Source organism: Triticum urartu, chromosome 2 (genome assembly GCF_003073215.2).
Source record: "Triticum urartu cultivar G1812 chromosome 2, Tu2.1, whole genome shotgun sequence".
Classification (NCBI taxonomy): Eukaryota; Viridiplantae; Streptophyta; class Magnoliopsida; order Poales; family Poaceae; genus Triticum; species Triticum urartu.
Genome location: NC_053023.1, coordinates 473,407,323 through 473,479,411, shown reverse-complemented (window position 1 = coordinate 473,479,411; position 72,089 = coordinate 473,407,323). Strand labels below are relative to the sequence as shown.

The following is a 72,089-nucleotide window of genomic DNA, read 5'->3' as shown; positions in this document are numbered from 1 at the left end:
ACGGGCTTGGCCTGCAAGAACTTTGTCGAAATCCGTGACCACTACAGGGTCTGGGGCAGCACGAAGAAGGACTCCCTGGTCGAACTCGCCTCGGCCATCATCGACCCCTACTACGAAAAGATGAAGTAGGATGCATAGAGAACAAGCCCCCTATCCTGGCATAGGGCCTGGATGCGGCAACTGGATGAACCTCACCTCAGGTTCGTGACCAAGAGCGTGTACACATGCTACGAGATGCACAGGCAGATCGTTGACATGAGGAAGTGCCTCGTTACCCAAATCGACAAGCCCAGATCGAGCCACAAGCAGAGGAAGCGTCACAAGAAGTAGATGATGATCAGATGATCGTTTATGCTAGTTGATCATGCATGTAATATATAGTTTACTTTATTGGTGTGTGGAAATTTCATGTGTGTAGTAGCCACCTGTGTAATTATGTATGTAATAGTTTACTTTGGTGTGTGCAAATGCCATGGTTGTAGTAGCCACCTATGTAAGTGGATGTTTAATTTAGTTATGCAAGCATGTCCTTATAAGTGTGTGTGTATATATATATATGTTGTTGTTCTATATGAAATCCCATCGCACAACACACACGTCTTATTAGCAGCAACCATCTGTGTTATTATTGGTATTTACACACATTTCTGATTACAGACCTGTTTTCCGCGTATCACACACATCTTGTTCATTTGAACCATTTCTATTCTCATGTCTCAACGCAAACAGTTCATCCGAGTGAACCGCATGCCGTATATCGCACACACCTTTGATCTGGCTGACCATTTCCATTGTGTTGCCTAATCACAAACAATTCATTCGAGTGAACCGTCTGCTGTACATTGCATACACTTTCATCTGGCTGCCCATTTCTTTTGTTCCTCCTCATCGCAAATAGTTAATTGAGATGAACCGTATGCCCTGCATCGCACACGCAACTAAAATCTGAACCGTGTTTGATGCATCCTCCATCGCAAACGTTTTGCATCTTTTTTGACAGTTTTTTTACACCACTGTTTGCGATTATGGCATCGCACACAGTTTCGTCGAAGGGTCTCTGATCGTAGTGTCGCATTAGGAGCATCCTGCAGTAGTGATACTTGAATAAGAATTTTTCAATGAAAGACCTCGGTGAAGCTACTTATATATTGGGCATCAAGATCTATAGGGATAGATCGAGACGCTTAATAGGACATTCACAAAGTATATACCTTGGCAAAATTTTGAAGAAGTTCAAAATAGATCAGTCAAATAAAGGGTTCTTGTCTGTGTTGCAAGGTGTGAAGTTGAGTAAGACTCAAAACCCGATCACGACAGAAGATAGAGAGAGAATGAAAGTCATTCCCTATGCCTCAGCCATAGGTTCTATAAAGTATGCCATGCTATGTACCAGACCTATTGTGTACCTTGCCATGAGTTTGGCAAAAGGGATACAATAGTGATCCAGGAGTAGATCACTAGACAACGGTCAAAATTATCCATTGGTACCTAAAGAGGAATAAGGGCGTGTTCGGTACTCCTTCGTGGCCGCAAAATCCTGAACTCCACCGCCAGCTTCCGAGCGCCAGCTTCTCATGTGAAATTCTGGAGCCAGCGATCTGTTCGCTGCACGAAAACCTGGAGCCAGCATCATGTTCGTTTGGGCTGGCCTCGTTTAGTGTACTAGGCCTAGGGATGGCCCATAGGCCCGGTCAGGTAGTGGATCGGTACGTGAGGAACTCACTTGGCGAGCAAACCGGTATGTTAGGAACTCACTTGGCGGTGGCAGGGGCTGGTAATATCCATCAACTCTAGCTTCTCTTTTTTCTGGGAGCTCGGTTTGTCCAGCTCTGCGAATCCTTGTTTTTTACACTACGCTCAGCACCAGCTTCTCTCGCTAAACTCCAGGAGCTGGAGCGTTCGGTCAAACTCCAGAGTTGGAGCCAAAGGAGCCAGGAGTTGGAGGGCTCCCGGACACGCCCTAAGGAAATGTTTCTCGGTTATGGAGGTGACAAAGAGTTCTTCGTAAAGGGTTATGTCGATGCAAGCTTTGACACTGATCCAGATGACGCTGAGTCTCAATCTGGATACATATTGAAAGTGGGAGCAATTAGCTAGAGTAGCTCCGTGCAGAGCATTGTAGACATAGAAATTTGCAATATACATACGGATCTGAATGTGATAGGCCCATTGACTAAACTTCTCTCACAAGCAAAACATGATCACACGTTAAGTACTCTTTGGATGTTAATCACATAGCAATGTGAACTAGATTATTGACTCTAGTAAACCCTTTGGGTGTTGGTCACATGGCGATGTGAACTATGGGTGTTAATCACATGACGATGTGAACTATTGGTGTTAAATCACACGGTGATGTGAACTAGATTATTGAACCTAGTGCAAGTGGGAGACTGAAGGAAATATGCCCTAGAGGCAATAATAAAGTTGTTATTTTATATTTCCTTATTCATGATAAATTTTTATTGTTCATGCTAGAATTGTATTGATCGGAAACCTAAATACATTTGTGAATACATAGACAAACACGGTGTCCCTAGTGAGCCTATACTTGACTAGCTCGTTGATCAAAGATGGTTAAGGTTTCCTAACCATGGACATGAGTTGTCATTTGATAATCGGATCACATCATTAGGAGAATGATGTGATGGACAATGCACATCTGTTAGCTTAGCATATTGATCGTTCAGTTTTATTGTTATTGCTTTCTTCATGCCAAATACATATTCCTTCGATTATGAGATTATGCAACTCCTGAATACTGGAGGAATGCCTTCTGTGCTATCAAACGTCACAATGTAATTGTGTGATTATAAAGATGCTCTATAGGTATCTCCGAAGGTGTTTGTTGGGTTGGCATAGATCGAGATTAGGATTTGTCACTCCGAGTATCTCGGAGAGGTAACTCTGGGCCCTCTCAGTAATACACATCATAAGAAGCCTTGCAAGCAAAGTGAGTAATGAGTTAGTTATAGGATGATGTATTACGGAACGAGTAAAGAGACTTGCCGGTAACGAGATTGAACTAGGTACGAAGATACTGACGATCGAATCTCGGGCAAGTAACATACCGACGGACAAAGGGAATTGTATATGTTGTCATAACGCTTCAACCGATAAAGATCTTCATAGAATATGTAGGAGCCAATATGAGCATCTAGGTTCCGCTATTGGTTATTGACCTGAGAGGTGTCCCGGTCATGTCTACATAGTTCTTGAACCCGTAGGGTCCGCACGCTTAATGTTCGATGACGACATAGTATTATATGTGTTATGTGATTTGGTGATCGAATGTTGTTCGGAGTCCCGGATGAGATCACAGACATGACGAGGAGTCTCGAAATGTTCTAGAGGTAAAGATTCATATATAGGATGATGGTATTCGTACACCAGAAGTGTTCCGGAGGGTACCGGGTACATATCGGGTCATCGGAAGGGGTTCCGGACACCCCGGGCAAAAGATATGGGCCTTATGGGCCAAGAGGGGAAACGCACCAGCCACAAGGGGCTGGTGCGCCCCCCATATGGTCCAGCCAAGAAGGACAAGGAAAGAGGGAAATGGAAAGGAAAGGAAAAATAGGGAATAGGATTCCCCCTTCCTTCCCTCTCCCCCTCTCTTTCCTTCCCTCTCCAGAAATAAGGAAAGGGGGGTTGGCCGAATTGGGGGAGGTCCCCAAGTAGGATTCCTCCTACTTGGGGCGCCCTAAGGCTGCTCCCCTCTCCCTCCCACCTATATATACATGGGGAGGGGGCTCCTAGAACACACACCAAGAATTGTTTGCTGTGTGCGGCGCCCCCTCCAAAGTTTACGACTCCGGTCATATCTTCGTAGTGCTTAGGCGAAGCCCTGCGTGGATCACTTCACCATCACCGTCACCACGCCGTCATGCTGACAAAACTCATCTTCTTCCTCGACACCTTTGCTGGATCAAGAGGATGGGGGATGTCATTGAGTTGAATGTGTGCAGAACTCGGAGGTATCGTACGTTCGGTGCTTGATCGGTCAGATCTAGAAGAAGTTCGACTACATCAACCGCGTTTTCAAACGCTTCCGCTTTCGGTCTACGAGGGTACGTGGACACACTCTCCCCCTCTCATTGCTATGCATCTCCTAGATAGATCTTACATGAGCATAGGAATTTTTTGAAATTGCATTCTATGTTTCCCAACAGTATGATGATTATTTCATATGCAAGGAGGATGCTTTTGGAAAGGTTGGCTTCTCCTCTTATCAGAAATGCACTACAACTATTTGGGTGCTTGCATCAAAAAATCCAGGTGATCTTGTTGATAAGTATGCACGCATGAGTGAGTCCACATGCTTGCATCAATGTACAAGTTCTACAAGGTTGTGGTAGCAGTGTTTGGCCTCGAGTACCTTAGAGAGCCAAATGATGCGGATACAGCTTGGTTGTTGGTGATCAATGCAGTTAGGGGCTTTCCGGGGATGCTTGGTAGCATAGATTGTATGCATTGGAAGTGGAAGAAATTTCCATATGTTTGGCAGGGCAGTATAAGGGACATGTCAAAGGTTACACTGTCATACTTGAAGTTGTGGCCTTACAAGATCTTCGGATTTGACACTCCTTTTTTGGCATATGGCTGGTTCTCATAATGACACCAACATGCTTCAGCGCTTCCCGATGTTTGTAAGGCTTGCAGAAGGCAACTACCAAGAGGTCAACTTGAGATCAATGGCCACCACTACAACAAGTTATACTATCTAGCTGATGGTATCTACCCTCGGTGAACAACTCTTGTGAAGACAATCTCCAATCTGGTAGGAGAGAAGAGGGCTAGGTTTGCTCAAGCATAAGAGAGTGCTAGGAAGGATGTGCAGCGTGGTTTTAGTGTGCTTCAATCTCGATGGGCCATCACTCGGTTTCTTGCTAGAACTTGGATCACCAGTAGGTTGTGGGAGATGATGACTGCTTGTGTGATCATGCACAACATGATCGTAGAAGATGAGTGTGAGGACGAAATCTTCGACCAAGGGTTTTAATTTCAAGGTGAAAATGTTGTGCCTGAGCATGGTGAAAGTGCAACTAATCCCCGGGTGATTTTGGTAATTCATAACAACATATATGTCATTGAACTAATATCCATTCAAGTTTAATATTTCAGAAAGTTCAATGAATGGCATGGCATGGACTAGAGATGTGGACCCCTCAAAATGCTAAGGACACATATTGGCAAAAGCTCAAGACTCTTCGTTCCTGTTTCAGTGATCCAAGATCACATCAAGTCAGTAGGAAAGCCAATACTATTAAAAGGGGATGAGGTGTTGTTTAATGGTCTACTTGCTCAAAGTGCTTAGTGATATTGATCCAAAAACCCTCAACCACTCTCTCATTCCAAATATGTCAAAATCCCAAACTCCAACTCGGCTCCACCGATTCTTTCTATCCGGCGCCATCGAGTTCATATAACATAGCCACTACCAAAAACCCTAACAGTTCGGTCACACTGATATAGGTCTTGGTCTCACCGAGATGGCCTTGCCAATTCTCTGTTGCCTGTTGCAATTATTTCGGTCTCACCGAAATAGCAATCAGACTCACTGAGTTGGCTTGACATTTTCTCTGTTGACTTATTGCTTCACTTCAGTCTCACCGACTTGATGCAATCGGTGCCACCGAGTTTATGTTTGCCCTAAGCTCTAGCACATCGGTCCCACCGAGTTGTTCCAGTCGGTCCCACCGAGATTTCTAACATTCACATTTTGAAGTAAATTAGTCTCATCGAGTTCTTCTATTCGGTTTGACCGAGTTGGGTCACATGTGTGTAACGGTTGGATTTTGTGTGGAGGCTATATATACCCCTTGATGCGGCTTGAACTACATCGGTATTTCCCCAAAGAGTAAGGGATGATGTTGCACAACTACGGCAGGTATTTCCCTCACTGATGAGACTAAGGTTATCAAACCAGTAGGAGAACCACGCAACACTATGTAAACGGTACCTGCAAACAAAGAACAAATACTTGCAACCCAACGTGTAAGAGGGGTTGTCAATCCCTCCCGGGTAAAAAGATAGATAAATTTGTAATAGATTGGATAAATAGATCTCGCGGAAACGCGAAATAAAATAAATAACAAAATAGTGCAGCAAGGTTTGGGGTTTTTTGGATTGATAGATCTGAAAATAAAAGTGAATAAAATATATCTCAAAGGCAAATATGATAAAGAATAGACCCGGGGTCGTAGATTTCACTAGTGGCTTCTCTCAAGAAAAATAGCATACGACGGGTAAACAAATTACTGTTGGACAATTGATAGAACTTCAAATAATTATGACGATATCTAGGCAATGATCATTATATAGGCATCACGTCCAAGATTAGTAGACCGACTCCTGCCTGCATCTACTACTATTACTCCACACATCGGCCGCTATCCAGCATGCATCTAGTGTATTAAGTTCATGGAGAAATGGAGTAATGCAATAAGAACAATGACATGATGTACACAAGATCTATTCATGTAGGAATAGACCCCATCTTGTTATCCTTAATAGCAACGATACATACGTGCCATGTCCCCTTCTGACACTGGGACTGAGCACCGTAAGATCGAACCCACCACAAAGCACCTCTTCCCATGGCAAGAAAAATCAATCTAGTTGGCCGAACTAAACCAAAGATTCGAAGAAGAAATACAAGGCTATAAGCAATCATGCATATAAGAGATCAAAACTCAAATAACTTTCATGGATAAAATAAATCTGATCATAAACTCAAAGTTCATCAGATCCCAACAAACACACCACAAAAAGAGTTACATCAAATAGATCTCCAAGAGACCATTGTATTAAGAATCACAAGAGAGAGAGGGGGGAGCCTTCTAGCTACTAACTACGGACCCGAAGGTCTACAATGAACTACTCATGCATCATTGGAGAGGCACTAATGAGGATGATGAACCCCTCCGTGATGGTGTCTAGATTGGATCTGTGGTTTCTGGAACTTGCGGCGGTTGGAATTGTGTTTCGTCGACTCCCCTAGGTTTTTTGGATTTTTGGGGTATTTATAGAGCAAAGAGGTAGTGCGGGAGGCCACCGAAGTGGGCCAACCAACCAGGGTGCGCCTAGCCCCCAAGCGCGCCCAGGTGGGTTGTGCCCCCCTCGGGGCACCCCTCTAGCACTTCTTTGGCCCATCTTGTGTCTTCTGGTCCAGAAAAAATCTCCAAAAAGTTTTGCTGTGTTTGGACTCCGTTTGGTATTGATTTTCTACGAAGTAAAAAACCAGCAACTGGCACTGGGCACTATGTCAATAGGTTAGTCCCAAAAATGATATAAAGTTGCTATAAAATGATTGTAAAACATCCAATAATGATAACATAACAGCATGGATCAATCAAAAATTATAGCTACGTTGGAGACGTATCAGCATCCCCAAGCTAAATTCCTGCTCGCCCTTGAGTAGGTAAATGATAAAAACAGAATTTTTGATGTGGAGTGTTGCCTATCATGTTCATCACATATTCTTTTCTTTTGTAGCATGGACATTTGGACTTTTATATGATTCAAAGCAATAGTTTAGTTTTGACATGAAGATTTCAATACTCAAGCATAGCAACAAGCAACCATGTCTTTCAAAATATCAACACTAAAGCAAGTTATCCCTAGCTCATTATGTTCAATCCTTGAGCCATTCATGAAACACACTCACATATTAGCTACACCCAATGCTCAAGTACGATCATAGTGACCCTTAGTTGGTGCTTTATAAGAGATGATGGAGACTCAAACAAAAATAAAATTGCATAAAGTAAATAGAAAGGCCCTTCGCAGAGGGGAGTAGGGATTTCTAGAGGTGCCAGAGCTCAAAGTGGAAAAAGATAGAGATAAAACATTTTGGGTGGCATGCCTTTCCTGTCAATGAAAATGATCGAGTAGTTCCCAATACTTTCCATGATAGATATATCATAGGCGGTTCCCAAATAGAAAATAAAGTTTATTCCTTTTTTCCACCATACTTTCACATTCCACGGCTAACCGAATCCATGGGTACCGTCCATACCAACACTTTCCAAGGAATTTATTATTTGACAACATAAAGTAAATTCATTTTTCATTTCAGGACTAGGCATCCCTAATACCTTTGCCACACTCTCGTGCAATGACAAGTGAATAAACACTCATCTTGATAATAACACATCTAGCATGGAAAAATATCCGCCACCCCCTATCGTCTCATGAGCGGTACGAGCACACAAAAGGAAAATTTATTTTGAAAATTAGAGATGGCACATACAAATTTGCTTAGAACGGCACGAAAATACCGCATATAGGTAGGTATTTTTGGGGAACGCAGTATTTAAAAAAATTCTTACGATCAAGCAAGATCTATCTAGGAGATGCATATCAATGAGAGGGGGAGAGTATGTCTACGTACCCTCGTAGACCGAAAGCAGAAGCGTTATGAAACGCGGTTGATGTAGTCGAACGTCTTTGAAATCCAACTGATCAAGCTGATCTGCACACGTTCAGCTCGGTGACGTCCCATGTACTCTTGATCCAGCTGAGGCCGAGGGAGAGTTTCGTCAGCATGATGGCGTGATGACGGTGATGATGAAGTTACCGACGTAGGGTTTCGCCTAAGCACTACAACGATATGACCGAGGTGGAATTCTGTGGAGGGGGGCACCGCACATGGTTAAACAATCAACTTGGGTGTCTATGGGGTGCCCCTCCCCCATATATAAAGGAGTGGAGGAGGGGAGGGTCGGCCCTCATAGGGCGCGCCCAAGGGGGGAGTCCTACTCCCAGTAGGACTAGGTTTCCCCCTTTCCTAGTAGGAGTAGGAGAAGAAGGAAGAGGGAGAGAGAGGGAAGGAAAGGGGGGCCACCCAATTCGGATTGGGCTTGGGAGGGGGCGCCCTCCACCTGGCCGCCTCATCCTCTCTCCCACTAAGTCCCAATAAGGCCCATTGACTCCCCGGGGGGTTCCGGTAACCCCCCCGGTACTCCGGTAAATGCCCGAACTCATCCGGAACCATTCCGACGTCCAAACATAGCCTTCCAATATATCAATCTTTATGTCTCAACCATTTCGAGACTCCTCGTCATGTCCGTGATCACTTCTGGGACTCCGAACTACCTTTGGTACATCAAACACATAAACTTATAATACTGATCGTCATCGAGCGTTAAGCGTGCGGACCCTACGGGTTCAAGAACTATGTAGACATGACCGAGACTCATCTCTGGTCAATAACCAATAGCGGAACCTGGATGCTCATATTGGGTCCTACATATTCTACGAAGATCTTTATCGGTCAAACCGCATAACAACATACGTTGTTCCCTTTGTCATCGGTATGTTACTTGCCCGAGATTCAATCGTTGGTATCTCAATACCTAGTTCAATCTCGTCATTGACAAGTCTCTTTACTCGTTCTGTAATGCAACATCCCGCAACTAACTTATTAGTCACATTGCTTGCAAGGCTTATAGTGATGTGCATTACCGAGAGGGCCCAAAGATACCTCTCTGATACACGGAGTGACAAATCCTAATCTTGATCTATGCCAACTCAACAAACACCATTGGAGACACCTGTAGAGCATCTTTATAGTCACCCAGTTATGTTGTGATGTTTGATAGCACACTAAGTGTTCCTCCGGCATTCGGGAGTTGCATAATCTCATAGTCATAGGAACATGTATAAGTTATGGAGAAAGCAATAGCAATAAACTAAATGATCATAGTGCTAAGCTAACAGATGGGTCAAGTCAATCACATCATTCTCTAATGATGTGATCCCGTTCATCAAATGATAACTCATGTCTATGATTAGGAAACTTAACCATTTTTTATTAACGAGCTAGTCAAGTAGAGGCATACTAGTGACATCTTTTTGTCTATGTATTCACACATGTACTAAGTTTCCGGTTAATACAATTCTAGCATGAATAATAAACATTTATCATGATATAAGTAAATATAAATAACAACTTTATTATTGCCTCTAGGGCATATTTCCTTCAGGTATAGTGGACTCATATGACAAAACTGGGTTTAGGGATTTTGGATGCACAAGTAGTAATCCCACTTAGTACAAGTGAAGGCTAGCAAAAGATTGAGAAGCATCCAACCAAGAAATGAAAAAAAATCTCATAAGCGAGCATTAAGCATAACTAACACCGAATAATGCACCACAAGTAGGATGTAATTTCATTGCATAATTATTGACTTTCGTGCTTGCATAGGGAATCACAAACCTTAACATCAATATTCTTACTAACCATAATTACTCATCAACATGACTCACATATCACTATCATCATATCGCAAAACTATTGCGAAGAATCAATTTTATTTTGTCCAATGATCTTCATGAAAGTTTTTATTATATCCCTCTTGAATATCTATCACTTTGGGACTAGTTTCATATGTTGCTTTTGATAGCTCAAACAAATATAAGTGAAGAACATGAGCATAAAAAATTTCTTCTCTCAAAATAATTTAAGTGAAGCGTGAGAGAATTTCTTAAAAAATTACTAACTCTCAAATAAATCCAAGTGAAGCATGAGAGCAATTCTTCAAAAATATTAAAGCACGCTGTGCTCAAAAAGATATAAGTGAAGCACTAGAGCAATTCCATAGCTCAAAAAATTTATGTGAAGCTGATACGTCTCCAACTTATCTATAATTTTTTATTGTTTCAAGCTATATTATATCCTGTTTTGGACATTATTGGGCTTTATTATGCACTTTAATATATTTTTGGGACTAACCTATTAACCGGAGGCCCAGTCCGGAATTGTTGTTTTTTGCCTATTTCAGAGTTTCGCAGAAAAAGAATATCAAACGGAGTCCAAACAGAATGAAACCTTCAGGAACGTGATTTTTGGAACGAACGTGATCCAGAGGACTTGGACCCTACGTCAAGACATCAACTAGGAAGGCACGAGGTAGGGGGGCGCGCCTACCCCCCACCCCCCCAGGCGCGCCCTCCACCCTTGTGGGGCCCACGTTGCTCCACCGACGTACTCCTTCCTCCTATATATACCTACGTACCACCAAACTACCAGATACGGAATCAAAACCCTAATTCCACCGCCGTAACTTTCTGTATCCATGAGATCCCATCTTGGGGCCTTTTCCGGAGCTCCGCCGGAGGGGGTATCGATCACGGAGGGCTTCTGCATCAACACCATAGCCTCTCCGATGAAGTGTGAGTAGTTTACTTCAGACCTACGGGTCCATAGTTATTAGCTAGATGGCTTCTTCTCTCTTTTTGGATCTGAATACAAAGTTCTCCCACTCTCTTCTGGAGATCTATTCGATGTAATCTTCTTTTGTAGTGTGTTTGTTGAGATCGATGAATTGTGAGTTTATGATCAAGTTTATCTATGAACAATATTTGAATCTTCTCTGAATTCTTTTATGTATGATTGGTTATCTTTGCAAGTCTCTTCGAATTATCAGTTTGGTTTGGCCTACTAGATTGATCTTTCTTGCAATGGGAGAAGTGCTTAGCTTTGGGTTCAATCTTGCGGTGTCCTTTCCCAGTGACAATAGGGGAAGCAAGGCACATATTGTATTGTTTCCATCGAGGATAACAAGATGGGGTTTATATCATATTGCATGAGTTTATCCCTCTACATCATGTCATCTTGCTTAAAGCGTTACTCTGTTCTCTTGAACTTAATACTCTAGATGCATGCTAGATAGCGGTCGATGTGTGGAGTAATAGTAGTAGATGCAGGCAGGAGTCGGTCTACTTGTCTCGGACGTGATGCCTATATACATGATCATACCTAGATATTCTCATAACTATGCTCAATTCTGTCAATTGCTCAACAGTAATTTGTTCACCCACCGTAATACTTATGCTCTCGAGAGAAGCCTCTAGTGAAACCTATGGCCCCCGGGTCTATTTTCCATCATATTAATCTTCCAATACTTAGTTATTTCCTTTGCCATTTATTTTACTTGCATCTTTATTTCTCTTTATCATAAAAATACCAAAAATATTATCTTATCATATCTATCATATCTCACTCTCGTAGGTGACCGTGAAGGGATTGACAACCCCTTTATCGTGTTGGTTGCGAGGAGTTTATTTGTTTGTGTAGGTGCGAGGGACTCGTGCGTGGCCTCCTACTGGATTGATACCTTGGTTCTCAAAAACTGAGGGAAATACTTACGCTGCTCTGCTGCATCACCCTTTTCTCTTCAAGGGAAAACCAACGCAGTGTTCAAGAGGTAGCAAGAAGGATTTCTGGCTCCGTTGCCGGGGAGTCTACGCAGAAGTCAACATACCAAGTACCCATCACAAACCCTTATCTCCCGCATTACATTATTTTCCATTTGCCTCTCGTTTTCCTCTCCCCCACTTCACCCTTGCCGTTTTATTCGCCCTCTCTCTCTCCATCCTCCTCTCTTTCTCTATTCGCCTCTTTTTGCCCGTTTCTTGTTTGCTTGTGTGTTGGATTGCTTGCTTGTCACGATGGCTCAAGATAATACCAAATTGTGTGACTTTACCAATACGAACAACAATGATTTTATTAGCACTCCGATTGCTCCTCTTGCCGATGCTGAATCTTGTGAAATAAATGCTGCTTTGCTGAATCTTGTCATGAAAGATCCATTTTCTGGACTTCCTAGGGAAGATGCCGCTACCCATCTAAACAACTTTGTTGATTTGTGTGATATGCAAAAGAAGAAAGATGTGGACAATGATATTGTTAAATTGAAGCTATTTCCTTTTTCGCTTAGAGATCGTGCTAAAGCTTGGTTTTCGTCTTTGCCTAAAAATAGTATTGATTCGTGGAATAAGTGCAAAGATGCTTTTATCTCTAAGTATTTTCCTCCCGCTAAGATCATCTCTCTTAGAAATGATATTATGAATTTTCAGCAACTTGATCATGAACATGTTGCACAAGCTTGGGAGAGGATGAAATTAATGATACGTAATTGCCCTACACATGGTTTGAATTTGTGGATGATTATACAAAAAAATTATGTTGGATTGAATTTTGCTTCTAGAAATCTTTTAGATTCGTCCGCGGGAGGCACTTTTATGGAAATCACTTTAGGAGAAGCTACTAAACTCCTAGATAATATTATGGTTAATTATTCACAATGGCACACTGAAAGATCTACTAATAAGAAAGTGCATGCGATAGAAGAAATTAATGTTTTGAGTGGTAAGATGGATGAACTTATGAAATTATTTGCTAATAAAAGTGTTTCTTCTGATCCTAATGATATGCCTTTGTCTACCTTGATTGAGAATAATAATGAATCTTTGGATGTGAATTTTGTTGGTAGGAATAATTTTGGTTACAACATGTATAGAGGAAACTTTAATCGTAGGCCGTATCCTAGTAATTCCTCTAATAATTATGGTAATTCCTACAACAATTCTTATGGAAATTTTAATAAGATACCCTTTGATTTTGAATCTAATATTAAAGAATTTATTACCTCGCAAAAGAATTTCAATGCTTTGATTGAAGAAAAATTGCTTAAGATTGATGAGTTGGCTAGGAACGTTGATAGAATTTCTCTTGATGCTGATTCTTTGAAACTTAGATCTATTCCTCCTAAGCATGATATCAATGAGTCTCTCAAAGCCATGAGAATTTCCATTGATGAGTGCAAAGAAAGAACCGCTAGGATGCGTGCTAAGAAAGATTGCTTTATAAAAGCATGTTCTTCTAGTTTCCATGATAACAAAGATGAAGATCTAAAAGTTATTGATGTGTCCCCTATTAAATCTTTTTTTGTAATACTCCCTATGTTCCTTGATATAAGGTGTATAGATTTTTGAGAAAAAAACCGAAATATAAGGTGCATTGCGTCGCACCATTCGTTTGGATAAGTTTTTTTAGGGATTTGATTACATTTACTTATATTATGCCAGCTCCTCTATTTTATCATGTCAATTAGTCAAGTGTAATCTCGCCCAAAACTTATGAAATTTTCACCATGCGTGCTTTCTTTAATTTCCGTGCCAAAAACTATACACCCTATATTTAGGAATGGAGGGAGTATGAATCTTGATAATTATGGGACTGAATATGATCCACCTTTACCTAGAAGGCGTTCCAAAAATTCGGAGTCTTTAGATCTTGATGCTAAAATTGTTAAAAGTGGGATTGAAGAAGTCAAAACTTTAAATATTAATGAACCCACTATTTTGGATTTCAAGGAATTTAATTATGATAATTGCTCTTTGATAGATTGTATTTCCTTGTTGCAATCCGTGCTAAATTCTCCCCATGCTTATAGTCAAAATAAAGCCTTTACCAAACATATCGTTGATGCTTTGATGCAATCTTATGAAGAAAGATGTGAGTTGGAAGTTTCTATCCCTAGAAAACTTTATGATGAGTGGGAACCTACTATTAAAATTAAGATTAAATATCATGAATGCTATGCTTTGTGTGATTTGGGTGCTAGTGTTTCCACGATTCCAAAGACTTTGTGTGATTTGCTAGGTTTCCGTGATTTTGATGATTGCTCTTTAAACTTGCACCTTGCGGATTCCACTATTAAGAAACCTATGGGAAATATTAATGATGTTCTTATTGTTACAAATAGGAATTATGTGCCCGTGGATTTTATTGTTCTTGACATAGATTGCAATCTTTCATGTCCTATTATTCTTGGTAGACCTTTCCTTAGAACGATTGGTGCAATTATTGATATGAAGGAAGGGAATATTAGATTCCAATTTCTGCTAAGGAAAGGCATGGAACACTTCCCTAGAAAGAAAATTAAATTACCTTATGAATCTATTATGAGAGCCACTTATGGATTGCCTACCAAAGATGGCAATACCTAGATCTATCCTTGCTTTCATGCCTAGCTAGGGGCGTTAAACGATAGCGGTTGTTGGGAGGCAACCCAATTTTATTTTTATTCCTTGCTTTTTGCTCCTGTTTAGTAATAAATAATTTATCTAGCCTCTGTTTTGGTTGTATTTTTTGTGTTTAATTAGTGTTTTTGCCAAGTAGAACCGTTGGGAAGACTTGGGGAAAGTCTTTTTAATCTTGCTGTAAAAAACAGAAACTTTAGCGCTCACGAAGTGCTGCCATTTTTATTTGGAAAGTGCTATTTAGTTAATTATTTTTGAAGTTGATTAATAGATAAATTCCTCACGTCCAGAAATTTATTTTAGAATTTTGGGGGTTCCACATCTTGCGTTAGCTACAGATTACTACAGACTGTTCTGTTTTTGACAGATTCTGTTTTCCATGTGTTGTTTGCTTATTTTGATGAATCTATGGGTAGTAAAATAGTTTATAAACCATAGAGAAGTTGCAATACAGTAGGTTTAACACCAATATAAATAAATAATAAGTTCATTACAGTACCTTGAAGTGGTGTTTTGTTTTCTTTCGCTAACGGAGTTCACGAGATTTTCTACTTTAAGTTTTGTGTTGTGAAGTTTTCAAGTTTTGGGTAAAAGATTTGATGGATTATGGAACAAGGAGTGACAAGAGAATAAGCTTGGGAATGCCCATGGAACCCCAAGATAATCTAAGGACACCTAAAAACCAAAGCTTGAGGATGCCCCGGAAGGCATCCCCTCTTTCGTCTACTTCTATCGATAACTTTACTTGGAGCTATATTTTTATTTACCACATGATATGTGTTTTGCTTGGAGCGTCTTGTATTATTTGAATCTTTATTTGTTAGTTTTCCACAATCATCCTTGATTTACACACCTTTTTAGAGAAACACACATGCTTCGGAAATTGTTAGAATACTCTATGTGCTTCACTTATATCTTTTGAGTTATATAGTTTTTTCTCTAGTGCTTCACTTATATCTTTTAGGGACGGTGGTGGATTTGTTTTATAGAAACTATTGTTCTCTCATGATTCACTTAGATCATTTTGAGAGTCCTACAAAACAGCGTGGTAATTTGCTTTAATTATGTTAGGCATTCAACATTAATAAAAAAAGTTTTCTTATGAGTGTGTTGAATACTATGAGAAGTTTGATACTTGATAATTGTTTTGACATATGGAGATGGTAATATTAGAGTTGTGCTAGTTGAGTAGTTGTGAATTTGAGAAATACTTGTGTTGAAGTTTGTGATTCCCGTAGCATGCACGTATGGTGAACCGTTATGTGATGAAGTCGAAGCATGATTTATTTATTGATTGTCTTCCTTATGAATGGCGGTCGGGGACGAGCGATGGTCTTTTCCTACCAATATATCCCCCTAGGAGCATGCGCGTAATACTTTGTTTCGATAACTAATAAATTTTTGCAATAAGTATGTGAGTTCTTTATGACTAATGTTGAGTCCATGGATTATACGCACTCTCACCCTTCCACCATTGCTAGCCTCTCTAATACCGCGCACCTTTCGCCGGTATCATACACCCACCATATACCTTCCTCAAAACAGCCACCATACCTACCTATCATGGCATTTCCATAGCCATTCCGAGATATATTGTCATGCAAATTTCCACCATTCCGTTTGCTATGACACGCTCCATCATTGTCATATTGCTTTGCATGATCATGTAGTTGACATTGTATTTGTGGCAAAGCCACTGTTCATAATTCTTTCACACATGTCACTCATGCATCATTGCATATCCCGGTACACCGCCAGAGGCATTCACATAGAGTCATATTTTGTTCTAAGTATTGAGTTGTAATTGTTTAGTTGTAAGTAAATAAAAAAGTGTGACGATCATCATTATTAGAGCATTGTCCCAAGTGAGGAAAGGATGATGGAGACTATGATTCCCCCACAAGTCAGGATGAGACTCCGTCCAAAAAAGAGAAAAGGCCCAAATAAAAAATGAGAGAAAAAGAGAGAAGGGACAATGCTACTATCCTTTTACCACACTTGTGCTTCAAAGTAGCACCATGATCTTCATGATAGAGAGTCTCCTATGTTATCACTTTCATATACTAGTGGGGATTTTTCATTATAGAACTTGGCTTGTATATTCCAATGATGGGCTTCCTCAAAATTCCCTAGGTCTTCGTGAGCAAGCAAGTTGGATGCACACCCACTTAGTTTCTTTTGTTGAGCTTTCATATACTTATAGCTCTAGTGAATCTGTTGCATGGCAATCCCTACTCACTCACATTGATATCTATTAATGGGCATCTCCATAGCCCATTGATATGCCTAGTTGATGTGAGACTATCTTCCCCATTTTTTGTCTTCTCCACAACCACCATTCTATTCCACCTATAGTGCTATGTCCATGGCTCACGCTCATGTATTGCGTGAAGATTGAAAAAGTTTGAGAACACCAAAAGTATGAAACAATTGCTTGGCTTGTCATCGGGGTTGTGCATGATTTAAATACTTTGTGTGGTGAAGATGGAGCATAGCCAGACTATATGATTTTGTAGGGATAACTTTCTTTGGCCATGTTATTTTGAAGAGACATAATTGCTTAGTTAGTATGCTTGAAGTATTATTATTTCTATGTCAATATTGAAATTTTGTCTTGAAACTTTCGGATCTGAATATTCATACCACAATTAAGAAGGATTACATTGAAATTATGCCAAGTAGCATTCCACATCAAAAATTCTGTTTTTATCATTTTCCTACTCGAGGACGAGCAGGAATTAAGCTTGGGGATGCTTGATACGTCTCCAATGTATTTATAATTTTTTATTGTTCCATGCTATATTATATCCTGTTTTGGACATTATTGGGCTTTATTATACACTTCTATATTATTTTTGGGACTAACCTATTAACCGAAGGCCCAGCCCAGAATTGTTTTTTTGCCTATTTTGGAGTTTCGCGGAAAAAGAATATCAAACGGAGTCCAAACGGAATGAAACCATCGGGAACGTGATTTTTGGAACGAACGTGATCCAGAGGACTTGGACACTACGTCATGAAATCAACTAGGAAGGCACGAGGTAGGGGGGCGCGCCTACCCCCCAGGCACGCCCTCCACCCACGTGGGGCCCATGTTGCTCCACCGACGTACTCCTTCCTCCTATATATACCTACGTACCCCCAAACTACCAGATACGGAGCCAACCCTAATTCCACCGCCGTAACTTTCTGTATCCATGAGATCCCATCATGGGGCCTTTTCCGGAGCTCCGCCGGAGGGGGTATCGATCATGGAGGGCTTCTACATCAACAGCATAGCCTCTCCGATGAAGTGTGAGTAGTTTACTTCAGACCTACGGGTCCATAGTTATTAGCTAGATGGCTTCTTCTCTCTTTTTGGATCTCAATACAAAGTTCTCCCCCTCTCTTGTGGAGATCTATTCGATGTAATCTTCTTTTGCAGTGTGTTTGTTGAGATCGATGAATTGTGGGTTTATGATCAAGTTTATCTATGAACAATATTTGAATCTTCTCTGAATTCTTTTATGTATGATTGGTTATCTTTGCAAGTCTCTTCGAATTATCAGTTTGGTTTGGCCTACTAGATTGATCTTTCTTGCAATGGGAGAAGTGCTTAGCTTTGGGTTCAATCTTGCGGTGTCCTTTCCCAGTGACAGTAGGGGAAGCAAGGCACATATTATATTGTTGCCATCGAGGATAACAAGATGGGGTTTATATCATATTGCATGAGTTTATCCCTCTACATCATGTCATCTTGCTTAAAGCGTTAATTTGTTCTCTTGAACTTAATACTCTAGATGCATGCTGGATAGCGGTCGATGTGTGGAGTAATAGTAGTAGATGCAGCCAGGAGTCGGTCTACTTGTCTCGGACGTGATGCCTATATACATGATCATACCTAGATATTCTCATAACTATGCTCATTTCTGTCAATTGCTCAACAGTAATTTGTTCACCCACCATAATACGTATGCTCTCGAGAGAAGCCTCTAGTGAAACCTATGGCCCCCGGGTCTATTTTCCATCATATTAATCTTCCAATACTTAGTTATTTCCTTAGCCATTTATTTTACTTGCATCTTTATTTCTCTTTATCATAAAAATACCAAAAATATTATCTTATCATATCTATCAGATCTCACTCTCGTAGGTGACTGAGGGGGTCCTGGATTAGGGGGTCTCCGGACAGACGGACTATCTCCATTGGCCGGACTGATAGACTATGAAGATACAAGATTGAAGACTTCGTCTCGTGTCCGGATGGGACTCTACTTGGCGTGGAAGGCAAGCTAGGCAATACGTATATGGATATCTCCTCCTTTGTAACCGACCTTGTGTAACCCTAACCCTCTCCGGTGTCTATATAAACCGAAGGGTTTTAGTCCGTAGGACAACAATCACAACATACAATCATACCGTAGGCTAGCTTCTAGGGTTTAGCCTCGGACAGATCTTCGTATTCGGCGGCTTTGCACTGCGGGCTAATTCGCTCGGCCATCTGGAGCAGATTGAAAGCTACGCCCCTGGCCATCAGGTCAAATTTGGAAGTTTTTATTACACGTCCAACATCCGTGGGGACTTGATCTTCGACGGATTCAAGCCACAGCTGGGCGCGCTGCACTGTCGCGATGGGTATGACTTAGCTCTGCCATCGGACAGTACCCCAGAGGCCGCGCCCGCATCAGCTCCGACCATTAGCTCGGAGCCAGCTGTGCCAATCGTGGACGGGTGGCTAGACACCGCCTCAGGGGCTGCAGTCTCGACGGTGATCGAGCCAAACACCAGCATAATCCTCTGCGCAGCCCGTGACTCCAAGGTGCCGGACTCTCTTCCGGAAACCGAACCATCCGCGCCCCTGCCAATCGAATCCGATTGGGTGCCGATCATGGAATTCACTGCCATGAATATCTTTTAGCACTCGCCCTTCGGCGACATTCTGAATTCACTAAGGTCTCTCTCTTTGTCAAGAGAGCCCTAGCCGGATTATGGCCAACAGAATTGGGATACGGACGACGAAGAAATTCAACGCCCACCCACCACCCACTTTGTAGCCACTGTCGATGATTTAACCGACATGCTCGACTTTGACTCCGCAGACATCGACGGTATGGATAACGATGCGGGAGGCGAAGATGAACCACCGCCCACAGGGCGCTGGACGTCCACTTCATCATATGACATATACATGGTGGACACACCAAAAGAAGACGACGATGAGGAACGGAAGGACGCACCGAAGGCTTGTTCCCTCGAGAAGCGGTCAAAGCGGCGGCGCAAGCGCCTCCCCAAAACCCGCCTCGCCGGAAATAACGATCACACAGACCCAGCGTTGGAGCAGGGCAAATCACTGCCGGACCATGGCAATACGGAGAATCAAACCGAACAAACCAATTCTATCAAAGATAATAGTCCGGACGACACAACGCCGGACAGGCACCCGGAGCAGCAGAATGCCCGTCAAAGGCTTGTTGGCACCGCGAGGAGCCTAAAAAGCAGAAGCAAAGGCTCAAGGCTGCACAGGACACACTCCAAATCAGATGGAGTAAAATACTCAACACAGCAGCGAAGTACAGCGACAATCGCCCCACCAAGAGCTACCCAAAGCGGAAGTTGCTACCTGAATTCGATGAGGAGGCCTCAAACCCCTCACAACCAAAAATCAAAACAGCCACCTGGCCGGATAGACAACCTCACGGCCAACATAGAGCGGTAAACAATGCCACTCACAAGACAATACGCGATTCACGCGGGGGCTTGCACCAAAAGGACAGCGCAACCAAATCCATCTATGGACTACGCAAGCATGCCCCAGCATACGATATAACATCCGAACAACGCGGTACACCCAGATACAGGGGTGCCGCACACCCCCTATGTTTCACCGATGAGGTGCTGGATCATGAATTTCCAGAGGGATTCAAACCTGTAAACATAGAGGCATACGACGGAACAACAGACCCTGGGGTCTGGATCGAGGACTATATCCTCCACATCCATATGGCTCGAGGAGATGATCTCCACGCCATTAAGTACATACCACTCAAACTCAAAGGGCCAGCCCGTCACTGGCTCAAAGGCCTCCCGGAAAACTCCATTGGAAGCTGGGCAGACCTCGAAGATGCTTTTCGGGCAAACTTCCAAGGGACTTATGTCCGACCTCTGGACGCGGATGATTTGAGTCATATAACTCAACAGCCCGGAGAGTCAGCCCAAAAGCTCTGGAACAAGTTTCTTACTAAAAAGAACCAAATTGTCGACTGTCCGGACGCCAAAGCCTTGGCAGCTTTTAAGCACAGCGTCCGTGACGAATGGCTTGCCCGACACCTCGGCCAAGAAAAGCCGAGAATGATGGCAGCATTAACAAGCCTCATGACCCACTTTTGCGCGGGTGAGGACAGCTGGCTAGCCAGATGCAGCACCAGTGACCCCAGTACATCCGAAGTTAGAGATGGAAACGAGAAATCACGGCGCAATAGCAATAACAAACGCCGGAACAAAGGAGACAGCATGAAGAACACGGCAGTAAACGCCGGATTCAAAAGCTCTTGGCCAGGTCAGAAGCCGCCCTCTAAAGGCGCCAGAGACGAACTGTCCAGCCTGAATAAAATTCTGGACCAAATATGTCAGGTCCATAGCACCCCAGGCAAACCAGCCAATCATACCCACAGAGAATGTTGGGTCTTCAAGCAGTCCGGCAAGCTCAACGCCGTACACAAGGGGGAGGATACACCAAGCGAAGATGAGGACGAGCCTCTCAAGGGAGACGCTGGGGAACAAAAGAAATTTCCACCAGAGGTCAAAATAGTAAACGTGTTGCACGTGATCAATGGAAGAAACAAAATGGCACTCCCAGAAAAATACGCCCGAAGGCCTGTCACCGCGGAGTCCTGCCACTGGTCGTCTCAACCGATCACTTTCGACCATCATGATTACTCAGCAAGTATCCGGCGTGCAGGATGGGCTGCCCTGGTATTAAACCCAGTAATTGACGGATACAGCCTCGCTCGAGTCCTGATGGACGGTGGCAGCAGTCTAAATCTGATATACCAGGATACAATCCGCGAAATGGGGATAAACCCAACAAAAATTCGCCATAGCAATATTACCTTTAAAGGAGTAACACCAGGCCCAGGGGCTCGTTGCATGGGCTCCCTGCTACTAAAAGTTATATTCGGCCTCCCCGATAACTTCCGTAGCGAACATCTAACCTTCCACATCGCTTCGTTCCAAAGTGGCTATCAAGCACTACTCGAACGTGAAGCTTTCGCTCGCTTTAATGCAATACCACACTACGCTTCTCACACTCAAGATGTCCGGTCCACGTGGCATCATTACAGTGAGCGGAAATTTTAATCAATTTCTGCGCGCCGAAGAGCGTGCGGCTGCCTTGACAGCCGCACGCTAAAAACGGCCTCACCAACTAACATATTTAGCAGGTCGTCACGACCTCGGACACGGTTAAACGAGTCCGGTGTAGCTATATGCAATTTATGAAGGAAATATGCCCTAGAGGCAATAATAAAGTTATTATTTATTTCCTTATATCATGATAAATGTTTATTATTCATGCTAGAATTGTATTAACCGGAAACATAATACATGTGTGAATACATAGACAAATAGAGTGTCACTAGTATGCCTCTACTTGACTAGCTCGTTAATCAAAGATGGTTATGTTTCCTAACCATGAACAAGGAGTTGTTATTTGATTAACGAGATCACATCATTAGGTGAATGATCTGATTGACATGACCCATTCCATTAGCTTAGCACCCGATCGTTTAGTATGTTGCTATTGCTTTCTTCATGACTTATACATGTTCCTATGACTATGAGATTATGCAACTCCCGTTTGCCGGAGGAACACTTTGTGTGCTACCAAACGTCACAACGTAAATGGGTGATTATAAAGGTGCTCTACAGGTGTCTCCAAAGGTACATGTTGGGTTGGCGTATTTCGAGATTAGGATTTGTCACTCTGATTGTCGGAGAGGTATCTCTGGGCCCTCTCGGTAATACACATCACATAAGCCTTGCAAGCATTGCAACTAATGAGTTAGTTGCAAGATGATGTATTACGAAACGAGTAAAGAGACTTGCCGGTAACGAGATTGAACTAGGTATTGAGATACCGACGATCGAATCTCGGGCAAGTAACATACCGATGACAAAGGGAACAACGTATGTTGTTATGCGGTCTGACCGATAAAGATCTTCGTAGAATATGTAGGAGCCAATATGAGCATCCAGGTTCCGCTATTGGTTATTGACCGGAGACGTGTCTCGGTCATGTCTACATTGTTCTCGAACCCGTAGGGTCCGCACGCTTAAGGTTTTGATGATAGTTATATTATGAGTTTATGAGTTTTGATGTACCGAAGTTAGTTCGGAGTCCCGTATGTGATCACGGACATGACGAGGAGTCTCGAAATGGTCGAGACATAAAGATTGATATATTGGACGGCTATATTCGGACACCGGAAGTGTTCCGGGTGATTTCGGAGAAAACCGGAGAGCCGGAGGGTTACCGGAACCCCCCCGGGAGAAGTAATGGGCCATATGGGCCTTAGTGGAGAGAGAGAGGGGCTGCCAGAGGTGGGCCGCACGCCTCCTCCCTCCTGGTCCGAATTGGACTAGGAGAGGGGGGCGGCGCCCCCCTTTCCCTCTCCCTCCCCACTTCTTTCCCCCTCCTAGTAGGAGTCCTACTCCTACTACTCCTACTAGGAGGAGGACTCCTCCTGGCGCGCCTATAGGGGCCGGCCGGCCTCCTCCCCTTGCTCCTTTATATACGGGGGCAGGGGGGCACCCCTAGACACACAAGTTGATCTTCGTGATCGTTCCTTAGCCGTGTGCGGTGCCCCCCTCCACCATATTCCACCTCGGTCATATTGTAGCGGTGCTTAGGCGAAGTCCTGCGACGGTAGTACATCAAGATCGTCACCACGCCGTCGTGCTGACGTAACTCTTCCCCGATGCTTTGCTGGATCGGAGCCCGGGGATCGTCATCGAGCTGAACGTGTCCTAGAACTCGGAGGTGCCGTAGTTTCGGTGCTTGATCGGTCGGGCCGTGAAGACGTACGACTACATCAACCAAACGCTTCCGTTGTCGATCTACAAGGGTACGTAGATCACACTCTCCCCTCTCATTGCTATGCATCACCATGATCTTGCGTGTGCGTAGGAAAATTTTGAAATTACTACGTTCCCCAACAGTGGTATCAGAGCCTAGGTTTTATATGTTGATGTTATATGCACGAGTAGAACACAAGTGAGTCGTGGGCGATATAAGTCATACTGCTTACCAGCATGTCATACTTTGGTTTGGCGGTATTATTGGACGAAGCGGCCTGGATCGACATTACGCGTACGCTTACGCGAGACCGGTTCTCCCGACGTGCTTTGCACATAGGTGGCTTGCGGGTGATAGTTTCTCCAACTTTAGTTGAACCGAGTGTGGCTACGCCCGGTCCTTGCGAAGGTTAAAACAGCACCAACTTGACAAACTATCGTTGTGGTTTTGATGCGTAGGTAAGATTGGTTCTTGCTTAAGCCCGTAGCAGCCACGTAAAACTTGCAACAACAAAGTAGAGGACGTCTAACTTGTTTTTGCAGGGCATGTTGTGATGTGATATGGTCAAGACATGATGCTAAATTTTATTGTATGAGATGATCATGTTTTGTAACTGAGTTATCGGCAACTAGCAGGAGCCATATGGTTGTCGCTTTATTGTATGCAATGCAATCGCGCTGTAATGCTTTACTTTATCACTAAGCGGTAGCGATAGTCATGGAAGCATAATATTGGCGAGACGACAACGATGCTACGATGGAGATCAAGGTGTCGCGCCGGTGACGATGGTGATCATGACGGTGCTTCGGAGATGGAGATCACAAGCACAAGATGATGATGGCCATATCATATCACTTATATTGATTGCATGTGATGTTTATCTTTTATGCATCTTATCTTGCTTTGATTGACGGTAGCATTATAAGATGATCCCTCACTAATTATGAAGAAGTGTTCTCCCTAAGTATGCACCGTTGCGAAAGTTCTTCGTGCTGAGACACCACGTGATGATCGGGTGTGATAGGCTCTACGTTCAAATACAACGGGTGCAAAATAGTTGCACACGCGGAATACTCAGGTTATACTTGACGAGCCAAGCATATACAGATATGGCCTCGGAACATGGAGACCGAAAGGTCGAGCGTGAATCATATAGTAGATATGATCAACATAATGATGTTCACCAATGAAACTACTCCATCTCACGTGATGATCGGACATGGTTTAGTTGATTTGGATCACGTAATCACTTAGAGGATTAGAGGGATGTCTATCTAAGTGGGAGTTCTTTAAGTAAATTAATTGAACCTAAATTTATCATGAAACTTAGTACCTGATAGTATCTTGCTTGTTTATGCTTGATTGTAGATAGATGGCTCATGCTGTTGTTCCGTTGAATTTTAATGCGTTCCTTGAGAAAGCAAAGTTGAAAGATGATGGTAGCAATTACACGGACTGGGTCCGTAACTTGAGGATTATCCTCATTGCTGCACAGAAGAATTACGTCCTGGAAGCACCGCTGGGTGCCAGGCCTGCTGCTGGAGCAACACCAGATGTTATGAACGTCTGGCAGAGCAAAGTTGATGACTACTCGATAGTTCAGTGTGCCTTGCTTTACGGCTTAGAATCGGGACTTCAACGACGTTTTGAACGTCATGGAGCATATGAGATGTTCCAGGAGTTGAAGTTAATATTTCAAGCAAATGCCCGGATTGAGAGATATGAAGTCTCCAATAAGTTCTATAGCTGCAAGATGGAGGAGAACAGTTCTGTCAGTGAGCATATACTCAAAATGTCTGGGTATAATAATCACTTGATTCAATTGGGAGTTAATCTTCCAAATGATTGCGTCATTGACAGAATTCTCCAATCACTGCCACCAAGCTACAAGAGCTTCGTGATGAACTATAATATGCAAGGGATGAATAAGACTATTCCCGAGCTCTTCGCAATGCTAAAAGCTACGGAGGTAGAAATCAAGAAGGAGCATCAAGTGTTGATGGTCAACAAGACCACTAGTTTCAAGAAAAAGGGCAAAGGGAAGAAGAAGGGGAACTTCAAAAAGAATGACAAGCAAGTTGCTACTCAAGAGAAGAAACCAAACCTGGACCTAAGCCTGAAACTGAGTGCTTCTACTGCAAGCATACTGGTCACTGGAAGCGGAACTGCCCCAAGTATTTGGCGGATAAGAAGGATGGCAAGGTGAACAAAGGTATATGTGATATACATGTTATTGATGTGTACCTTACTAATGCTCGCAGTAGCACCTGGGTATTTGATACTGGTTCTGTTGCTAATATTTGCAACTCGAAACAGGGACTACAGATTAAGCGAAGATTGGCTAAGGACGAGGTGACGATGCGCGTGGGAAATGGTTCCAAAGTCGATGTGATCGCGAGTAGGCACGCTACCTCTACATCTACCTTCGAGATTAGTTTTAGACCTGAATAATTGTTATTTGGTGCCAGCGTTGAGCATGAACATTATACCTGTCTTGTTTGATGCGAGACGGTTATTCATTTAAATCAGAGAATAATGGTTGTTCTATTTATATGAGTAATATCTTTTATGGTCATGCACCCTTGAAGAGTGGTCTATTTTTGTTGAATCTCGATAGTAGTAATACACATATTCATAATATTGAGGCCAAAAGATGCAGAGTTGATAGTGATAGTGCAACATATTTGTGGCACTGCCGTTTAGGTCATATCGGTGTAAAGCGCATGAAGAAACTCCATACTGATGGACTTTTGGAACCACTTGATTATGAATGACTTGGTACTTGCGAACCGTGCCTCATGGACAAGATGACTAAAACACCGTTCTCCGGTACTATAGAGAGAGCAACAGATTTGTTGGAGATCATACATACAGATGTATGTGGTCCGATGAATGTTGAGGCTCATGGCGGATATCGTTTTTTTCTCACCTTCAAGATGATTTAAGCAGATATGGGTATATCTACTTAATGAAACATAAGTCTGAAACATTTGAAAAGTTCAAAGAATTTCAGAGTGAAGTTGAAAATCATCGTAACAAGAAAATAAAGTTTCTACGATCTGATCGTGGAGGAGAATATTTGAGTTACGAGTTTGGTGTACATTTGAAAATTGTGGAATAGTTTCGCAACTCACGCCACCCGGAACACCACAGCGTAATGGTGTGTCCGAACGTCGTAATCGTACTTTACTAGATATGGTGCGATCTATGATGTCTCTTACTGATTTACCGCTATCGTTTTGGGGATACGCTCTAGAGACGGCCGCATTCACGTTAAATAGGGCACCATCAAAATCCGTTGAGACGACGCCTTATGAACTATGGTTTGGCAAGAAACCAAAGTTGTCGTTTCTGAAAGTTTGGGGCTGCGATGCTTATGTGAAAAAGCTTCAACCTGATAAGCTCGAACCCAAATCGGAGAAATGTGTCTTCATAGGATATCCAAAGGAGACTATTGGATACACCTTCTATCACAGATCCGAAGGCAAGACTTTTGTTGCTAAGTTCGGAAACTTTCTAGAGAAGGAGTTTCTCTCGAAAGAAGTGAGTGGGAGGAAAGTAGAACTTGACGAGGTAACTGTACCTGCTCCCTTATTGGAAAGTAGTGCATCACAGAAAACTGTTTCAGTGACACCTACACCAGTTAGTGAGGAAGCTAATGATGATGATCATGAAACTTCAGAACAAGATACTACTGAACCTCGTAGATCAACCAGAGTGAGATCCGCGCCAGAGTGGTACGGTAATCCTGTTCTGGAAGTCATGCTACTAGATCATGATGAACCTACGAACTATGAAGAAGCAATGGTGAGCCCAGATTCCGCAAAATGGCTTGAAGCCATGAAATCTGAGATGGGATCCATGTATGAGAACAAAGTATGGACTTTGGTTGACTTGCCGATGATCGGTCAGCAATTGAGAATAAATGGATCTTCAAGAAGAAGACTGATGCCGACGGTAATATTACTGTCTACAAAGCTCGACTTGTCGCAAAAGGGTTTCGGCAAGTTCAAGGGTTTGACTACGATGAGACCTTCTCACCCGTAGCGATGCTTAAGTCTGTCCGAATCATGTTAGCAATTGCCGCATTTTATGATTATGAAATTTGGCAGATGGATGTCAAAACTGCATTCCTGAATGGATTTCTGGAAGAAGAGTTGTATATGATGCAACCGGAAGGTTTTGTCGATCCAAAGGGAGCTAACAAAGTGTGCAAGCTCCAGCGATCCATTTATGGACTGGTGCAAGCCTCTCGGAGTTGGAATAAACGCTTTGATAGTGTGATCAAAGCATTTGGTTTTATACAGACTTTTGGAGAAGCCTGTATTTACAAGAAAGTGAGTGGGAGCTCTGTAGCATTTCTGATATTATATGTGGATGACATATTACTAATTGGAAATGATATAGAATTTCTGGATAGCATAAAGGGATACTTGAATAAGAGTTTTTCAATGAAAGACCTCGGTGAAGCTGCTTACATATTAGGCATTAAGATCTATAGAGATAGATCAAGACGCTTAATTGGACTTTCACAAACCACATACCTTGATAAAGTTTTGAAGAAGTTCAAAATGGATCAAGCAAAGAAAGGGTTCTTGCCTGTGTTACAAGGTGTGAAGTTGAGTAAGACTCAATGCCCGACCACTGCAGAAGATAGAGAGAATATGAAAGATGTTCCCTATGCTTCAGCCATAGGCTCTATCATGTATGCAATGCTGTGTACCAGACCTGATGTGTGCCTTGCTATAAGTCTGGCAGGGAGGTACCAAAGTAATCCAGGAGTGGATCATTGGACAGCGGTCAAGAACATCCTGAAATACCTGAAAAGGACTAAGGATATGTTTCTCATATATGGAGGTGACAAAGAGCTCATCGTAAAAGGTTACGTTGATGCAAGCTTTGACATTGATCCGGACGATTCTAAATCGCAAACCGGATACGTGTTAACATTAAACGGTGGAGCTGTCAGTTGGTGCAGTTCTAAACAAAGCGTTGTAGCGGGATCTACATGTGAAGCGGAGTACATAGCTGCTTCGGAAGCAGCAAATGAAGGAGTCTGGATGAAGGAGTTCATATCCGATCTAGGTGTCATACCTAGTGCATCGGGTCCAATGAAAATCTTTTGTGACAATACTGGTGCAATTGCCTTGGCAAAGGAATCCAGATTTCACAAGAGAACCAAGCACATCAAGAGACGCTTCAATTCCATCAGGGATCTAGTCTAGGTGGGAGACATAGAGATTTGCAAGATACATACGGATCTGAATGTTGCAGACCCGTTGACTAAGCCTCTTCCACGAGCAAAACATGATCAGCACCAAGGCTCCATGGGTGTTAGAATCATTACTGTGTAATCTAGATTATTGACTCTAGTGCAAGTGGGAGACTGAAGGAAATATTCCCTAGAGGCAATAATAAAGTTATTATTTATTTCCTTATATCATGATAAATGTTTATTATTCATGCTAGAATTGTATTAACCGGAAACATAATACATGTGTGAATACATAGACAAACAGAGTGTCACTAGTATGCCTCTACTTGACTAGCTCGTTAATCAAAGATGGTTATGTTTCCTAACCATGAACAAGGAGTTGTTATTTGATTAACGAGATCACATCATTAGGTGAATGATCTGATTGACATGACCCATTCTATTAGCTTAGCACCCGATCATTTAGTATGTTGCTATTGCTTTCTTCATGACTTATACATGTTCCTATGACTATGAGATTATGCAACTCCCGTTTGCCGGAGGAACACTTTGTGTGCTACCAAACGTCACAACGTAAATGGGTGATTATAAAGGTGCTCTACAGGTGTCTCCAAAGGTACATGTTGGGTTGGCGTATTTCGAGATTAGGATTTGTCACTCCGATTGTCGGAGAGGTATCTCTGGGCCCTCTCGGTAATACACATCACATAAGCCTTGCAAGCATTGCAACTAATGAGTTAGTTGCGAGATGATGTATTATGAAATGAGTAAAGAAACTTGCCGGTAACGAGATTGAACTAGGTATTGAGATACCGACGATCGAATCTCGGGCAAGTAACATACCGATGACAAAGGGAACAACGTATGTTGTTATGCGGTCTGACCGATAAAGATCTTCGTAGAATATGTAGGAGCCAATATGAGCATCCAGGTTCCGCTATTGGTTATTGACCGGAGACGTGTCTCGGTCATGTCTACATTGTTCTCGAACCCGTAGGGTCCGCACGCTTAAGGTTTTGATGACAGTTATATTATGAGTTTATGAGTTTTGATGTACCGAAGTTAGTTCGGAGTCCCGTATGTGATCACGGACATGACGAGGAGTCTCGAAATGGTCGAGACATAAAGATTGATATATTGGACGGCTATATTCGGACACCGGAAGTGTTCCGGGTGATTTCGGAGAAAACCGGAGAGCCGGAGGGTTACCGGAACCCCCCCGGGAGAAGTAATGGGCCATATGGGCCTTAGTAGAGAGAGAGAGGGGCTGCCAGAGGTGGGCCACGCGCCTCCTCCCCCCTGGTCCGAATTGGACTAGGAGAGGGGGGGCGGCGCCCCCCTTTCCCTCTCCCTCCCCACTTCTTTCCCCCTCCTATTTGGAGTCCTACTCCTACTAGGAGGAGGACTCCTCCTGGCGCGCCTATAGGGGCCGGCCGGCCTCCTTCCCTTGCTCCTTTATATACGGGGGCAGGGGGGCACCCCTAGACACACAAGTTGATCTTCGTGATCGTTCCTTAGCCGTGTGCGGTGCCCCCCTCCACCATATTCCACCTCGGTCATATTGTAGCGGTGCTTAGGCGAAGCCCTGCGACGGTAGTACATCAAGATCGTCACCACGCCGTCGTGCTGACGGAACTCTTCCCCGACGCTTTGCTAGATCGGAGCCCGGGGATCGTCGTCGAGCTAAACGTGTGCTAGAACTCGGAGGTGCCGTAGTTTCGGTGCTTGATCGGTCGGGCCGTGGAGACGTACGACTACATCAACCAAATGCTTCCGTTGTCGATCTACAAGGGTACGTAGATCACACTCTCCCCTCTCGTTGCTATGCATCACCATGATCTTGCGTGTGCGTAGGAAAATTTTGAAATTACTACGTTCCCCAACAATTTATACCGGATCAATGATCACACCCCTATTACAAATACAAGGGGTTCAGCATGCGCAGACAAGTGGCAATTCTTACTCACCTTCAATTATACATGGTTTATTTAAAAACTACTTTTTGCATGACAACTTTTTTAGCTAAGCTCCTCTCTTTTACAGATAATCATCGTGCTACACCCGTCCAGGATACGGCACAATGGAGAGACGGGCGCAGACGTGCAGCAGGGACCCGCTCCAAGGATTCTTTTTAGATTAAGACCCTACGTAAACCTTTTTTTACTGTCTCTTGTTGATACATATCCACCGAATTCTCAGCACAATTGAGAAGGATGCTGATGTCTTGGCATGTGGCCACGTAAAAATAATGCACGTACCTGGACACAAGGGGCTTCTTACAAGCGGCACTATTTCGGCCCGGTTTATACCATAAAGACCGAATACCTTAGGGAGCGTTCGGCGTCGCGAGTTCGGCCTTATATGCATCAGCTCTGAATCATTGTCTTTGGTCAAATGTTGGGTTTGCCCAGCTCCTGTGTTTTGGTGCCTTACGATCCGCTTTACCGGCTAAGGTAGCACCAAGAGAACTACTACGATTGTGCCCTGGTTCATCCGGACGAGCGCCTCAGTAGAGAAAGCCGAAAACTGACTGTCATGATATAGCGTGAGACTGGTCAACCACTCGATGGCCTATCAGAATGCTAGAATTCCTCCGCCTTAACGAAGGGCCGTTTTCCGGCCAGGCATATACGCACCCCGCGATCGGGAGAGTGCGGAGCCACCAGGGGCTATCTAGTAGCCCCACTGTCAAACTCCTATGGTTAAGTGAAAGTGTTAAAGCATTATAGTCCGGTTGCCTCGCTCGCTGCGCTATCACCTCCTTATCAGGACCAAGACGTTGGGTTAAGTGTGAACACGCGTTTTTTGCGAGCACCTCCGCATTATATGCGTGGGGGTTGAAGCCGACGGCTGCAATCTTTCAGGTTATACACATGTATATATAAACGGCCGCACAGGAGGCATCATACTACTTTCAGGCAAAAGTATAAACATAGCCTTATAAAAACTTCATAAAAGCATTATGTTTACAATGAGAATACATATCACTCAAACATAATATTTTTCGAGCAATGGGCCTCTATTAAACGAGCACCCTCGAGAACTTCCTCAAAATAGTGTTCGGCAGCCACACGGCCTATGGCCGAACCCTGCACCGCAACAGTGGTAGCGTCCATCTCCGCCCAGTATGCTTTAACACGGGCAAGGGTCATCCGCGAGCCTTCTACACACGCCGACCTCTTCATCGCATTAATGCACGGCACCGCATCAAGGAACTGTTGCACTAAGCTGAAATAGCTGTTCGGCTTAGGCCCTTCCGGCCATAGCTGATCCACAACAGACCTCATGGCGAGTCCAGACAACCTATTCAGTTCGGCCCATTCGGCTAGCTGGTCAATCAATGAAAGCGGACGCTCTGGAACGTGGAATTGCGTCCAGAACAGCTTGTCCACTTCATGATCTGCCTGACCTTGGAAGTACTTGGCCGCATCGGCAGCGCTCGCCGCCAAATCCATATACGCATCTGCCGAGCTCCACAGCCAATCCAGAGGGGCATACCGTGGATCTCCGAACTTCCTCCGTAACATGAAGGGTTTCCCAGCCGCAATATCCCCGGCTTCCCGCAGCTCCTCCTTCTTCGCTCTCATAGCAGAATGGGTGTCTTTGTCTGCCGCCGCGGCCTTCTCAAGGTCCGTTGCCTTCGCTCGATTTTCTTTCTCAAGGACCCTGCAACGGTCGGCAGTGTCTTTTAACTCTACGACCATCTTGGCCATATTCTCCTGGCTCCCGCAATGTGTGGCCTTCTCGGCTTTCAACTCTTCGGCTGCCTTCAAAGCAGCCGCATTACTAATCCTCGCTTGTTCCTTGGCTCGGGCAAGCTCCGCCCGCAAGGCTTCCACGGTGGCAGCTCCATCTGCAGTCACAACATATTAAAGATACTGGCATTATGCTGCTCTTACTATGTGGCGTTCACCGGATGATAACACTTACCCTGTGCCTCATCAAGCCTCTTGTTAACAAGCTCGATGTCAGCGTCTGCCGCATCCAGTTGCCATTTTAATTGGGCAAACTCATTAGTCCGGCTAGCCACCGGAGCTTCCACCACCTGCACATAGAGGCAGTCTGGTTATTGCCTGGGAGTACAATCCTCTGTCCGCCGCCATTCTCGACGACAACCAGAGTCTCAGGGGCTACTATCTACACAGGGCACACCTAACATGTGCAGTACTATCACATATTATCTCACATACCTCAAAGCCTGTTAGTAGACTCATAAAGGCTTCATGTAATCCGCTTTCAGCGGACGAGATTCTCTCCATCACCGTACCCATCAACATACGGTGCTCTTCTGAGATGGCCGCTCGCCCCACCAACTCCCTCAGAACGTCCGAGCACACACCAGGCGGTGCCGGACTCTTCCGTATGCTCTCTTCGGGAGCCGGACACTTGGGACTTCTGAGGTCTACGGGACTATCTTCTAGCCTCACCGGATCCAGAGAGGCCCTCTGCGACGACACTTCGGGGTCGCCCGCTTCTGGAGCGGAGGAGTCCGGGGGAGGCGTTTCGCTCTCCATCATCTCCGGAAGAAGATCCCCCGAAGACGAACTCATTTGAGAGGGGCTGAGGCCCGAACTGCAAGATATACGCGGTGGTTGTTTTCTCAGAAGAAAAAGATAGCATGCTCTTACTATTAAAATATTTTGGATCACTTACGACTCGTTGGAGGGCTGATCCCCTCGCGAACTTTGTGCGGCAAAAGCACCCCCTGAGGCAGGACCCTCTGTGGGAGACTTCTTCTCCCGTTTGGAGGCTTCGGCTTCCGGATCCTCGGAAGCAGTCCTTTTCCTCCCCCAGTCGTCCTCCTTCGTGGAAACGCTCGTTCCCTCGGTCGGAGCGGGTAGCGATGGGGGCCCGCGTTCGCCCGTGTTATCCCCCTCGGTATCTTCCTTCAAGGGCCCCGGGCAAGGTGCGACCTCGAGCATCTTCTCCAATACCAGATTTTCCAAACCCTCAGGGAGGGGGGCCAAACACCGAATCATCTTCGGCTTTGTTAGCCAGTCCTGGTCAAAAGGCGGACTCTCAAAAATAACCTCGAATAAAGGATAGTGTGTTCGGCTAGAGGATTTCTTACTTGTTCGGCGGCGCGGTTACTGCTCAGTCCCATGTCCTCGGTGATATCCGGACATTCCACTTGAGGTCCGAAGAATGACTTGTACATCTCCTCGTGCGTCAGGCCGAGGAAACCTGGAATGGCACGTGGTCCCTCTGGGTTGAACTCCCACAAGCGCAGGGGCCGGCGTTTGCAAGGCTGGACTTGGCGAACCAGCATAACTTGTATTACCGCAACCAAATTGAAATCTCCCTCGAAGAGATCTTGGATGCGGCTTTGCAGTATAGGCACGTCCTTGGCTGGACCCCAGCTCAGACCCCTGCTAATCCATGACATCAGTTGTGGTGGGGGGGGGCAAGCGGAAAGCGGGGGCAGCCGCCCACTTGGCACTTCTAGGAGCCGTGACATAAAACCACTCCCGTTGCCATAATTCAGGCACCTCTCGAAAGGAACCTCTCGGCCATGGAACTCCTGCCATCTTGCCTATTGATGCACCTCCGCACGCTGCTTGTTGCCCCTCGATCATCTTCGGCTTTACTTCAAAGGTCTTGAGCCACATGCCAAATTGAGGGGTAACGCGGAGGAAGGCCTCACACACGACAATAAATATCGTGATGTGGAGAAAGGAGTCCGGGACTAGATCGTGGAAATCTAACCCGTAATAGAACATCAAGCCCCTGACGAAAGGATCCAAAGTGAGGCCTAGGCCTCGGGGAAAGTGGGAGACGAACACAACGTTCTCGTTGGGTTCGGGAGTAGGGACGACCCGCCCTCGAGCAGGCAGCCGATGCGAAACCTCGGTGGTCCGATATCTGGCCTCCCTCAACTTCTTAATGTCCTCCTCCGTAACAGAGGAGGGCGTCCATCGGCCTTGAAGGCTGGATCCAGACATGGTTGAAGATCCGGAGCACCTGACCTGGGCTTTGGGTGTTAGAACTCGAGGCGGGGGAAGGGTTTGATTGAGCACGGGAGGGAAAAAAGCGAAAACCTTGTCCCCTTATAAAGAGGGTGAATATCAAGCGTCCTCTCTGTAGCCGTTTAGGACTTACCTATAATCTAGGAGTCCTAGACACGGTTGGGTTACCCACGAACCGCATTAATGAGAATCCCGTAATTAGGGGAACACGATCTCCGCTTCGGTAAGACGTGTCAAGAAACCGCCTCGCGTTATGTGCGGAGCTGATTAAGAGAAACGGTTCGAATAATCACCGGGCCATGGCGTAACGTCATGTTGCCAAAACAAGCTAGCGGATTAGATCTGCGAAAACATTATTCTCTCTACGGTGGAATGTGGAACTTATTTTGCAGGGTCGGACACTATCCTCGTATTCAAATTCTTCTGTGATGTATTCGGAGAAGGAACCCGCCCTACAACGCCGAAGACAACTGTGTGCCGGACTCATCGTCATTGAAGCCTGGTTCAGGGGCTACTGAGGGAGTCCTGGATTAGGGGGTCTCCGGACAGTCGGACTATCTCCATTGGCCGGACTGATAGACTATGAAGATACAAGATTGAAGACTTCGTCTTGTGTCCGGATGGGACTCTACTTGGCTTGGAAGGCAAGCTAGGCAATACGTATATGGATATCTCCTCCTTTGTAACCGACCTTGTGTAACCCTAACCCTCTCCGGTGTCTATATAAACCGAAGGGTTTTAGTCCGTAGGACAACAATCACAACATACAATCATACCGTAGGCTAGCTTCTAGGGTTTATCCTCTCTGATCTCGTGGTAGATCTACTCTTGTAACACCCATATCTTCAATATTAATCAAGCAGGACGTAGAGTTTTACCTCCATCAAGAGGGCCCAAACCTGGGTAAAACTTCGTGTCCCTTGCCTCCTGTTACCATCCGGCCTAGACGCACAGTTCGGGACCCCCTACCCGAGATCCGCCGGTTTTGCCACCGACAATGACCGTGAAGGGATTGGCAACCCCTTTATCGCGTTGGTTGCGAGGAGTTTATTTGTTTGTGTAGGTGCGAGGGACTCGTGCGTGGCCTCCTACTAGATTGATACCTTGGTTCTAAAAAAACTGAGGGAAATACTTACGCTGCTCTGATGCATCACCCTTTCCTCTTCAAGGGAAAACCAACGCAGTGCTCAAGAGGTAGAAGAAGCACGTAGAGCAATTCTAACAAATCATAGCATAATTTTGGCTCTCCCAAATAGGTGTGTTCAGCAAGGATAGATGACACAAAAAGCAAAACTCATATAACACGAGACGCTCCAAGCAAAACTCATGATATGTGACGAATAAAAATATAGCTCCAAGTAAAATACCGATGGTCGCTAGAAGAAAGAGGGGATGCCACTCGGGGCATCCCCAAGCTTAGTTGCGTGTTCCTCTTTGGATAATAACTTGGGGTTCCATGGGGAATCCCCAAGCTTAGGCTCTTCTTACTCATTATTCCTTCATCCATCGTGATCTCACCCAAAACTTGAAAACTTCAATCACACAAAACTCAACAAAACCTTCGTGAGATTCGTTAGTGTAACAAAGCAAATTACTACTCTAAGTATTGTTGCAAACCCATTCATATTTTAGTTTTGCATTATATCTACTATATTCCAACTTTACCATGGCTTATACCCTCCAATACAAACCATAGATTCATCAAAATAAGCACACAACGCAAAGAAAACAGAATCTGTCAAAAACAGAATAGTCTGTAGCAATCTGAAAACTTTGAATGCTTATGTAACTCCAAAAATTCTGAAAAGCCGGGGCAACATGGGAAATTTTTATATCAATCTTATGTGCAAAATTCAGGATTTTATCGCGCTTCTGTGAAAAATTAAAATTGTTTTACTAGGCGCAAAAGTTTCTGTTTTTCAACAAGATCAAATCAACTATCACCCAACATGATCTCAAAGGCTTTTCTTGGCACAAACACTAACTAAAACATAAAAAACACAATCATAACGGTAGCATACTTGTGAAAACACTCAAGAACAGAAAGAAAAGTCAAAAATAAATTTTATTCATTGGGTTGCCTCACAACAAGCGCTATCGTTTTATGCCCCTAGCTAGGCATAATACATAGATCTAAGTGCTGTCATCTTTAGTTCCCAACTCCTCAATAAAACACTTAAAATTTTGCCAAGATTTAGCATAAAATTTTTCAATAACAATACTCCTAGGAACAAGTTTGAAAAATTCACTCTTGCAAATAGGGTCTTTTATCACTTTCGATAAAATCGGGGTGGATACTAATCATCTTAAGATCTTCTTTGTTACTATTAGAAGTCCCACCCTTGTTTTTAGTGACTCGAGTAATCTTTCCAAATTTTATGGGAGTTTTCTCAATAGTTTTAGCGAAAGAAAAAGCCGTGCTTAGATTACTAAAAATTCCTTCCAACTTATCCATTCTAGCGGGGCTCTCCTCTATTCTCTCGCTGAATGAGGGCTCTTTTTCTTTTAGTACCTTAAGAATGTCCCCCGCTTTTGACCCAATCCTATTAGCAAGATTGTGCATCCTTTTATCTATTTTTTCAATATTTCTTTAGTGAGCATTTTCTTTTCAATGGCATCTAGCCTTTCCATAACATGCTCGAGAGTTAAAGTTGTTTCATTAATCATAAAAGGTGGTGAACCCACAAGATTTCCCATAGCATTAAAAGCATCTAGAGAAGGACACATCAAGAAATTCCCACCAGTAATCATATCAAGGACGAATCTATGCCAAGTAGTGATGCCCACATAAAACAGCGAAGAAGAACAACGATAGATTGCTTACGAACAGATCTATTATGAGCATTGCAAATCCTATACCAAGCATCATTTAAATTCTCCCCTCCCCTTTGTTTGAATTTAAGAACCTCGTCCTCGGGGTGCACGCAATAGAGGAAGAACTATCCATAATGATAAAAGGTGACAAACAAAATTGCACACAAAAACATATCTGACGAGAAAACGGCGAACGGAAAAGAGGGCGAATAAAATGGTACATTTTTGTGAAGTGGGGGAGATGAAAATGAGAGGCAAATGGCAAATAATGTAAATTGTAAGGAGATGAGATTTTTGATAAGGAACCTGATAGATGTTGATGATGTCTCCCCGGCAACGGCGCCAGAAATTCCTTTTGATGCGGCTTGAACTACGTCGGTATTTCCCCCAAAGAGGAAGGGATGATGCAACACACCTACGGCAGGTATTTCCCTCAGTGATGAGACCAAGGTTATCAAACCAGTAGGAGAACCACACAACACTATGTAAACGGTACCTGCACACAAAGAACAAATACTTGCAACCCGACGTGTAAGATGGGTTGTCAATCCCTCCCAGGTAAAAAGATAAATACATTTGTAGTAGATTGGATAAATAGATCTCGCGGAAACGCGAAATAAAATAAACAACAAAACAGTGCAGCAAGGTATTTTTGGATTTTTTGGATTAATAGATCAGAAAATAAAAGCGAATAAAAATAGATCTCAAAGGCAAATATGATAAAGAATAGACCCGGGGGCTGTAGATTTCACTAGTGGCTTCTCTCGAGAAAAATAGCATACGACGGGTAAACAAATTACTATTGGACAATTGATAGAACTTCAAATAATTATGATGATATCCAGGCAATGATCATTATATAGGCATCACGTCCAAGATTAGTAGACTGACTCCTTCCTGCATCTACTACTATTACTCCACACATCGGCCGCTATCCAACATGCATCTAGTGTATTAAGTTCATGGAGAAATGGAGTAATGCAATAAGAACAATGACATGATGTAGACAAGATCTATTCATATAGGAATAGACCCCATCTTGTTATCCTTAATAGCAACGATACATATGTGTCATGTCCCCTTCTGTCACTGGGATTGAGCACCGTAAGATCGAACCCACCACAAAGCACCTCTTCCCATGGCAAGAAAAATTGATCTAGTTGGCCTAACTAAACCAAAGATTCGAATAAGAAATACGAGGCTATAAGCAATCATGCGTATAAGAGATCAAAACTCAAATAACTTTAAAATAGATCTGATCATAAACTCAAAGTTCATCGGATTCCAACAAACATACCGCAAAAAGAGTTACATCAAATAGATCTCCAAGAGACCATTGTATTAAGAATCACAAGAAAAAGAGAGAGAGGAAGCCATCTAGCTACTAACTACGGACCCGAGGGTCTACAATGAACTACTCACGCATCATTGGAGAGGCACCAATGAGGATGATGAACCCCTCCGTGATGGTGTCTAGATTGGATTTGTGGTTTCTAGAACTTGCGGCGGCTGGAATTGTGTTTCGTCGACTCCCCTAGGGTTTTTGGATTTTCGGGGTATTTATAGAGCAAAGAGGCGGTGCGGGAGGCCACCGAGGTGGGCACAACCAACCAGGGCGCGCCTGGCCCCCAGGCATGCCCAGGTGGGTTGTGCCCCCCTCGGGGCACCCCTCTGGTACCTCTTTGGCCCATCTTGTGTCTTCTAGTTCAGAAAAAATCTCCAAAAAGTTTCGTTGTGTTTGGACTCCGTTTGGTATTGATTTTCTGCGAAGTAAACAAAAGCAAAAAACAACAACTGGCACTGGGCACTATGTCAATAGGTTAGTCCCAAAAATGATATAAAGTTGCTATAGAATGATTTTAAAATATCCAAGAATGATAATATAACATCATGGAACAATAAAAAAATTATAGATACGTTGGAGACGTATCACCCCTCCATCCCCTTCTCCATTTGTGAGAGAGCCATCAGAATGTGCCTACACTTCCACCATTCATTTTCTAAGAGAGAACCACCTACTCATGTGTTGAGATCAAGGCATTCCAATCAAACCATTTGAATCTTGATTTCTAGCCTCCCCGCCCCAAGTTGCTTTCCACTTCAATCCTTCTCCTACCAAAGCCAAATCTGTGAGAGAGTGATTGAGTGTTGAGGAGACTATCTTTTGAAGCACAAGAGCAAGGAGTTCATCATCAACACACCATCTATTACCTTTTGGAGAGTGGTGTCTCCTAGATTGGTTAGGTGCCACTCGGGAGCCTCCAAGATCATGTGGAGTTGAACCAAGGAGTTTGTAAGGGCAAGGAGATCGCCTACTTCATGAAGATCTACCCCGAGTGAGGCTAGTCCTTTGTGGACCCTTCGTGGGTGGAGCCCTTTGTGGACTCACACAGTCGTTACCCTCCGTGGGTTTAAGTCTCCAATCAACGTGGACGTACAATAGCACAAACTATCGGAACCACGCCAAAAATCATTGTGTCTTCTTTGCTTTTGATTTCTCCGATCCCTTCTTTACGTTCATATGCAAAGTTTTTACTTTCCGCTGCACAACTCTTAGACTTGCATGTCTAGGGTGTTGCTTGACTTGGTAGAATTGTTAAAACTTGCCTATAACTAAAATTGGAAAAATGATAAGTTTTTATTTGGTCAAGTATTCTAATCACCCCCCATACTTTTGATCCTACAGTAGGGAATGCCGAACCAATTAAATTCTAGGAAGATACGTGGATCTAGGATAAGCCTCTTTCGATTATGTACCCTAGTTATATAATATTGTTCCTCTTAGGGATGCCACTTTTTTTGTGATAATAGGAGTAGCGAACCCATGGGTAAACTTCGTAGGGCTCTCGTTAGTCCATATGTAGCGGATTGGAATAAAATCTTTCTCTAATAATAAAGCACAGATTGATTTTGTCGGGTTCATCGTCACAATGCGCTTTCTTCTTATGTCATAATACGTTTTTACGATTTGTACAAACAAAATCGTAATATAAACGAGATGGTACTAATTTGGGGATGCCTGTGCTTTATTATTAGGAAAAGATCTGAGGTGAAACTAAAATTTTGTCCATCCACATGATCCGTATCTCGCTAAAGAGCTGCAACTAAATTTCCCGCCTGGGCCATATCGTCTCATTGGGCCTCTACACGCACGACGCTCACGTATTCTACCTCACTCGGGTTTAATAATACCACCTCGATTGGTTGCACGGAATCATATCAATTTATATACGTATGTAAATTGTCTGTAATATCAACAACTAGCATCCCGAGTCAACAAACATAGAACGAGAACGACAAAGGGCGGTGGCTGGTCGTCGGTGGGATGTCTGAGGAGTGGAGGTTGGATAGGTTTAGATGGCGACGGACATGGCCTGAGGCCGGAGGAGGTAGGAGAACAGCAAAGGACGGCCATGGCGCTGGTCGCTGGCGGGATGAAACATAGGAGTGGGGATCGGGGGTAGGTGCAGAGAGGGCCCTGGCGGCGGAGATGGCCGGAGGAGGGAGGTAGGTTAGCAAAGGGCGGCGACGACCATGGCGCTGTTGGTCGCGCCGGCGGGTGGAACCAGAGGCACGGTGCGCGGGGCTCCCGCTCCTCTGTGTGGCGGCGCTGGGGATCGAGAGGACGGGATCGAGGGAGTGGAGACGAGTGGGGATCGGGGGTAAGATAAGTGTCGGCTGGGCCTTAGTGGGCTGATTGGCTCTCTCTTTCCCATTTTCTTCTCTCTTTTGCCATTTACAGAATACAAAAATTAGGAAAAGAGACAATGATGGAGGCGCATGTACAAATACGAAACTTTTCCTGTGGTGTCCATGATTTATACTTAGTCCCACAGAGGAAGTTTCACACAAATTGGGTGAGTTAAATTCAAACCCATTTGCATTTATTTCAAATGGGTTTGAATTAGATCTAGGCTTTAGGAGTGTTTTTGGTGTAGCTTAAGAAAGTGATAAAATATTTTGGACAAAGTTTTGGGGGCAGGAAGTAGAAAAGGCAAGGGATTTCGGAGAAGGCTGGAATGGAAATTGGAAAAGCAATTAAATAAAATACATTATATGGAATGTTCGTAGATTTAATTTGGTGTGAAATATTTAATGGCATGATGAAATGCAAATGCAGGAATAAAATTAAAAAACATTATAATAGTGATTATGGAGAGATCAGAGGAAAAGTTTCACACAGATTGAATAAGTTAAATTCAAACTCATTTGGATTTACTTCAAAAAAATCGTGTGAAATATTTAATGGCATAATGAAATGCAAATGCAAAAAAATATAAACAAACATTGCATAGTGATTCAGGATAGAATGGACTCGGGATGTTACAAGTAAGAGGAGGGACGCCCATGAGATACTATGGTCGTCGTGATCGAACGTGGCCGGACTACGGGGTGATGACGAGAGGAGGTGACCGATGAGGTGTGTTGCTCTGCTCACTGGAGAGCACGCGTGATGGGAAAGAATGGAGCTGTAGTGTGCGGCTCGCTCCCAATCCGGATCTCTGAGTGGAACATGATAGGGATGGGAGTAGAGAGATATGTAGAGGGGAGGGCCCACGAGGGTTATAGAGGCTCAATCTTGAACCTAACTTTGCACACACATCTTTAAAAAAAACTTTGCACATACATGTCAAATGAAAGCCTACATGGCGGACTCAATTTTTGCATGATGATTCCTTTCACATGGGACCTATCCGAACAAGCCAAAGTGTGTAATTGTGCATGGACGAAGAAATAAATCTTTTCACGTGTATGCATATATATGTACATAACCAAACATATATATTCATACATCGTTTATGTATGGCGTAAAGCTTGTAAACTAACGAAGTCACAACTAATGCCCCATTGTTTGATGGATACATTGTCTTTACTGAATATCAGATACACCAAATTTCATTTATGAGCTAAGACATCTACACGGTTGTCATAGCATGCTGAGGTTATGATGATGTTAAGATGAATCAGACATTTCGTTGCACTAAGAAACAATTTTAATAGGCAAACTTGCACACAAAATATGACAACTCTATCATAAATTCTAAATAAGATCAAAAGAAAACTACTATCCAGAAGAAATCAGTTTCTCGCATCTAAATTTGATAATAAAACTTTATTTAATAAATACAATTTAGAATGATAAGTCATAGGAAAATAGTATTGATTTTTCATAAAAAGGTAGTATGTAGCTTAGAAAAATGCACACACATAAAAAAGGGTAGTAGAATTATATACACTTTTTGAGCTAATGTTGGAAATTAGCATAACACTAAACCTGATTATGTAATATTTTCTCTATTTGCATTTATGAACAAAATCATAGATAAGGGTTTGGTAGGGGAAGGAATGGGGAAGGGTGTTTGGTGTTTTGTTTTCTCCCGTTACAAAGCACGGGCCATGTCCTAGTTACACTAACAATTACACATGTCGAGCTAACTATGGACCATGACTTTTTCGAATGGGATCTTCACACTTTTTGTTTTTTTTTCTATGCACTCAAGGTACTCGGCTTTAATGAATACTTTTGGCTTCAAATCTAAAACATTATAGCATCTTAAATTACCATTTAAAGATAAATATTTTCGTTTGGTTCCTGGGAAATGAGACACTTATTTGAGTCGGAGGGAGTACTTATTTAGGACAGTATAACTGAGCCAAATCCCAGCCCTCTCACGTCCTCTTCATATCTGACCGTCCGTTTTAGTGATAGAGGCGTTTCTGGCCATCGGATCTGATGCTTATTACGAGCTCCACCGCACGTGCAAATTCGTGGCCCAACTGTCCTAAAGGGCAGCTGCTCCAGCAGAAAAATCGGACTACTGTGGTTTACTGGGCCTTTTGTGCCGGCCCATTAGGCAAAGACCAAGGGGATCGAACTGAATCGGGCGAAGAGGCGATGGACAGCCGAGGGAATGGCTCGATCCTGCCGCCCCGGCAGATGCGGGGATCGCGCGAGGGAATGGCTCCTCGATCCAGCCGCCGCGAGCGATGCGGGGATCTAGCCGCCGCGGGTAATGCGGGGATTGCTCGATCCAGCTGACACACGCGGACGATTCAGGCCGGCGCTTTGTTTGATCGAAACTGCTCCACCGAGGTTTGAAGGCGCAATCATTCTTCAGTTTCTCTTCACACATTCATGGCTGGTAATGTTCCGTCCTTTCCGCTGCTTCGGGCTAGAGGTGCGTGTATATATGCTGCCTCTCATTAGCAGTCTTCACTCACACCCTTTCCGCTCCGGCAGCAGAACATCCTTCAGCGTGATGCTCGATAGGCTTCCCTGTATTTCTTTTCAGTTAATGTGTGATCTTTCTCCCACCAGGCAATTACCTTGTCCTGATGTCCTGTTATTCTAAAAAAAAATATTACATACAGGTGATGTTCATGCTGGTTGTAGTCGACTGACTTGGTTGGAATTGGTACTGGCATTTTCTTAGTTCGGCTGCTCATAATTACCAATGGCTTGACAGGTAATTACTATCTTTCGTGTCTTACCATCCATATTCTTATGCCACACTTTGCTTAGATTGTATGTTCCTGTGTTATATGGAACAGGTTATTTAGAACAGTATATTAGAATGTTCCAAAAACGTAGCAATGCTGTCGTAGAGGGAGGAAAAGCCAAATATCTTCTGCTTCTTCTATCCATAAACGAGCAAAGCCGAACAATCCTGTGGATAATTTCTTTCCTAATTACACAAGCGACATCCAGGGGAAAATCATGTCGCCCGTGTTAAATACAGAAAACATGAAATTTTTACACAATCAGGGCCATTGCGTGATGCCACTGGCTGGATACAATTGCCTCACCATTCTTACTCTTGCAGCAAATCCTCCAGCGGTATGGTTCTCGGCTAAGGTTTCCCTCCATCCACATTTTTACCTTCATCGTGAATTTTCTTTAATGCAATTTCTACCGTGTGCCTGTTTGGTGATGCTTCTGTGTAACTCTCTACTTTAGATTTGGCATGGCTAGATCTTTAGAAAGATATACATCTTTGTCGATTATTGAAGGTCAGGTGTTTGTCAAATTGGTTCTTTGCCATCCATGGTGTTGTTGTCTGGCTTGGCCATATGTTAATTGGTGAACTTTATAATTATTAATATATACCGATAAATGTTGCAAGTTTATTCATTCAGTGGGATCATGAGGTCAGGACATAGAGTCCTGCAGCAAAATATGAAAAAACCTAATTAGAGTGACATAATTATATTTTACAAAGCAAAGCACTTCTAGAAAGCTTGTGTGATGAAGCTGTCCCATGATTCTTCATATGCTGTTTCTATCCCATATCAATAAAATATGGATGCTCTGTTTCATACTCTTTAGCTCATTAGTAATTCTTCAAGAAAACACACGCACATAACTACACATTTTATGGATTATTTGGAGTGACACATTTTCATCACTGCTGTCAATTCACTATATAGTAGTGTCATTTCAGTTAATAATGTGTTAGTCGTTACACTTACATATTTTAAACGAGAGTCTTTCCCCAATTACGTTTCCCTCACAGCATTGTTGAGAGCGTCAGAGAAGGCGTGACCAGTCCTGCCAGTGTAAACTGGCCAGTGCAAGGAGTGTGCTCGCTGTAAACCTCTGTGACCTCCTCAGGATCAATGTCAACCGGGGTATGCTGATCGACTATGTGCCATCCCGCTTCACCATCAGCAGGAACCAATATTCGTCTTAGTCCGGACCTCAACCTTAAGTATTGTTCCGATGCCGTTCAGATTCAGAATGCTGTATGTGACATGTGATATTTTATATTACACAATATACTTGCAGGTTTAGAAGAATTATTCCCTATGACCATCACTTTTATGTCTTTTTAACATGATCAGGCTATGGAAGTGGCCAGGATGGCTAGGGCATCAAGTATTATCAGGGTGGACTTGAACCCTGCAAAATATGTACAAGTTACAGTCTATTGTTATCTTCAAAAAGAAAAAAGAATGATTTCTGGTAAATGTTAATGGACACACACTGAACTTCAGCAAAAAAAAAAAAGCCAGCTAAGAAATTTGGCTGCACCGTCTTTGTAAACCCAAAGGATCACATTTCAAGCAATAGTTATGTTAAGTTCTTTGCCTAAGCATACATTAATCCCTTAATTTGTTCATGGGATGCAATATTGTATCAAATGCTCGCAATTGAATTTGCTCCTGGTGCTTGTCGAGATGACAAACAGTGGAGGCAACAGAGCCGTGGATTGCACTTGCCACATCCACGCCATGATATCTGCCTTTGAATGCGTTCATGATGTATGTTTTCTGTACACTTGTAATTTGATCATTGTGAGCATTGATGTGTCTTCTGCTTTATACTGAGTCATGAAGTCTAAGTGCAGGGGTGAGGCGTGGTCAGGCTGGTGGGCGCCCCGCAGAAGGAGGCAGTGTTCAATACCCACCCAATGAACTTCATCAATGAGAAGACCTTCTCAACACTCGCCAATAGCCAGCAGTCTTTAGTTACTGTGTACATGAACATTTTGCACAGTAATGGTTTGTAGTTTCTTTGTTTTTTTTGTTTGCACGTCAGCTTCTCTGTTAATGTCAATGTTTTCTATTTTTTGAACTGAATACAGGCGTCTCCATTGCGCATTCCAAATCAGTTCTGATGTTCTGTCATCCTTTTGTTTGCATAAAGCCAACCAAGTCAAAATTTGGTACCTAAAGACCAAGAAGATCTTGACATCATGATTTTGACAAAAAAAAAAATACTAGCCTTCTGCAAATGGCCTTTGGTCTATTATAATGACCATCTTATGCTACAAATTCACAAAAAATCAAAATCCTTTATAGTATATACTACAACTGCTTTAACTTTCAGGTAAAATAATTTTGTACATAAATACATATAGTTAACTTTGAAACAAGATGCCTACACATCGTTGCATCTATACTTTAACATTCAGTATTAAAAAAGACGGGCGCAGCAATGCGCGCCATCGATGATCTAGTTGTAACAAAATGTGGCAAGGGGATACTTATTGTAGCTTCTGTTACCAAAAATGGCTTTCGCCTCCAGTTCAAAAAAAATGGCTTTCGCCTGCTTTATCCATTTTCTGTTATGAATGAGAAACCATTCAACTTCTCTTATCTGATTATTGTGTGGCGCGCATTGCTCGGCAAGCTATGTATTTAACCTTTAATATCACTCTGCCTTGTAGCAGTACGTATACTTTTGGGTCTTGGTTATGTGGGATTGATAAATCTTTGAGATCCTTGTATTGATTGGGGGCACTGCGGTGTGTTCTGGTCTATCTGACTATGCATAAATAATGTAGTCTTTTTGGTAAGAAAAAAAATTCCTTGCTGCATGCTAGTGCTACTTTGTGTACCAGTTGGCTGATGTGCGTGTCGGTGATAGGCTTCCCAGTGTTTAGAATGGTCTTTTTAGCATGTCCATCTTAGTTGGTTCACGTTTTTTAAGTTTATCCCTCTTTAGCTTCTGAAAGTTTAGAGTGTTCAGTTAGGCTGAGTGTTTAGAGCGTTCAGCGATAGGCTTCAAAGTTCGATTTTATTTATAAGCAATAAATGCAATAAGGTTGATTATATACTGTACATATGATGCAGATGCCGGAGTAATAGAAGCCTTCATTTAAAAAGAAAAAGACAAACAAGGCAATCTCTCGATATCTCTTACCTGAACTTTGTCGTCAGATTGGATGTGTGGGTGCAATGCCCCAAATCATCTCCCTGTCCAAATATCCCAGGCTCCTAGGATTATGATGTCCAGACCAAGTTGAATGCAAATGCAGTAGACGTGTTTGGAACTGATAATTAATCTATGTACGTACTATATATTTCTCTTGAATCGCATTGTTGTCATCTATACACAAAGCTTCTTTGCCATATACATAGAGCACTCAGAGAAAACAACCTGTGCAACAGCAACTGTTCCCTGCCGTGTCGAACAGGCAGTTACACAGGATGGTGATGAAGCTATGACCATATTGCAAAACTAGGCCTGCACTCATCTCTCGAAATCTCTGTGCAAATAGGGTCCTAAAATATCTCTATATGTGTCTCCCGTGTCTCCCTATAGCTCGATCCACCATATACAGATCATGCCCTAATCCCAATGAACTTCAACTGCAAACACAGAGCAGAATGTGTTAGTTCTTTATATTCCAATTTACGTTATCATACATTGAAAGCTCGACTGAAAAGCTGTGGGTCATCTGCAAAAGCTTACAAGGTTGTTATTGGGCTCCCCACAGTAGAAGCCATGAATGAAGATGGGTAGAATGTTGCACGCAATCAGGACAAATATCATCAGGGCATGCATCCCCATCCACTCCATGGCGATAGTCGGGCGACGGTACCCGTAGAGGTCGACCAGTGTGTAGATCCCCGCGAAGAGGAGCCCCGCAGCACCAGCGGTGCACAGAGTGTAACTTACGGTGTACAATGGCTTATTCATATGCATTCCTGCAGAGATCATCAGCATAGTGATAGTGCGGTCAATGTCATTGCCCAGGATAATCAGGAATGGAGTGTTAACTGATGACGATATCCTTACCGAAGAAGTCCATTGCGAAGGCCAGGACGAGCATGCCGAAGGAAGGGACAAGCCAGTGCATGATTCTTTCCCTGTGTTTCTGCAATGAAGGATAGAGATGGAGAAATTCAGAATATGTTGCATTCATCCAGAAGATCAAGTGCTCACCAAATGGAAAGCAGACATTTCACCTGAAAATGTACAATTATGTGCCCGTATTGGAGACCGATCAAGCAGGTGACGATGGCCATCACAGAACTGTTTACGGGAAAAAAACAATCAGAATTTACCCTTGGCACAGAACTCACGTTACAGCTAGAAGAGATAAACTCTGAAGGAATCATGAGTTTTTCTGACCTGAGAAGCCCTTCAGGATCAAAAGGGGCCTGGCACCATGAGGGTGCATCAGGAGGGAGTGGCCCATTTTGCGGTGAATCAATGCTGCATTGCTGTCACAGGAGAGAGGAGTTAATACAGACTGAATGAAGGTGACGAGTAAGCATTATGCAAGCTCTTGAATTTATTAGAACCTGGGATCGCGCATAAACCGGTCGACCATAGAGATGCTGGATGCCTAAGATTTTGCGGTCAATCATGCCAACCGCATTGCAGCCTGGCCCAGAGTCACCTCGTACACCACATTTGACCTGATATAAGTTACGATTTTGAAGCTCATCAGTTCTACTCTCATCTGTTTTTTTGCGGGTAGTTCTACTGTCATCTATAATACTGCTAGATATATTCTTAGCATGAAAAAAATAAGTGAAAGTGGAACTTACAGTGAACGTTTTCTCTGTGGAACCAGGACCTGATATCCGATACTCCCAGTCAGGAACGTAGGTACCATACAAGAGAACCATGTAGGTGATTGTGATGAGTAAGCCTGCGAGTCTAGCAGAACAATAGCAAATGGTAATTTCAGAAACACAACTTGCTCATACTAAGTCATCTATATATGTCATGTGGATCAGTGATTTTTTTTGGATTCTTAAAGGTTTGAACTCACAGTTGATATCTGTATCTCTTGATCAAATCAAGTCCAGAATCTACATCATCATCTCCCTTGAGCCAAATCTGACAGAGTGCTGTAACAAGATAAGCTATTGCGATTCTCTGCAACCAAGCAGGCGCCACAAATCATCAGTCATCCCACATCTAGTTGAACTGTTGATGCAGAATAATGTAATGCATATATATGCTGCTTACCTGCAGTATACCCAGCAAACGTATTTGTGTAATATCAACCCCAAAAGTAAGGCTACGAACTCCATGAAAAAATCCACCTGTGCATCATAGCAGAAAAAGAAATTAAACATCAACATTATGTCGAAGTTCAAGAACAATCCTAATTAATACGTACCTTGCAGAACAAGACCAACACAGAAGAGCTTCAGTGCACGAAGTGTTGCCTTTCGAGTTGCATCCAATTTATCCGGCACTCTCTGCACGCATCACGAGATGACGCAATTAGGTGGAAGCAACAGCAATTCGTGAATGTCACACCGGTGTTAGCTTGAGAAAACGAAAGTAAATGTCACGGTCGTGTTGTTAATCAATCAGTGTGTACCTTGTACGCCAGAGCTAGAGCAACCCCAACGATGAAAAGGAAAAAAGGCATGACGAAATCAGCTATGGTTACACCTTCCCAAGGAGAGTGGTTCATTGCCGGAAGAAACGATCCAGCGTCGTCCACGATAATCATAAGCTGCAGCAAGGAAAACAACAGTTAACCTTGGTTTCACTCATTTTGTCAACAGATCAGAAAGGCTCGGTACAGAATGATTTTCTGTTCAGTATATAGAGCTGTACTGTGCATTCCATGTAGTAACAAATGTTTCTGTTCTACCTTTTCCTAAGAGACTACTCCCTCCGTCTTGTAATATAAGAGCGTTTTTGACACTAGTGAAGTGTCAAAACGCTCTTATATTACGGGACAGATGGAGTAGTAGTAAGAACTTTCCACTGTCTAAAACAAGCATCTGCACATATATATACTGGAGACTTTTCTATATTAACCAACCATCAGACGTACCCCCACTTGTTACAGACCCAGATCCAATCATGCTAGAGAAAAAATAACCATCAGACGTAATTAATCAGATATGCTTCCACTCCTGCAATGTTACTTTAGCACTAATTTTCGTGGTTCTTGCATAATTACGTCTTAAAAAACCACAGCTATATAAATCCGAGGAGACAAAGGAACATGATGCTGGTAGGTGATGGTTACAGCTTCGCATTATATATGGTGGTCTGGCTCTGGCATCAGATTCAATCTCCACATGCATTTCATCTCGGAAAACAAATATTCTATCCGGGAAGAAAGAAAGCCCCATGATTAAGCCCGCCTACAGTAAAATCGAGTGCATGATTGCAAGAAGCAGCATGCCTGAATTCCTCACCGGCAACATCAACCCAACACACCTGAATTTCTCACCCTGTGTTATTGCCATTCTCTCTTTCTTTTGTGAGAACACGCAAGCGACCTGCGGTCATTTTATTTTATTACCATAGGAAGAGAAGGAAGATACGTCCAGAAAGTAATGGACAACGCCACGGCAACACCAAGGTCGATCGTATGGTGGAAGAGTTTTCCAAAAAAAAAAGATCGTATGGGGGAAGTAAGTAGGAATCGAATGGAACCACCGGCTGCAAGTTTCGTGGCACGCACGCTCGGCCAATGTGACTGGCCACGATCGCTTCGTCCTGAGACATCTACGAGGCCACAACTCAGAAGGACAACGTAACTCTCAGCGTAGACGCAACTTACCAAGTCCGCATGTGGGTAGTAAATAAAACCAGTGGGTGGAGAGGAGAGACGGTCTACAGCGACGGGAACCTAACCTTCTTCTCCCTTTGGAAGGCAGCTTACTGTTAATTACACTCCTAATTAATCCATCTATTCTGCCGTGGCATTGCTTAGCTTTCACTTTCACGTAGTAGAGGTAGAGGTGAATTGGAGTAGACGGAACACAGTGGGGCGGCAACCCAACAATGCGTAGCCGTTGCCTCATTGTTCAGGCAATTGATCATCATAGCAGTAATAAAGTTGCGTATTTTCAGGCACGAATGGGTTGTTTCGTCATTTTCAGACAAGGCATGGCTCACCCTCTGGGCTGGACATAGCTAGCCAATCACTTGGATTTGGAAGGCTGTGTGCATACGTGTGGTACTCTTCAGTCTCCACACAGGGCTGTCATTTTCGGTCCATTGGACAGCCTTGTCTTCCCAGGGAAGAATTGGTTGGGGCGTTGCCATCTCCCACGTTTGGACCGGCTACACAGGATGTGACCTTGGGATCTCATCTAAAGATGTACACTGCTATTCTACCTATATGTGTCGTGCCATCCCGGCTAGCTTGCTCCTTTCCTACCTAGCCACTGTAGCAGCCACTGATCATTCATCATTTCTGGAGCACGACACGACACAACAAGGAAAAGGTCGCACCTAATTTTTTTGACGGGAGGAAAAGGTCGCACCTAATCAAGCTACCGTGTTACTAACTTTCAAGAGTTGGCTTAAACAGAACAGGACCACGAATCGACCACATGACATCAAAAGGTTGCTTGCGTTTTTGCACTTTGAGTTGAGTTGAGGCCTTGAGTGGATCTCAACTGCTGGGTCAGCACGCGCGACCGCGGCGACACCGACAGTAGATCTTGTTTAGCAGTGATATAGTTGTTCACTCCTACTTCTCCCTGATGCGTGTTTGCCTCCTTTTTGTGCTTCTCAGTTCCAGCTTACTGGATCTTCACTTAAGTAGGTCAGCTAGCTAGAGCTAGTTCTCACTACCCAGGGATGACAATTATATGTTATCTTGCCCGTGTGTGGTGATGGTGCCTCCCATTAGCCCCAGGCACCGTCACAGCGCACGGTTGCGCGGCCGCGTTAGTGTGACACCGACGTTTACCCTTGTTTCGCGGTCAGGGCAACCGAAGCTGAGAAAACTAATGGTCTCCAGTGACGCGAACCTTCAAAAGGAGGGGAAACCCCACCGCCGCAGGTAGGACAGCCATATCAAGGCTGCACGATCTGCACGCCAGGGACAGCCCCCCGGGCCGGTCCAAGCCAAGCCACACAGCTGCCGCTTGCTCGTGCTCGTGCTCGTACGTACCAACGTCCAATAAACACAGCGAGATTCTCCCACAGTCGCCCGGGCCTGGCGAATCAGCACCCTGGCTTTGTGCCGGTGGAGCGGCGCGTGTCGGCCTCCCGATCGACGCGTCGCGGGCCAAGCAAGCAACGACAGAGAAAAGAAAAGAAAAGAAAACAAGCGGCGAGGGCACGGCGGTGGCCATGTGGAGGCAGCTGCGCCCGTCGCCCCGCCGGCCGGAAGGAACCTCGTCCGACCCGGCCGTGCTGTTGGCTCGTTCACGCGTCCGGCCGGGGTGTCTTGTCTTCTTTTCTACAGCGACGGTGCATCCATCTGTCAGTGCGACCTAGTCACCCGCCAACAACGTCGCACCCACTACGACTAAGCAGCCGTTGCTTTGGCAGTTGGCGACCCGGCCTTGGCCGGTCGATGGACACCGGACACCGCCACGCCACCGCGTGATGTAAAGCGGGGGTGATCGACGGACTGGACAGATCGCTTGCGGTGCGACGGCGAGAGAGCGCGTCACATGCTAAAGGCGCGGCCCGTCTCATGGGCTTGTCTCGACTCGACGTGAGGCGCCAACAGCCGACGACGCATGCGCCATGCGTCCTCCAGGGTAGGGGAATATTGGCTCGCTACCAGACGTGATCCTCACACCTCCACAGATGCAACAATTTCCACCACCCCCTCTATAAACTAGGCATCTGTACGTACCTAACATTCTTCACCTTTTGTGCCCACGCGCCAAATCCGATCAAACACCCAACCACACCCTAAAATGTGTTTCCCGTTTCAAAAATGATTCAATTAACTTTTATAAGAGCATCTATAGCCGGACTAGACAAAAACCTTATACGCCCGCAGGCGTCCGGCCACGTCCGCGGACAATTGTGCTATTCTTTTTCACTAAAATGGAAGTTGCAAATTTCTGAATTGGTTTAGACCTGAACAACGGCAGACCCTTTCAAAAGCACAAAAAGGTGCATCAACACACTGTAAATATGCATCTCTTGAAAACGAACTGTACTATTCATCTTGTTCTGAATTCTTCCACCCTTGATATTCGACTCCTTCGTCGCCTTTACCAATTCTCTCGCCTGGCCCGTGTGCACTGTGTTGCTCGCTCTCACGAGTTCTACATCTCTACTATTGGAAATTTTATTTCGAGGGATCTACTATTAGAAATCAGTGTCGTGTCAGCTGCATCTGTACGTACACGATATCCTTTTCTAAGTACCAATTATGAGCATACATGCGCTCATCAACTTATCTACTAGCCCTAGCTAACATAACATGGAGCGGTGAGCTAGAGTTGACATTCTTTCCACTTTTATTTCCGTATCCAACAAATTCAGGTACGGAAGCAATACAGCAACACAGGGTATATACTACTACCGCATGAATTCTGCCGTGTGCAGTCTCGGGTCCAACAGCTGGTGAATTTCCGTACGCCTGCAACTAGGGTATTTTCCTACTGCGAGCCGGTGGGCCACCACCGGCTAGCGAGCACCGACGGTTCGAAACCCATTTGGCGGCCCGGCGATCGGATTAACTCTTCATTATCTGACGAGCCAGGCCGGTGGTGTCAGTTGTAAAGAAGCATATCAGGATGCGTCGCATAACTGTCGTTTAATGATCTTTAAAATGGCTATCAAGACGTGTTGTCTTGTCACCATAATGCATGGCCACAATGGCTATCTTTAGAGGTAGAGCAGTACTAGCAAACATAGGCAGTCGGAGCTGGAGCTTGAAGACGAGCCACCCAGCAGAGCTGAGCTAGGCAATCATACGCCGGTGGCAGCAATGACTATAACTCAGACAACTTGTCATGCCGGCCGTACAGGAGCCTCGCTGGCCAGCAGTAATGCTCCCTGAAGCGAAAATCTTGTACTACTAGTGATCATGTGGTTGGTTCAATCAACTCTGCTTTCTTTTGGTTACTCTAGTTTAAGTGGAGACAAAAAGGGGAAAGGGAAGAAGGCCGGCAATGAGTAGCCAGCATGCCGCATCATGATTCATGGAGCATCTACGTTTGGCTGGCGGTGGCACCAAGGATGATGTGTTTGGTTGAAGGGGTGCTGCGAAATCAATCGCGGCGGAGAAAAATGAAAAGAAAATAAAAGGCCCACGCGGGAAGCAATTCGATTTGGCAAAGAAGGGCGAGAAAGACGTGATTCCCGTAAAACGAACTGAAAGCGGGGAGGGACTTGTTGTTGGCGGCACGTACCAGCACGGTGATTCCCCGGAAGACGTCGAGCGAGACGAGCCGCTGCTGCCGCGGCGCCGGCGGAGACGCCTTGGCCGGCGGCGCGGGGCCGCAGCGGCCGGCCTCCAGATCCAGCGCGGGGCCCGCGGCGTCCTCGCTCCGGACGAGCTCGTAGACGCCCATCCCGGCCGCGCTCCGCCGGCCGCCGCACGCCCCTGCATTGGCCATGGATGGACGGATCACCTCCACTTTCCCCACGGCGGAACAGGAACAGGAGCGAAGAAAGCAACAAGCGCGTGCGGGGGGGTGCGGCACGGAAGGCGCCCGCTCACCTGACGGCACAACTAACTCGCCTTGGCTCCTCCTCCTCCTCGCGCTCGCGCGTATCTCGTTGGCCTGGCTTCCTTGTATCTCTCTGGCTTCGTTGGTCTGTTATCTATGTTCCCTCCGTCCCTCGGCGAGGAGTCGGATCGTTTTGCTGTTACCTGGGCGCGGCGCGAGATCGGTGGGGGGTGGACGGGCGGAGCGCATCTATATATGCACGGACCGGTGTTACTCTCCGTTACGTGATATAGGAGATCGTCGTTTTGGCGTGGCCGTACAGATCCTCGCCGATGGCCGTTTCGGTCACGTGCCGGCCCGGGCTCTCTCTCGGGCCGGGCCGGGGATTGATTGGCGCGTGTGCGTGTCTGGTCTGGTCGCAGCCACACACGGCTTTTCGGTTTGGGTGGAAGTGGTGTGGCCGTTAAAGGATAGGAGGAGATGCTTTCGTATCGGACTGGAGTACAGCGCTGCTGCCATGGGGATGGTGTCTGTGGATGAGACGAGACGGCTTTGCTTTGGACTCTTATTATTGAGGAAGGGCTTTGCTTTGGTGGATCGAAATCAAGCTTTTTTTTTTTGCTGCAAGATGGATTCCTTTTCTTGTTTCTTTTTTGAGGACGGAGTTCGTTAGTGCAGGTGGTGCTAATAGTAACGTCCCGCGTCGGGAGAAGCGTTGGATCGGGAAGTTCGGAACGGAATAATAGGTGGAGAGATTCGCCGATGCTTTTGGCCTTTTGCCCGCTCGTTATTGGCGTTGCTTTGAGGCTCGTCCAATCGGGAGAGAGCTCCTAGTCCTAGTTGACGCTATGTGCGTCAGGAGTGCCTTCGCTGAATGACAAATGGGCCGGCCCAATTTTCCAAGGAAGCTGCTTTTTTTTGTGGGAAGCTATTTCTTTATATTAAAAGTATGAACATTTTTTTTCAGAAAAATGTGAGCATTTTCTGAAATGCCGAACAAATTTTGGATTCCGAACATTTTGAATTGTGAACAAAATTTAAAAAACATGAAAAAAATCTTTCTAAAATGTGAATGTTTTTGAGATTCTGAACAAAATTCGAAATCTGAACAATTTTTTGAATTATGAATTTTTTATTGAAAAGTGAACAAAATTTGAAAAACATGACAATGTTTTTAAACATGAACAAATTTTCCCAACAATGTGACTATTTTTTGAAATTGCGATTTTTTGAGAGGGAGATGTTAACAATTTATGAAATCATGAACAAAACAAGGGATTTGGAACACTTTTTGATTTTTCTTTTGTAATTTCGAACATATTTTGAAAATTTTAAATTTGTGTAATTAGATAAAAAAGGAAGAAAAAAACAAACACAGAAAAAACAGCCAGCCAAGGAAGGACACTTGGGCTGGCCCCTTCATACCTGCCCTTCAGAGAAGGCTCGACCCTTCGTCGCCCGTGTGCGGCAAATAGGATGTGCCCTATCGGGAGGGGCTTTGTCCCGCTCCCTCGCCTCAAGCGACGAGTGAAGCGTCTCAAACGTATCTTTAATTTTTTATTGTTTCATGGTATTATATTATCATTTCTACACATTTTTACTTTACTTTATACTATTTTTCTGAACTAACTTATTAATTTAGTGCCTAGTGTCAGTTCCTATATTTTGCATGTTTTGGGTTTCGTAGAAAAACCATATCTAGGAAGGTCCAAACACAATGAATTTTTACGTTGTTTTTTATATGGAAAATAAGAGACGCTAGAAGCTTCGGTAGAAGACAAGAAGAGGCTCACAGGGCCCACAAGCAGTATGTTACCTCGTGGTCGTTGAGGTTGCTCATATAGTGGGAGTAACATACTAATGAAATAATTGACCGTTAAAATTACCAGACTAACCAATGGTTTTCTAACACTTCAAGAGAGAAATATGGAAGCTCATGTCTCTGACAAAAATAGTGCAGCAATATGAACCCTCAATGATCTTTAAAATTGAAGATCATCAATGCAACATAGAGAGATCAAAGCCTGTGACAAAAACAATTGAAGCAGAGAATTTTACCTTTGATTTTGTGCAGTTTGTATTACCCTTGATGAGAAACACTCCATGAAATCCATTGAGGTGCCTTCGGGCGGCAGTGGCAAAGCTGCTCCAGCTCGTACTCCACGTGTCCCTCCTAGCACGACACCGGCGGTAGCGACAACGACATCATGGTTTGCAAAGACGAAGGACGGCTGATGGACAAGCTAGAGGATGAGTGCACCATTGATTTCAGTTATGGATTAGGAAGAATCGAGGTGGTAGCTAGGGTTCATTGCCTTGAGGTGTGCGAGATGGGAATTAGAGCTAGGGTTCATCGCACAAATGAATCGTTCTCCCGATCACGTCAAATTAACACGTCAGTTGCCTAGTTAGCGTAATTAGAGTCAAAACCGCCCCGAATCTAACCAAAACCACTGAAGGGCCACATTTATACCAGTTTTGTAAAATTTAGGGGGGGGGGGGGGGGAGGAATTTAGGGGGAAAACTATGCTTTCCTCTACCTGAAATCGAGAAATCGCGTCCTTCTGGTTGGCCTCATTTGACTATTTTAACGCAAACAACGAGTTTAAGCAACACACCAACTAAAGTATTACCACACCAAGGGAACATGAGATATATTTTCACTATAATATAGCAAACCAACAAGCGTGGGACCACTATGGAACGCCTGGACAGAGGCTTTTTCAACCTAGGCGTGGGAAGACCGCTTCCCTAATTCAACACTCCCCTCCCTAACTCATTTATCTTTCGACCACATCCCGCTCATAATCAACATCTCTTCGCATATCCCTCGTTCCCGCCCCTTTAGTTTTGAATCTTTCTGGGCCCTTCACTCGGCTTGCAAGCGTATTGTTTCAGAGGCCTGGACCCCTCCCCACTTAGCTATCGCTTCGGACCTAGCCCTGGCCACTGCCATCAAATGCACTAGGTCGAACCTCAAATTTTGGTCCAAAAAACTTAGGCATGTTCACCAGCGTGAAATTGACTACAAGACTGTCATCAACATGATTGGCAGCATTGAAGAAAAGCGTACCCTCTCCCGCCTAGAGGCCTCCCTCGGACTAGTAGTTATCACCTCCCTTCAACGGGCGGTCAGGCAAAAAGTTCTCTTCTAGAAGCAAATGGGGAAAGTAAAAGCCGTCGTCGACGGTGATTAAAACTCAAAATTTTCCATGCCTCCGCTTCTCAGAGGTTCCGCAAAAACAACATCGACATCCTTGAGGACAATGGGGTTGAGGACAATGGGGCCGAGTTTTCTGACCATGTTAATAAAGCCGCTATCCTTCACAACTTCTTCCACAATCTGCTAGGCACTTAGAAAGTTTCGACCTGGCTCTTCAACCTTTCTTAATTTTACCCGACCCATCTCCCCCGGTTACTCCACCTAGACTCGGCCTTCACCAGCAGGAAATTCAGGATGCCTTCCTTCATGAATGTCAATGTCAGCCCTTGTCCTGAAGGGCTTGGACTAGGTTTCTACTAAAAATTCTGGCACAACATTTACGATCCTTCCATTTTTCATTGACTTAGCAGACCTTTGCGTCAATCTCGAGTGATTCAACGGAGACCATATGATCCTCCTCCCCAAAAAAGAATCTGCCAGAACCCCATATGGCTTCAGACCCATTTCTCTATAGTTGCCCTCCCGAGGCGACCACAAAAGTTATTACCAACAGGATCAAGCCACTCATTTCTCTCCTCGTCCATGGCGACCAAACCGGTTTCGTCACGGGGAGATACATTGGTGAAAACAATATCTACGCTGCCAACCTTCTTAGTGCCTGCCACATCCGGAAGGCACCCACTATGGTGTTAAAACTTGACTTCCACAAAGTTTTGTCTTGATCTAATGGGACTCGCTCCTTCTCATTATGCTCGCTTGGGGTTTCCCGGCCAAAACTATAAGCTGGATCAGAACTTTACTGGTGTCGAATAAGACAACGGTACTCCTTAATGGGAACCCGGGCCCTTGGATCAACTGTAAAAATGGTCTCCGGTAGGGTGACCCCCTGTCCCCCTATCTATTCGTCACCGTCGCTGATCTGCTTCAACATTTAATCATGCAGGCTTTCTCTCCAAAGTAGCTCTGCCACCCGACACCACTACAGGATACTGCTAACACGACACTACGATCAAAGATCCTTCGATGAAACTGTGTGCGATGCCATAATCGCAAACGGTGGTGTAAAAAACCCGTCAAAAAGGTGCAAAACGTTTACGATGGAGGATGCATCAAACACGATTCAGATTTTAGTTGTGTGTGTGATGCAGGGCATAAGGTTCAACTCAATTAACTATTCGCGATGAGGAGGAACAAAAGAAACGGGCAGCCAAATGAAGGTGTGTGCGATATACAGCATACGATTCACTCGAATGAACTGTTTGTGATTAGGAAGCACAAAAGAAACGGTCAGCCAGATCAAGGTATGTGTGATTGAGGGCATACGCTTCAGAAGGATTAACTGTTTGCAATTAGGCAAGAGAACAGAAACGGGCCAGCCAGATCAAAGTGTCTGCGATTGATGGCATACACTTCACATGGATGAACTGTTTGCGATTAGCCACAGCAAACTGAAATAGTTAGATAGATCAACGTGTGTGCGCTAGATGGGCACACACATTCTAATTAAAAGAAGTGTGCGTGATGATAATAACGAGCGCGCACGGTTGTTGGAACAAGGTGTCTGCAATATACGGTATGCGGTTCACTCGGATGCGTTGAGACATGAGAACAGAAATGGTTCAATTTAACAAGATGTGTGTGGTACGCGGCAAACAAGTCTGTAATCGGAAACGTGTGCGAAGACCGATAACAACACAAATGATTACTGCTAACAAGCCGTGTGTGTTGTGAGCAAACGATTGCTAGTATATAATTGTGAGTGAGTGATGAAAACATCATCGACGGGTTCCATTGTTTAGTCCATGTGCGATGTGATTTTCTTTGTCCGCACAACATCTATGCTCTGTCTACAGAGCATCAACATATATACTTAAAAAGACAGCATTACATAACCAAATTAAGCATATAATTACACAAGTGACTACACACATAACATTTCCACACACCAAAGTAAGCAATTACATGCATACTAAAGTAGGAGAAACGAGGATCTAATCATCTACTTATTGTTGCGATGACGCTTGCCATTGCTCTGCTTCCGCCTGGATCCCTGGCTGTTTTTGGGAAGGAGGCACTTCCTCATGTCAACGATCCGCCTGTACATGTCATAGCTCGTGTACGCCTCCTTGGCCACATACACGACGTGAGCTTTGTCGAGTTTCTCCATCCAGGCTGAGTGCCAGGCACGCTTGTCCTTGTTGCACGGATCCTTCATGTCTCTGTAGTAGGGGTCGATGATGGCCTCGGCGAGGTGAACCAGTGAGTCCTTCTCATGCTCCTTGCTGCCCCAAATCTTTTATTGGCCCTGGATGTCGACAAAATTCTGGCAGGGAATACCCAAATTCTCGAGCGCCTTTACATCGTTGGTGATGTCCACCGTAGCGAACATGTAGTGGGGGCTGTTGACAAACCTAGTGAAACGCTCGCAAGGCCTTGTGGCCAGGCAGTAGTGGTAGACGAGGACGTGGTGGTGCACGCACATCTGGGTGACAGCGACCTTGGGACGAGACCCGGCATAAGCGTGGGTGTACTCGAGGTCGAACCCAACCACCTTGTACTTCTCCTCGGCAAGCAACAACTCCATGATGTGGATGGAGTGCTCCACCCAGACCGGGTCGTTGGTGTACACCACCGAGAGGTCCATGAACCTTTTGTGGGTGTCCACCACGTCACGCATGGTGAACTGCCGCTCGTCGTCGGCAGCCGCTTGGAGCGCCATTGGAGCCACGCAGGATACCCTCTGAGAATTTCTCGTGGTGGGTGTGCTTCTTGCAATGGTGGGGCGCGATCGAAAGGTTGGCCGCTGTAATAAATGGGGGCCGGCCTGTAATCGTCACGTCTTGTCACGACGTTCATAGCGGAGGATTCTAGTGTACGCTTGACAACACCGCACCGCACGCGTGGGCTTGAAGAGGCGCCAAATGTATCGTCGGTGAGCCTGTTCCCGCGCTACCGCGCAATTTACCACGCAAGGTTCCCGCCCGGCTAGTTTGGCCACACGTCGGCTAGAAGAGGGACAAATCATGGGCGTTTATTGGCAAAAATCTTTGTAAAAACGAAGTGTGTGGAATGACTTCGGTCATAAGTTTACCCATGGGTGATAAGGTCAAAGTTACACATAAGGATGTTGATGGACACTCGAGTGCGATAATTAATTCTGCGCTCTACAGATCACGTGGTGGAAGAAACCAACTGTGTGCAATAACGTCGAAGATCGCAGTCGAGTTAGCTATATAGATCATGTGTTGTGAGATCGATAAGGTAAACAGATTCGAGAATGGTTAATAAAATCTAAGACCATTGCATATTAAGGTCAAAATAGTGCTACCAATACACGAGTCTCATATGATTCCATTTCAACGATTGTACCACAAAAGCTCGAAATATTACAAGGTTCTAATTCCAGAGTTATATGGCTCAAATTCAAAGATTACAAGGTTCAAACTGATATTAGAAATGAAATTCAGCTCATCAGCTGCAAACGCTCGCGTTGATCCGCTGAACATGGATATCAGAGAGGTTCAAACAAATATTACCACTTCTAAGTCTGGTTTCGAAGCCTCACAATTTTTGCAAAGGGGTCAGCCACGGAGGAGTCATGTATGGGATTGACACGATGACTTCCGACTACTCTGTCATCTGAAGTTCCAAAATGAAATTTAGCATTTTTGGAGCCTATTCCATTCTACCACAGGCGCCGGCGCTGATCAACAAACCATTCATTTTTGCAAAAAAATGTAGGGCAAACCTCATTTCCTTCAGCACCCTTGCTCTGAGAACAAAGATCCTGGCGAATATAATCTCCGGTAAGGTCCCTCGGTAGGAGTTCAAAGTAATTTCTGAGATATGCAGATCTAGGCATTCGACGTGATTGTTATATTGTATCACATTATCCACCATTGGGCCTAATCTTATCTGCAAAACAAGAAAACGTGTTAGTGCCTACATGCAGTTTTGAACATTACTACAGGCCTATTTGGTTTGCAGGATTTGTAAAATGCACTAACATGCCATCTTCGATCTGACATGATTAACATGGGCATTTGATTACATTCTAGAAAAATGTAGTCTTCTTCACAAGAGGTTGGAGTGGATGAAAAGTTCCCTAAGAAAACTAGTACAGATGAATCCAAAGTATAAATGCTTATTGATTGTAACCATATGGATCAAGCAACCAATATGGGGGGTGGAACATGTATGTACTAAAATCCTCCAAAAGAGTCCTTCAGAAATCATAGTACATTGTCATTGTAAACTTGGAAAAGGTCACAAAGTAAACTCCCTTATGGTTAACATTTAACAGGAAAGGAACATCACCTCGATATATAGCTTCTCCAGGTACGGAAAGCATCTTAGGAAACTGACAACTTGCTCCAGGTTGGGGCCGATAGATTCTAGTGCCAAGACCTTCACTGTGCGCAGTTTCAGGGTCAAGCTTGTTAGAATCATTTTCTGAATGGCAGACAAACAAACATCTTCAAAATTAGAAATAATGTTAATTTGTAGAAGAAGAGGTAGAAGGCGGCCGTTGTACCTGAACGGGTGTGGATCCAATAACAAGTTCGGAGTATTTTGTCAGACGAGTGGCCCACCACTGTCAATTTCGGCGCAAAACTGACATTGATTCTTGTTGGACCTTCTTGATCAACTACAAGTAATCTCTCAAGTGCAGGTGTGTCCTCACTGACCATACCGTGGTACACATCTTGTGATGTCTTCCTGCCATACCAGCAACACACATAAATAGTCCGGAGAGTCATGGAGGTGATGTGGAAGGTATCAAGCCATTGATTGCCTGAAGACGAAGGTACTCGAGTGCAGTACATCCATGGAGCAGGCGCTCGATGTCACCGTTTGAGAGGCAGACGACGACGAGCTCGAGGTGCTTCAGTCGTGGTAGAATAAGAGCGGGCACGTCATTAAGCGGGGGAGGGGGGATGGCAGTTCCTGAACTTGGTGACGCGCAGCGTGGGCGCGAGGCGGAGTGCGGACGTTGGCAGCGACCGCATATACCCATCATCAAAAGTGAGCTCCTTGAGCTGATCTAGGGCGGGGGCTCGGAACCAGTCGTCAAGCTTGGCTCGGTCCTTGCCGTTGGAACGGAACTTGCCCATTCTAAGGCATCTGGTTGGGCCAAGGTGACTGCTGAGGATCTTGGAGAACGCATCCAAGCTTTTGCGATAGCCATGGCAGAGCTCGTGGGTGTCGATGAGGTCGAGAGGGCTGGAGTTCCATAGGGGGCGCCACCGCCGGGAAAGGACAGTTGTCCGCGCCCCATATTTGATTGGGAGGAGGAAGATGATGACTGTCAACATATCATCGGGGAGGTTGCTGATGAAGTCTAGGCCTGCTGGAGTCGCTTGCGATTCTAGCTCACCCCGCCTCCGCTTGTTGGCAGCCCCGTTCTCCCCCTCCGGAGTCTCCTTGTCAGCGGCGCTTTCTGGTAGAAATGGGAGTACATGGAATATTTAGTTAAAACAAGGCAATAGAAAAGTGTATTGGTAACTAGAAGTTATTAGGTAGGAATATAGTAAGAAAAGGGAATAACAATTCGTTGCTTAAATACTACGCAATTCATTTGAGATTGCTGGGTAAGTCAACATACAGATAGTTGAAAAGAAAACTTACTTCAAACAAAGTCTGGATGGGTAATTTTGTCGGGGAAGTTAGCATATATCTCATGACCAGGCCCTTTTATGTGCAGTTCAATTTTAGTGCCAGCTTTCAGTACATAAAACTTAGAAATTTCTTTCCAAAAGACTATGCCAAAATAGGAGTCACTGCGTTCATCAAGTCTTACAGTAGCAACGATTGTAAATCCATGGTTTGTGTGTTGTATGACATTCGTGCAGTCTTGGTCTATGTTAAGGGAAAGATTGTGCACTACATAATCTGTTGCATAGCAAGGGATGCTCTGTAGAAAATGGTAGGATTTTTAAAAAAATATGGTTACATGCAAATATGGGCCCAAATTGAAAGAACTATACATCAGTTGAAATCTATGGACAAAAATATATAATTAAACAGATAGGGTAAACATGATGTCATGGAAATATGAGAGTAATCGAAAGAACAATACATCATTAATTTGCCTAATATAGAAAGAAGAGGGGGAAATCCCCTTTAACATATATGGTGCATGTGGCACCTTTTATCCAAATGTAGCAATATTTAGAATATGTTCAGGAAAGTAGGCCATGCCAACCGATTTAGGTTGAGATTGAACATACCGCGTGCATCCTCAAGTGATCTGGTACAGTGAGATGGAATCTTTGGCGGAGGTCGCAAAGTCCTGATGTGTCGGCGCACTGTACATTCTATGAATGAAAGAAAACCCACAAATCAGCTCGAATAAAAATGAATTCACGGCGATTTCCGCCGGGTGATTAAAGGAGGCAGATGAACTGGGATAAGAGATGAGATAATATCTCATTAAATTAGTTACCTTGTCGTCCATGAGAAAGAACCCTCAGTACGGCAGATTCCCAACCGAGCGGAGCTGGGTCGACTGTGAGCAGCGTCGAGAAAGTCGATGGCGATAGGCGGCTGTCGGGGATATACCCCGCGGTATGACCCGGCCGGAGTTATAACCCGGCTGAGACTTGGTAAACCGACAGACAATTAAGACAGATGGTTAAGACAGACGGTAAACCGTCAGGTGGTAAACCGGCAGACAGTTAACCCAGATGATAACCCAGCAGGTGTTAAGTCAGATGATAACCCGACAGGTGTTAAGTCAGATGATAACCTAGCAGGTGTTCAGTCATAACCCGATAGACAATCATAAACCGGCAGACAATCATAAACGATAGACCATCATAAACCGGCACCAGTCATAACCTGGCAGACAGTGATACCTCGGTTGCCATGGGTTTTGAAGCCCAAGACGTTATAAACCCATGAAGAGAAGTCAAAATAGTTTAAGTCTTAATCCGAGTTGGACTCTACATGTAACCCACCCCTTCAACATATATAAGGAGGGGCATGGCACCCCAAGAGGAAGAAGGAATAATCTGAAGGGTTAGGGATAACTAGGAGAGCCGGTTTACGGCGACTCCCTCATGATGATAATGAGACCTAGCCACAAACAGCATGTAGGGTTGTTACCGGATGATGTTTCCCAGGGCCCGAAGCTGTCTAAACCCTTGTCTTGTGTTGCGTCTCTCGATTCCGCTCAACCCCTCTCAAGCTACCACATAGATGTGCTGGCCTCACCACTAAGTCCTCACACTAGGACATCTGCCGTGACAATTGCACGACAGTTGGCGCCCACCGTGGGGCTCGCGCACGATGGTGTTGAGTTCTTGGAGGGATTTCTCTCAAGGATCGAGAAGATCACGTCTGTCCGAATGAAGAAGAGCCGGCACGAAAAAGATCTACGTCATCAGCATGCATATTGAGAAAAAGATTTTAGGGTTACGTGTGGTACGGTCACCGCACACACATTGGTAATACGCCGAGTCCGCAAGGAGAGTTTGCGGCGATTCTGCAATCACAAATTGCGTGGAAATGGATTGGGATTTTCCACTTCAAGTCCTGAGAAGACCCCCCCCAGAGCAAATCCAGCCATCAACTACCCAAAAAGGTGACACGCTGGCTGATCAAAGGATTGCTCCAAACCAAAAACAAACCGATTCAGGATCCATCAGCTGCTTCGAGCAGCCGTCGAATCTCGCTGCTCCTGAACTTCTTCCGCGGGATCGCCTTCTGTATGAGTCACCTGCGTCCGACCGCCATGCTCGCCTTAGACCGCCGGCTCCCCGCACCTGAGCCGCCTGGCCTCATAGCCGCCTCTGGCCGTGGCTGGCCTCGTGCCCCTGCCTCGTCGATCACATCTGCCGTACGCAGGCCGGTTTGGTGATTTGGTTGCTTCCACCGCGCCCTCGAGTCGCCGCCATGGCATCCACTTCAAGCCGGACGAGCCGCTAGAACCGAGCCGCCCCAGCCTTGATCCGGTTCGTCTTGCTGTAGCGGGCCCACCAGCGCGTCAAGTCACTACCTGGAGTCACCGCTTGTTTCGTAGCAGGCCGTCACGCTCGCTCAAATCGCCGCTCTATGCCGCCGTGCGCTGAGCCGTCATGGTGTCGATCCGCCTGCATCCTAAGCCGACCCGTGCGTCTCGTGCTTACGGCTCGCCTCGGCGGTCGCAGTTCTGCTATGGCTCGGCGCCTAAAGACTCGCACCGCTGCGCACTTATTTCCTTAGCCATCTGCCTAAGTCGCCGCTGTGGACTCATCTATTACTGAGCTACCTCGAAACGCCTCCATCTAAACCGCCAGCGCGCTGCCTTTGCTGGCAAGTTGCCCTCGCCCGCTCTCTGGTCTGGGCTGGTTGCTGTCACTGTAAACCGCCGCCCGTCGGAGTCTCCCCTGCAAGCCGGTTCACGCGCCCTTCCACCGGACTTGCCGGGGTCCTCCGAGACCCTCCTTCTGCAACACCCGCTAGTTTACTGCTTCTCCAACACGGCCCCACATCAAATGGACCTCCTCGCACTCGTCTCTGTTGCCACCTGCCACATCACCATTCTCCTCGGCCGGTTTACCTCGACCACGTGACGAGCTGCTATAGCTACGCCGGAGCTCTGCCGCTTGAGCACGCCATCTGCTCTAACTCGCGTCTTGGCCAGCCACGGCCCCTCGCCATGGTCTCTGCTACCTCTTGAGCACTGCGTTGGTTTTCCCCGAAGAGGAAGGGATGATGCAGCAAAGTAGCGTAAGTATTTCCCTCAGTTTTTGAGAACCAAGGTATCAATCCAGTAGGAGGCTACGCGTGAGTCCCTCGTACCTGCACAAAACAAATAAATCCTCGCGACCAACGTGAATAGGGGTTGTCAATCCCTACACGGCCACTTACGAGAGTGAGATCTGATAGATATGATAAGATAATTTTTTTGGTATTTTTGTGATAAAGATGCAAAGTAAAATAAAGGAAAAGTAAAAAAGCAAAGGAAATAACTAAGTAGTAGGAGATTAATATGATAAAGATAGACCCAGGGGCCATTGGTTTCACCAGTGGCTTCTCTCGAGAGCATAAGTATTCTACGGTGGGTGAACAAATTACTGTTGAGCAATTGACAGAATTGAGCATAGTTATGAGAATATCTAGGTATGATCATGTATATAGGCATCACGTCCGAGACAAGTAGACCGACTCCTGCCTGCATCTACTACTATTACTCCACTCATCGACCGCTATCCAGCATGCATCTAGAGTATTAAGTTAAAAACAGAGTAACGCCTTAAGCAAGATGACATGATGTAGAGGGATAGACTCATGAAATATGATGAAAACCCCATATTGTTATCCTCGATGGCAACAATACAATACGTGCCTTCCTGCCCCTACTGTCACTGGGAAAGGACACCGCAAGATTGAACCCAAAGCTAAGCACTTCTCCCATTGCAAGAAAGATCAATCTAGTAGGCCAAACCAAACTGATAATTCGAAGAGACTTGCAAAGATAACCAATCATACATAAAAGAATTCAGAGAAGATTCAAATATTGTTCATAGATAGACTTGATCATAAACCCACAATTCATCGGTCTAAACAAACACACCGCAAAAAGAAGATTACATCGAATAGTTCTCCACAAGAGAGGGGGTGAACATTGTATTGAGATCCAAAAAGAGAGAAGAAGCCATCTAGCTAATAACTATGGACCCGTAGGTTTGAGGTGAACTACTCACACTTCATCGGAGAGGCTATGGTGTTGATGTAGAAGCCCTCCGTGATCGATGCCCCCTCCGGCGGAGCTCCGGAACAGGCACCAAGATGGGATCTCGTGGATACAGAAAGTTGCGGCGGTTGAATTAGGTTTTTGGCTCTGTATCTGAACGTTTGGGGGTACGTAGGTATATATAGGGGGGGGGGGTACGGCGGGGGGGCAACGGGGGGCCCAGGGGGGGGGGGGGGGGGCCTGGGGGGGGGGGGTAGGCGCGCCCCTACCTCGTGGCCTCCTCTTTTGTGTCTTGACGTAGGGTCCAAGTCTCCCGAGCCTTGTTCGTTGAGAAAATCACGTTCCCGAAGGTTTCATTCCGTTTGGACTCTGTTTGATATTCATTTTCTTCGAAACCCTAAAACAGGCAAAAACAACAATTCTGGGTTGGGCCTCCGGTTAATAGGTTAGTCCCAAAAATAATATAAAAGTGGATAATAAAGCCCAATAATGTCCAAAATAGTAGATAATATAGCATGGAGCAATCAAAAATTATAGATACGTTGGAGACGTATCAAGCATCCCCAAGCTTAATTCCTGCTCGTCCTCGAGTAGGTAAATGATAAAAACAGAATTTTTGATGCGGAGTGCTACTTGGCATAATTTTTAATGTAATTATTCTTAATTGTGGTATGAATATTCAGATCTGAAAGATTCAAGACAAAAGTTTAATATTGACATAAAAATAATAATACTTCAAGCATACTAACAAAGCAATTATGTCTTCCCAAAATAACATGGCCAAAGAAAGTTATCCCTACAAAATCATATAGTCTGGCTATGCTCCATCTTCACCACACAAAATATTTAAATAATGCACAACCCCGATGACAAGCCAAGCAATTGTTTCATACTTTTGACATTCTCAAAACTTTTTCAATTTTCACACAATACATGAGCGAGAGACATGGACATAGCACTATAGGTGGAATAGAACGGTGGTTGTGGAGAAGACAAAAAATGAAAGATAGTCTCACATCAACTAGGCGTATTAATGGGCTATGGAGATGCCCATCAATAGATATCAATGTGAGTGAGTAGGGATTGCCATGCAACGGATGCACTAGAGCTATAAGTATATGAAAGCTCAAAAAGAAACTAAGTGGGTGTGCATCCAACTTGCTTGCTCATGAAGACCTAGGGATATTTTTGGAAGCCCATCATTGGAATATACAAGCCAAGTTCTATAATGAAAAATTCCCACTAGTATATGAAAGTGATAACATGAGAGACTATCTACTATGAATATCATGGTGCTACTTTGAAGCACAAGTGTGGTAAAAGGATAGTAACATTGTCCCTTCTATATTTTCTCTCATTTTTTATTTGGGCCTTTTCTCTCTTTTTTATGGCCTCTTTTCTTTCTCTTTTTTTTATTTTTCTTCTGGAGTCTCATCCCGACTTGTGGGGGAATCATAGTCTCCATCATCCTTTCCTCACTGGGACAATGCTCTAATAATGATGATCATCACACTTTTATTTTTCTTACAACTCAAGAATTACAACTCGATTCTTAGAATAAAATATAACTCTATATGAATGCCTCCAGCGGTGTACCGGGATATGCAATGACTCATGAGCGACATGTATGAAAGAATTATGGACGATGGCTTTGCCACAAATACGATGTCAACTACATGATCATGCTAAGCAATATGACAATGATGGAGTGTGTCATAATAAATGGAATGGCGGAAAGTTGCATGGCAATATTGAAGGAAATATGCCCTAGAGGCAATAATAAAGTTATTATTTATTTCCTTATATCATGATAAATGTTTATTATTCATGCTAGAATTATATTAACCGGAAACATAATACATGTGTGAATACATAGACAAACAGAGTGTCACTAGTATGCCTCTACTTGACTAGCTCGTTGATCAAAGATGGTTATGTTTCCTAACCATAGACATGAGTTGTCATTTGATTAACGGGATCACATCATTAGGAGAATGATGTGATTGACTTGACCCATTCCGTTAGCATAGCACTTGATCGTTTAGTTTGTTGCTATTGCTTTCTTCATGACTTATACATGTTCCTATGACTATGAGATTATGCAACTCCCGTTTATCGGAGGAACACTTTGTGTGCTACCAAACGTCACAACGTAACTGGGTGATTATAAAGGTGCTCTACAGGTGTCTCCGAAGGTACTTGTTGGGTTGGCGTATTTCGAGATTAGGATTTGTCACTCCGATTGTCGGAGAGGTATCTCTGCGCCCTCTCGGTAATGCACATCACCTAAAGCCTTGCAAGCATTGCAACTAATGAGTTAGTTGCGAGATGATGTATTACGGAACGAGTAAAGAGACTTGTTGGTAATGAGATTGAACTAGGTATTGAGATACCGACGATCGAATCTCGGGCAAGTAACATACCGATGACAAAGGGAACAACGTATGTTGTTATGCGGTTTGACTGATAAAGATCTTCGTAGAATATGTGGGAGCCAATATGAGCATCCAGGTTCCGCTATTGGTTATTGACCGGAGACGTGTCTCGGTCATGTCTACATTGTTCTCGAACCCGTAGGGTCCGCACGCTTAAGGTTTCGATGACAGTTATATTATGAGTTTATGAGTTTTGATGTACCGAAGGAGTTCGGAGTCCCGGATGAGATCGGGGACATGACGAGGAGTCTCGAAATGGTCGAGACGTAAAGATCGATATATTGGACGACTATATTCGGATATCGGAAAGGTTCCGAGTGATTCGGGTATTTTTCGGAGTACCGGAGAGTTACGGGAATACGTATTGGGCCTTATTGGGCCATACGGGAAAGAAGGAAAAGGGCCTCAAGGGTGGCCGCACCCCTCCCCTTGGTCTGGTCCGAATTGGACTAGGGAAGGGGGACACCCCCTTCCTTCCTTATCCTTTTCCCTTCCTCTTTTCCTATTCCATATGGGAGGTGGAATCCTACTAGGACTAGGGAGTCCTAGTAGGACTCCACACTTGGCGCGCCCCCTCCTAGGGCCGGCCTCCTCCTCCCTTGCTCCTTTATATACGGGTGCAGGGGGGCACCCCAAAGACACAACAGTTGATCATTGATCTCTTAGCCGTGTGCGGTGCCCCCCTCCACCATAGTCCTCGATAATATTGTAGTGGTGCTTAGGTGAAGCCCTGCGACAGTAGAACATCAAGATCGTCACCACGCCGTCGTGCTGACGGAACTCTTCCCCGACATTCTGTTGGATCAGAGTCCGGGGATCGTCATCGAGCTGAACGTGTGCTAGAACTCAGAGGTGCCGTAGTTTCGGTGCTTGATCGGTCGGGCCGTGAAGACATACGACTACATCAACCGCGTTGTGCTAACGCTTCCGCTTTCGGTCTACGAGGGTACGTGGACAACACTCTCCCCTCTCGTTGCTATGCATCACCATGATCTTGTGTGTGCGTAGGAAAATTTTGAAATTACTATGTTCCCCAACAGTGGCATCCGAGCCTAGGTTTTATGCGTTGATGTTATGCACGAGTAGAACACAAGTGAGTTGTGGGCGATATAAGTCATACTGCTTACCAGCATGTCATACTTTGGTTCAGCGGTATTGTTGGATGAAGCGGCCCGGACCGACATTACACGTACACTTACGCGAGACTGGTTCTACCGACGTGCTTTGCACACAGGTGGCTGGCGGGTGTCAGTTTCTCCAACTTTAGTTGAACCGAGTGTGGCTACGCCCGGTCCTTGCGAAGGTTAAAACAGCACCAACTTGACAAACTATCATTGTGGTTTTGATGCGTAGGTAAGAACGGTTCTTGCTCAGCCCGTAGCAGCCACGTAAAACTTGCAACAACAAAGTAGAGGATGTCTAACTTGTTTTTGCAGGGCATGTTGTGATGTGATATGGTCAAGACGTGTTGAGATATAAGTTGTTGTATGAGATGATCATGTTTTGTTGAAGTTATCGGCAACAGGCAAAAGCCTTATGGTTATCTCTCTATTGCATAAGATGCAAGCACCAAATAATTGCTTTACTTTATCGCTATGCGATAGCAATAGTTGCAAGAGCAATTGTTGGCAAGACAACCATGTGACGACACATTGATATAGATCAAGATGATGGAGATCATGGTGTCATGGCGGTGATGATGGAGATCATGACGATACTTTGGAGATGGAGATCAAAGGCACACGATGATGATGGCCATATCATATCACATATTTTGATTGCATATGATGTTTATCTTTTATACATCTTATTTTGCTTAATTCGACGGTAGCTTTATAAGATGAT

The 72,089-nt window shown here is 44.5% G+C and overlaps 1 protein-coding gene and 1 long non-coding RNA gene across 2 annotated transcripts; one reads left to right on the top strand and one right to left on the bottom strand.

Moving 5' to 3' along the window:
• The first annotated feature begins 43,709 nt into the window (after window positions 1–43,709).
• On the top strand, window positions 43,710–46,401 carry LOC125537989. Its single transcript, XR_007296154.1, has 2 exons — window positions 43,710–46,141; window positions 46,228–46,401. It is a non-coding gene; the product is annotated as an uncharacterized LOC125537989 (long non-coding RNA).
• Window positions 46,402–47,648: 1,247 nt separating this feature from the next.
• LOC125537988 (heparan-alpha-glucosaminide N-acetyltransferase) lies at window positions 47,649–55,236 on the bottom strand. Its single transcript, XM_048701302.1, has 13 exons — window positions 55,018–55,236; window positions 54,707–54,900; window positions 49,951–50,088; window positions 49,744–49,825; window positions 49,590–49,666; window positions 49,390–49,496; window positions 49,163–49,274; window positions 48,914–49,030; window positions 48,741–48,832; window positions 48,575–48,641; window positions 48,405–48,483; window positions 48,078–48,313; window positions 47,649–47,974 (listed from the first exon to the last, which is right to left on the bottom strand). The coding sequence occupies exons 2-13, from the start codon at window positions 54,866–54,868 to the stop codon at window positions 47,948–47,950; spliced, it is 1,296 nt and encodes a 431-aa protein (XP_048557259.1). The 5' UTR covers window positions 54,869–54,900; window positions 55,018–55,236; the 3' UTR covers window positions 47,649–47,947.
• Between the last annotated feature and the right edge of the window lie 16,853 nt (window positions 55,237–72,089).

Coding starts and splice junctions, on each gene's coding strand:
- LOC125537988 (XM_048701302.1), bottom strand. CDS start 54,868: ATGGGCGTCTACGAGCTCGTCCGGAGCGAGGACGCCGCGGGCCCCGCG. Junction 49,497..49,589: donor GTTTGCTGGGTATACTGCAG/GTAAGCAGCATA, acceptor GCTTGGTTGCAG/AGAATCGCAATAGCTTATCT. Junction 49,031..49,162: donor CCACAGAGAAAACGTTCACT/GTAAGTTCCACT, acceptor AACTTATATCAG/GTCAAATGTGGTGTACGAGG.